Source organism: Diceros bicornis, chromosome 4, assembly GCF_020826845.1.
Source record: "Diceros bicornis minor isolate mBicDic1 chromosome 4, mDicBic1.mat.cur, whole genome shotgun sequence".
In the NCBI taxonomy this organism is placed as follows: Eukaryota; Metazoa; Chordata; class Mammalia; order Perissodactyla; family Rhinocerotidae; genus Diceros; species Diceros bicornis.
Window position 1 is genome coordinate 86,153,058 of NC_080743.1, and position 60,948 is coordinate 86,214,005.

At 43.4% G+C, this 60,948-nt stretch overlaps 2 protein-coding genes across 5 annotated transcripts in view; one reads left to right on the plus strand and one right to left on the minus strand.

The window, feature by feature from the left end:
- The window catches only part of LOC131404835 (major histocompatibility complex class I-related gene protein), a 21,873-nt gene extending 17,314 nt beyond the window's left edge, over positions 1-4,559 (minus strand). For 2 of the 3 annotated variants that reach the window (XR_009219857.1, XM_058539928.1), the window contains exon 1: positions 4,433-4,559. Coding sequence is in view for 1 of the 3 variants with exons in the window: in XM_058539928.1 (XP_058395911.1) it covers positions 4,433-4,487 (55 nt within the window). In the remaining 2 variants the exon portion in view is untranslated. The remainder of the gene's footprint in view (positions 1-4,432) is intronic. The other variant, XR_009219858.1, reaches the window with a different exon arrangement.
- Positions 4,560-13,293: 8,734 nt separating this feature from the next.
- Positions 13,294-58,658, plus strand: STX6 (syntaxin 6). 2 transcript variants are annotated; one of them, XM_058539930.1, is made up of 8 exons: positions 13,294-13,553; positions 29,825-29,994; positions 32,033-32,127; positions 38,702-38,764; positions 42,200-42,325; positions 43,576-43,682; positions 47,781-47,875; positions 52,726-58,658. In XM_058539930.1, exons 1-8 carry the CDS (start codon positions 13,519-13,521, stop codon positions 52,800-52,802), a joined length of 768 nt encoding a protein of 255 aa, XP_058395913.1. In that variant the 5' UTR covers positions 13,294-13,518; the 3' UTR covers positions 52,803-58,658. The 2 variants fall into 2 exon arrangements, with proteins under 2 accessions (XP_058395913.1, XP_058395914.1); XM_058539931.1 differs by lacking the exon at positions 52,726-58,658 and adding an exon at positions 48,325-49,156.
- The last annotated feature ends 2,290 nt before the right edge of the window (positions 58,659-60,948 follow it).

Genomic DNA, 60,948 nt, shown 5'->3' on the forward strand with positions numbered 1-60,948 from the left:
CGTGAAGAGCAGCAGCCTCTGAAGCATAACTATCAGAACTGCATTGATTTATTGAGTAGCTACTATGTGTTGTGTACCATGCTAAGCCCGTGATAAACATGAGTTTCATTTACTCCTCACAGCAACCGTTTGAGGTAGGTCTTATAATCCCCATTTTGCAGACAGAAATAGATGCAGAGAGATGAAGAAAATTGCCCAAGATCATCCTTAGAATGCATAAGTGGAGGAGCCAGGAATCACACTCTGATTTCTCCTATGGGAAGTCTCTCTGCCTTAGACTACCCAACGGCCCTAATGCAGGGGCACTTTCCCAACCCAGGCTCTGTCTCAGGCTCCTCGCCCTGTCATCACTGCTCTCTCTCGCCCCCTTGTGTCAAGGATGACTCTCTGTCCCTGATTTTCCCAGGCTCCAGATCTTCCTACAAGTAGCTGTGGGTCCCGACTGGATAACCAGGTCAACAAAGTCCCGATTATTTGTTGGCCCTCCCAAATAGCCCAATGCCTTATTACAGTCAAAATGATTAGGATTCCTGGGAACTACTCTTTGGAATTTCAGGCATCATGGGAATGAGGGGTAGAAGTGGATGGCGATATTTTTAGTTAAGAGGACCTTTGGACACTTTTCAACCATGCAGTGATGTGGATGGTTCAATGCACAGCAAGAACTGCTAGTCCCTCTCCTAACAACTCGTCTAACTACAGGAACTCAGTAAGGGCCTGAAAGTGCTGAATGTGACAGCTTGATTTTTTGATTTTTTACTCCTTTGAGGTTACCCTTTTGGAGGTTACCAATGTCTCCTTTCATATAAGTTTTATTATTTTCTGAATTTCCAAGCTGCTAGGGATAGAGCAATGAACACATCAAAGTCCCAGCCCTCTGAGCTAATTTTTAGAAGGAAGACTGGCACTAGATAAATATGTAATATACGATCAGGTGGTGATGAAAGTTGAAAGCAGAGAAGGGAGATAGAGTGTGAAGAGGACTGCTCTTTTAGATAGAGGGACTAGGAGAGGCCTCTCTGAGCAGGTGGCATTTGAGCAGAGATGTGAATAAAGTGAGGAAGTGAGTCATGGGAGAAGAACCTCCAGACAGAACAGCAAGCCCAAGTCCTCAAGGAGGGTGCATGCTCCACATGTTTGAGGAATAGCAAGGAGACCACTGTAGGGCCATGTAGAGCTTTGGAGAATAAATGAATGAGCTCTGGTGGGTTTTTTCTCAGGACTCTCTGTATACAATGATGACCATATGTCTCACATTTCTCAGAAGAATTCCAGTTTTATGAATTTTATTCTTTTTAAATTATTCATTGAAGATGTAACAACATGTGAGTTGATATGTATACTCTTGAAAGATTTTTAATAATAAATATACACTTAGACATCAGAAAGAATGTCCTTTGTCATCTATCTCAATTTGAGTTTTATACAGCAAGAGTTTAAAGAATCACGTGTTTGATCTTTAACCTAGGCCCCTTCCCTCCAGTTCTTGGCAATCCTCTGGAGAAGAGGATTGAAGTCAATGGATTTTAATGAGAATAGACAGATATTCCAACTGGTCAGAAGAAAATCTGCAAATTAGTTGAATTTCTCAGATTTAGATAGATTCAATGTCAACTAAGAAGAAGAGGGCCTTAAGGGAGTGAAACATTGTCTTGGAGAAATTTCTACTGCCTGTACCTTGGCAACAGCTCCATGGAAACAGACTAAAGCCTAATAAAGTCTATAGCAAATGCCCTTATTTTCTCATATTAACTCTTTGAACTCAAGGTCATTTCTAAGCAGACAATCTGCAAGTCAGTCTTTTAACACGAGCCCAGTTGGCAACTTAGGGAGCTTATCCATCATCAGTCCTTGTCGGTGAAAAACTCCATCATTTGTGAAGCAAACTGATACATTCATAGTATTATGAGTAATACCAAGAGACTGACCTTGGTTATTTCAAGATTAAACACAAACCACATATGGCTATGCAAGAGAGATCCCATTCATGCCCCTGGCCTAATTACACTCACCCACATTACCAAATCACGGTTTCACACAGGCTGAAATGAAGAACAGGATGAGTTGTAAAGCATGAAACATCTTTTTTTTTTTATACAAATTCTCCAACTACAGTAAACCACAGTTGCAAATTTGTTATCATTATTGCTGCCCAAGTTCTCTATGGCTCACAGTCAGATGATTTCAGTTTCTTAGGGACATTACCTTTGACTATAATTCACTCCAGAAGCATTTATTAAGTGCCTATTGGTCACTAGGTAGTGCCGGGGAAAAAGAAGAGAAAAACGAGGAGAGCTCTCTCTGCCTTTAGGGAGAGCCTGGAAGGAAAGATTTTGTAAATAGAATACTGTAGAACTGTGACCAGCAGCTATGGGAGTACAAAAGAAGGAGCAGTCACCTGCAGGCCACAGAGTCAATGAAAGCAACACACAGGAAGTGATATTGGAGGTATCTTGACATTTCCTGGACTTGTGACCCCAAACACTCTGCTATCTCCTCCCTGCATTTGCATGTCTAGAAGCTCCTATTCAGGGCCAGCATTAGGCCCAAATATCAGGTAGACCAAATCTTTTTTCATAACCCTATCTCCCTTCCCTGTCAATGTCCCTCAATGTTCAAGAATGCTCAGTCAGGGTCCTGGCAGGAAACAGCCTTCACTCCAGATGAGTCACATGAAGAGACATTAACGAAGGGGCTCCTTGCAGAGGTATGGGCAAGGTTAAGGGAACAAATGAGGGATGATGAGGCACCAGAAGCTAGCAACTATGGGAAGTCGTTACCACCCCTAGGGCTACAGAGATAAGAGTGGCAAATAGTGTTACAGAGGCCCAATGGGAGCTAGAACCATGAAGAAGGGGCTATTCAGGGAAAACAATATTGGGGAGGGACAAGCTAGTATCAGAGACATTACAGAAAGAGAGGAAGGAGGAAGGAAACACCCCAACCCCTCTTTCCTCCCTGCTCTCTGATCTCTCTCCTTTCAGCATCTCCCATTGGATGAACCCAAACAGAAATCAGCCTGCAAGACAGACTAGGTGATGCAGTCTGTAGCAGTCAGCCTCCCAGGGCACAAGACGGGACAGAGAAGGAGGGAGTCTAAGGAGTCATAAGGAGAATAACCAGCACCAAGTGACCTTTCCTGTCCTTTATAGCTGACTGATTTTATTTCAAATTTTTCCAATTATCAGAGTGCCAAGCGTCCACATCCAGAGGCACTGTGATATTGTGGAAAGCCTTTGACTGCAGGCTAGACGACCTGGGTCTACTTCTGACTCTGCTCATTGTGTGAGCTGAGTCAATCTCTCTAGGCTGAGGTTTCCTCCTCTTGAAATGGGCATATTTTCTTAGCCTACAACAAGGGTTAGTGACACCATGACATGAAAGATTATGTTTAGAGGATATCATGGTCATATTATGGGAGAGTTCTTTGAGGATCAACAGAGGTAATAAATAAGCTTTTAACTTCTAGAAATATCACCCTTTTCCTCCCTCTTCCCTTCCTCTTTCCATCATCTGTCTCCTACCCTTACCCCACAATCTTTCCCATTTCTGACTTGAATGGTGGGACTTTTCTGGACTAAATTTCTATAGAAGCAGGAGCTATGTCTGTCAAATCCCCAAAAGTGCCTGGCACATAGTAGGCCATCAACAGACATTAGTGGAATTAATACACAGATGATTTGAAAGAGTTCCTTCCTGTCATGTTCTTGAGTTACCACACATGGTGGTGGCCCAGACTGAGTTCTAGACACTATCCGCCAACCCACCTGGGCATGCAGGCTCCTAGCTGGGAGAGCACTTGCTTAGGGCAGAGAAGCCTGGTGCTTCCAGCCCCTGGGCCTTCTCACATATTTGGGGCAACAGAAGGCATCTGCTTCCCCAGCGACACAGGCCCCAGAAACAATGTAAAACTCCTCCTTCTACTCAGTTGACGTCCCTTGCACCAAGTAAACAAGTCTAGGACCATGGTTTTATCTTTCTGGGATCTTTTGTTACAGGTAGGGCTTGTGATGAGGAGGGAAAACATAAATAAACCTGAACAATGATCTGCTCCACTGTTCAATGCCGGTGAAACTCTGACCACATCCCCAGGAGACTCACTAGGCTAGTAAAGAGGAGAAACAGAAGTAAAACAAAAGATATGAGCAGAAAAACAAAATAGGAACAATGCTCAGAAGGAAAGTGAGCAAGTTACTAGGAGGGTCTTTCCAGAGGGGCTTCCACCCCCTCAGGTGGGTGACATCAAAATCCTACACACATGAACTGGGAAACTGTTCAGCTAGTTCGTCACTCCTACAAGTCCTGGGTTTAATAAATACACCTTTCCGCCCCGGCTTCTTGATTATTTCACCGCAAATTTTGGGAAGACAGGCTGTTCCCCCTAGGCTGCCTCAGCTTTGGAGTTCAGAGCAAAGAGAACTTGGATACTCACGAGCATCGCTATACTTCACCGTTAATACAATGATGAGAGGTAACAGGGGCACCATCAGTCCCCCCAAAGTCCTTCTTTCTTGGATTCTTTTAACCAAAACACTGACAGGCCCCTGCTGATTGTTCAAGAACCTATATACCATGCGCTCTTCCGTGATTTAGCAACTGAGCACAATCCGGGCCCTCTCCCAGTAAAAACAGGGGAAATGCTTAGTGTCATCAGTTGCTAGGTAGAATAGAGAGAGACCAAATGAAAGAGCTGACTCCTTTCTGTGGTGACTTTTAACCCTTCGTTGGTCTCAGACACTGCTTGTTCCTTTTGGTGTGTCTGTCTTGATTGACCTTGTTGCCAACTTTTAAATATTTATAGAGCACAGCTATGTGCAAAGCATAGGGAACACAAAGACTAATAATAGTCTGTCCCTCAGGGGGCTGGAAAGAAAAGAAGACTTTGCTTCTTCCCTGGACCTTAGATTTTGCCCAGGGTCAATGGTGGAGATTCACACAGAGTTCCCAGGACTTGGAACTCCCTGCTCTGGCTTCCTACAATGCTACAGTCCAAATGTCTGATAGAGCATGTATCACTCAAACTCTCCTGTCATTTTTAGCTTAGGTCTATCTTCCCTGCTGTTCTAGAACCCAGCATAATAAGCTCAAAAAATACTTGTTGAATTTTTGGAGGACAAGAAAAAGGCCTAAAAGAAGATTCTGAGGGCCCAAGATCAAGCTGCGACTACACTATCCTCAGGAGAGCATGACAAGTTGGGAAACAGAAACTTCAGCTTATCCAGGGAGCTGGTGGACAAGCCCAGACAGGAAAGAGGAAGCAGAGGTGAAGGGAAGAGATGACAGGAGGCAAGGGCACCAGGCAAGCTGGCTTGAGCTCTGGTCCAAGGACCTAGGTTTGCACCCCAGCAACTTGACCTTGGGCAGAATCCCAAATTGTGCTGAGGCTCAGTTTCTTCAACTTCAAAAGCAAATCCTGGCATGTATTTCACAAGGTTGTTGAAGGATTGGATGAGGTTCTGTTTAATTATGCACTTGGCAGGTAGTAGAACTATACATACTGGTTTCCTTCTGTGGTAGGCTGAATAATGCCCCCCTCACCCCAAAGATACCCACATCCTAATCTCCAGGACCTGTGAATATATGACCTTACATGCAAAAGGGATTTATCAGATATGATTAAGAATCTTGAGATGGGGAGATTATCCTGGATTATCTGGTGGGCCCAATGTAATCACAGAGGTCCTCATAAGAGAAGAGCAAAAAGGTCAGAGTCAGAAAAGATGTGACAACGGAAGTGAGTTCAAAGTGCCATTGCTGGAAAGGGGACATGAGCCAGGGAATGCAGACAGCCTCTAGATCTGGAAAGAGAAGGAAGAGATTCTCCCCTAGAGCTTCCAGAAGGAATGCAACCCTGCTAACACTTTGATTTTAGCCCACGAGACCCACTTTCAGACTTCTGCCTTCCAGAATTGAAAGAGAATAAAGTAGTATTGTTTTAGGGCACTAAGTTGGTGGCAATTTGTTATAGCAACAATAGGAAACTATATGTCTTCCATTTCCCAAAAGAAAAAAAGAAGCCAAATAATGAAATTAACATTTGGCAACCTCTCAGCACCTCCTAGCGCCTTCTCTTCTCAGATATTTGTATTTCTTTCTTCTTTTCCTTCCTCCTTCCCTCCTTTGTGCTTCATTTAACAAATGTGGAGCACCATGTGCCCCTCCCAAGCCCCCGTAGTCCCAGATGTCTCTTGCCAGCACTGGAGCTCTATGGCAAGGTATTTGTTCCTTTGAATTTCTACCCATATCTTGTTCCCAAAACGTATATTTTACCACAATCTACTCCATTTACATTAAAAAGTAGGTATAGTGACTGTGCCTCTCATTTTTAGGTCTATTTACTCTAATTGCAAATTAGCAAGTACAATCCATAAAACTTGAAAAAGACACACAAAAAATCAGTGTAAGAAGATAAAAAGCACCGATCAGAGTAAGCCATTGTTAGCATCTTAGTACATCTTCCAGTGCTTTTGCTATGACTATATATGTATGTATATAAACACACTTTTTTGGGTTCATTTTCCAAAAAACAGTTTCATATCCTAATACTATTTTGTAAATTATTTTTCACTAAGTAATTTCCCAATATCAACATACATTTTCTTTATGGCATAGCTTTAATACTCCTTAAATTTTTAAATAAATCGATTTGATAATAATCAAGATCTCAAAGGACAGGCTGAGACGGCCCTACTAACCCAGGAAGCGTTGGGGTGGGGAGTGTCCTGTGCATTCTCCTGCAGAAGAGCAAGCTCTACCTCTGAGCACTCGTCTATCCTGGAATCTCAAGCTGCACTTTCAGAGTGGCTTGTGTTTATCTTGTTCACTACCAATCTTTTTAATTATGTCTTTGGCTTTTTAATATCTGCTTTATGATATGTATCTTAAGGCCCTTCTGAAGAATCTGACCCATTTGCAAATGGGACAAGTCATCCTCAAAAACCAAAAGACAAGTTATCAAGTTAGCAAAAGAGTCTTGTTCATTAAACAATGTTGTTTTCAACATAATGTATTTTATTACGTCCAATAAGTAGTTTTCTCTGGGCAGTTTTTAAAAATTCAATAGGGGTGTGTATGTCTGTGTGTGTGTGTGTGTGTGTGAAGTCTGATCTGAGCCGTTTTCTGTGCTTTGGTAAAATCCACTTGCCAGGTTTAAGGCAAGGCTAGCCCTGGTACAAATGGGCAGTAGAGTACTGTAGCAAAGAACATGGGTTTAGGAGTCAGACAAACTTGTTTTCAAATGAGGCTCTGCCACCTCCTACCTATGAGACCTTGGGCAAATTATTAACCTCTCCAAGCTTCAGATTTCTCTTGTGAAAAATGGTGGTAATAACAATATCTGCTTTGCAAAGTTGTGAGGATTCAATGAGATCAATAGTGGTGGAACCAAGAGGTGACTTGCCCCTTCTTGGGACTTTAAAGCACTATTTATCACACACACATAATCGCCATCAGCCCTCCTGGACCATCCCAAATAAACCCATAATTTAAAAAAAAAGACAGTGAGTCTACCATGTAACCTCAGTTCGAGCCTCCTAGATCTGCCATCCAAACAAGTTACTTTCTAAAACCTGTCCCATATAGAAATTCTGGAGCCACTGCTGAAGATTATGCACGTATATCACTTAGCACAATGTCTAGTACATAGTAAGTAAATGGTAGCAATCATTATTACCATTATTGTTATTACTAATTTACCAAGAGTGGCTGTGGTTTTTCCTTCCCTGTGCACTGACAAATTCATAGAGGATGGTAAAGGTCATACCTGCCCTGCTAAAATGGTTCAAATCCACTGTTTTGTCAAGAAGTTCACTGAATTCTAATAACGTATCTTAACTTTTAATACTCACCAATATCCATCCATTCATACATTCCTGACTTGCTTTATCCTAAAAAGGATTTAAAACTGCTAACTTTTGATGTACTTTTTCATATGTGGTCACTTGGGTTTCTCACTTCTCTTTTTTAAATTTTTCTTTTTTTTTTACTTTTTATATTTCTGATTATCCAAGTAAACATTTCATTGTAGAAAACTGCCAAACCTCAAACACATTTCCTTTTTTCTACATAGAAAAAATTTCTATATATAAAACGCTTTCTATATATAAAAGTGAACAGAGTTGAAATCATATCATTTATACAATTTTGTGTCTTGCTATTTTCAATACAGGTCATTACACACTTTTAAAGAACATTTCTAATGACCATCCATCAAATGGTTAGTCCATAAATTCTTAATCACTTCTTAGTGTTGGATATTTAAGTTGACTGGAATTCCTCCTTGTTTATTTTAATCCAGTGTGTAGGTAAGGGTAGAGGTGTTGGTAACAGCCAAGAAGAGGAAAGAAAACATAACCAGTGTGTGCATATTTCCTGTGGTTGAGGCTGGGAAATGTAGACAGCCATAGCCGGATCAATGGAAGCCAACTGGAACAAGCATTTCCTGGATAATGATGAAGAGTATAATACCTACGATCTATGTAACACTTTTCTCCCTTACTCTTATCTTGTTTCAAAAAGGATTTAAGGTGAACTCAACAACAAAAAAACAAACAAGCCAATTAAAAAATGAGCATAGAACTTGAGCAGACATTTCTCCAAAGGAGATATACAAATGGCCAATAAACCCATGAAACAATGCTCAATATCACTAATGGTTAGGAAAATGCAAATCAAAACCACAATGAGATACCACTTCCCATCCATTGGGATGACTACTACAGAAAATACACACACATATACACACACACACACACACAGAGAAAATAATAAGTGTTGGCAAAGATGTGGAGAAATTGAAACCCTTGTGCACTGTTAGTAGGAATGTAAAATAGTGCGGCCAGTATGGAAAACTGTCTGATAGTTCCTCAAAAAACTAAAAATAGAATTACCATATAATCTAGCAATTCCACTTCTGGGTATATACCCAAAACAATTAAAAGCAGGGTCTCAAAGAGATATTTGTACACCCACGTTCAGAGCAGCATTATTTACAATTGCCAAAAGGTGCAAGCAACCCCAGTGTCAATCAACGGACGAATGGATAAACAAAATGTGGCAGATACATAAATGGAATATTAGTCAGCCTTAAAAGGAAGGAAATTCTGACACATGCTACAGTATGAATGAACCTTGAGGACATTATGCTAAGTGAAATAAGCCAGTTACAAAAAGACAAATACTGTATGATTCCTCTTAGATGAGGTATCTAGAGTAGTCAAATTCCTAGAGACAAAGTAGAATGGTGGTTGCCAGGGGGTGGGAAGAGCGGAGAATAGGGAGGTGTTTAATGGGTACAGAATTTCAGTTTTGCAAATGAAAGAGTTCTAGAGATTGGTTGAGCAACAATGTGAACGTACTTAACACTACTGAACCATATAGTTAAAAATGGTTAAGATGGTATATTTTATGTTATGTGTATTTTACCACAATTAAAAAATTTTAATTATTTTTAAAAAAGGATTTAGGGTGGCTTACAGTATCTCGTACATTGCAAAATGCTTTCACATTTATCACTCCAGTTGATCCTTAACACAACCTAGTGAGGGAGCAGGTTGGGCTTATCATTCCCAATGGAAAGTAGAAGAGCTCCTCTTGCAGGGCCTAATGGAACTCCGACAGCTTTTAGGGGGAGGGGGTGGCTCAAGTCTATCCTGGCATCCTTAGCAATAGGATGTGAGTTGATCCTTTCTGATCCTTATCTTCATGAGATCCATGGCCTGGTGGCCGGTGCTCTATTCTTTGAATCGGCATCTCCTATTTCAGCAAAAGATGCCTCGCAAGACCCAGCAAGCTCCCTCCATCGCTCACTCTCCTTATCTGGAGACTCGCTCAGGGCCCAGATCTTCTCCTGGATGCCCTCTCAGGACTCTACAGAAAACTCAGAGTTAGAGTGTTACCCTCCTCCAGCAAAATGAACAGAATCTAAGCGTCACAGTTTGATGCATTCTGACAAATGCATACATCTGTGAAACACACACTCCTCTCAAGATACAGAACATTCCTATCACCCCAGCAAGTTTCCCTTCCCAGGCAATACTCCCCACCCCAAGGCAACTGCTGTTTTGATTTTGCAACTCTATGAGAATTTTTTTTTTTTTTTGGTGAGGAAGATCAGCCCTGAGCTAACATCTATTGCCAATCCTCCTTTTTTTTCCCCAAAGCCCCAGTAGATTGTTGTATGTCATAGCTGCACATCCTTCTAGTTGCTGTATGTGGGACGCGGCCTCAGCATGGTTGGAGAAGTGGTGCGGCAGTGCGCGCTGGGGATCCAAACCCGGGCCACCAGTAGCGGAGCACGCACACTTAACCACTAAGCCATGGGTCCGGCCCTATGAGAATTTTTAATTCTCATTTTTGAGGGAATAAGGTGGATAGGATTAGAAGGCTTTTTACTGAGTATTCTTCCTGAGTTATTGTTTATGCCAGCACCCAGAGCCAGTTAAACTAAAAAAAAAAGAAAAGAAATAGCTTCCTTTGTTTCTCCTTGCATTTTAGCTATACTTCCCTTTTCTGGGGCAATGGAGCCAAGGTCTAGTTTGGTTTGAAAGAGGGTGAAGGAGGGTGACATATTACAGAAAGGGACACTCCCCTCTGCACACACATTTCATATCTCAACCCTCCACTATCTCCATTGTTGGTACTTTTTCCAAATCTCTAATTATGGGAATTCTCCAAGCCTCTGTCCTCCATCCTCTATGTTTCTGCTTATGAAACACTGACCTCTCATTTGTGGTTTAATTAATAAATTCATGGAATAGATAATAAGAGGCTATGCTAGGCATTGGGGTGATAATGACATTAATATAGTCTCCCCTCCCTCTAGGAGTTTACAGTTTAGTGGGGAAAACCAATATGCTAGCAGCTGATTTATATCCCCCTAAATCTAATCCTCCTCCTGTGCTTTCTTTCTTGGTTATTGGAACTAAAAAGCACCTGATTTCAACTCCAGAACCCCGCAGGCCTTCCTCCCTCTTCTTTTACCACCCCCACCCCACCCCCACACTGAACCAATCAGTCACCAAGTCCACTGATTAGGTTTCTAAAGTATTAAATGTATCCCTCCTCTCCACTCTAGTGGCTGCAAGCCTGGCTCAGGACACCCTCGTTCCTCCTCTGGACCACAACCACGCAGCTGACCTCCCAGCCACCGTGGCAGCCATCTCAAATGCCACTCTGATCCTGTCAATGCCCTCAGCTGCCATGGTCTACAGAGCACATCCACAGTTCTCAAATCATAATCAAGGGCTCTTGGTAATCTGACCCTGCCCATCTCCCCCAGCCTTAGCTCCTCCTGCCACTCTCCGGTTCCTGCTACTCCAGCAACACCCTCTGCCATGGCCCCCCACAGGCTGCCATGCTGTCTCCTGCCTGCCTCTAGTCACTGTTTAGAACCCCGCCTCCACACACAAATAAACTGGTATCTTGTCTCTGTGTTTCTCTGGCAACCCGTGCCCTTCTCTCATTGTGTGTAACTGCCTGTCTCTCCCACCAGGCCGACAGTTCCTTGAAGGCAAGGATCAAGCCTGTTCATCTCTGTGCCTCCAGTGCTTAGCACATAGTAAGAGTACCACACATGAGCCAGGCACTGTTCTAAGCACCTTTCACACATCAATTCATTTAACCCTTACGACACTCTATGCAGGAGGTGTTATTGTGGCATCCATGTCACAGTTGAGGATAGTGAGAGATCAAGCAGCTTGCCCAAGACAACAGTCAGGAAGTAGCAGAACTGGGATTTGAATACAGGCAATCTGGCTCCAAGTATGGCTCTTAACTACTATTCTCATCTGCCCCTCAACTTAGTGTGTTTGTTGAATGAATGAATGGGGATCCCTTTCACCTCCCCATCTCAATATGTCCATAACCAAATTAAACAGTTCTCTCCCAATAGCCTCCTTACCCACATCCACCCTCCACTGCTCCTCCAGGGTCTCAGAGAAGCCTGGAGTCTCTGACTTGCACCTCTCTCCTCCCCAATACCATTCAATCTCTTGTCAGGTCTAGGTGTTTTGTTTTTCCTTTGAAATATCTATTAGATTCGCTTCTTCCTCTCCATTTACAATTGCTGTCGGTCCTAGTCTGGTCTTCCTCCCTTCAGGCCAGACGACCACTGCAGCTTCCTCACTGGTTTCCCTGACTTCACTACCCAACTCCATTGGGGTCTTGGGGTTTAAGGCATTTTTATTTAACCTTCACAACAACTCACAAGCTAAATATTATTATTTACATGTTATAGATAAGGAACTGAATAACAGAACCCAGGTTCAAACAGGGTTTGCTCGGCTCCAAGGACTCTTCCATCTCCAAAGAGACTGGTGACCTTGGGCAAGTCACTTATACTCCAAGAGTCTCAGATCCCTCATTCATAAAATGGGGATAATAGTAATTACCTCATCCTGGGGGCAACTGAGATAACACTTAGCACAGTGCTTCAAACACAATAAGTGCTCAATGGTTATCAGCAATTAAAGTCCACAAACCCCACAGCACATCTAGCATAGGAGTTGGCTAATTGCTCTGACCAAAATATTTTCTGGAACAGCTCTTGAATCATAGCTGAGAGGAAGTTGCCATACCTGGCCCCTTCTCTGTCCCTCAAAGGTGCTCTCTCCTGTATGAAAAAATTACCTTAGTGGTCACTTGCAGAATACACACGAAAAGAAAACACGTCCCCATCTGGAGGAAAGCGCACAGAATCTGTGGCTTTGCCCTGTCCAGGCTGTGTGACCACAGGAAATCTTGAAACCTCTCTGAACCTTTCTCATCGACAGAATGGGAGTAGTAATACCTTCCTCCCAAGAATATTGAGATAACGCACAACTTTTAGCGCATTGCCAGACTCGTGGTAAGACCTACATAAAGAAGTTGTGCAACATTATCATAGTCAGATAAGGTATACGAGCACGCTTTATTGTAAGACGAGGACGAGATGGATTTATAAATCACATGTTATCAAAATCAAGTACTGAATATAGAAGAAAGGTAAAAGAATTGTGCAATCACGTACTGAGGCGTAGCATGAAAACACAGCAGCCCTCCTACGAGGCAACAAGCACTTCCTCGCACCAAATGCTGAGGGGCTGGTGGAGAAAAGAGCAGCCCTCCTCCACCGCCCCCAAAGCCCCGCCCCCAGGGTCGCCTGACGCGGTGGTCGGGCCCGTCGACGAGGGGCGGGGCCGACCCTGTCACGTGAGCGCGGGTGCGGAAGTGGTGCAGCGGGCCGCGTTCGTGGTTGGCCGCGGCCGAGGGACTCGGGGGCGGGGTCAGGGCGTCCGGACGCGCCGGGAAGAGCCGGGGGAGGAGGCAGCGCAGGAGTCAGGAATTCTGTCTGTGGTGCCCACCGAGCGCTGGACCAGCGACGGTCCTGTGCACCTGGCCTGCGCGCGCGCGCTGCTCCAGGTCCCCCAGGCCCAGGCGCCGGCGGCTGCGGGAGGCCAGTGGGGTGTGCGGAGGGAGGCCAGGAGGGCGCGGGCGCCCTGTGCGCGAAGCAGGCGTGAGGCGGCCGGGGGCCGGGACGCCATGTCGATGGAGGACCCCTTCTTTGTGGTGAAAGGGTGAGTGTCGCCGAGGACTCCGCTGGAGGAGGCCAGCCCGCACCTCCCGGCTCTGCTCTCTGTAGGGGGAGGAGAGACAAGTTGAGGCTGGGGAGGGGACGGCTTAGCCTTGAGGGCCATGACCAAGCGTCGAGACATCCCTCCCCGTCCAACCTGGACTGTGAAACCCGTGCCCCCAACCAAGCCCCTGGGGAGGGTGTCCCCCTTGGCCTGTGCGCTGCGGTACAACTTTGGGGGTCGAGGGGTTCGGCAGCTCTGCAGATGGGGAGGGAGACACAGGTCCCAGCCCCAACTGGGGCGGTAGTGGAGCACGGGGCCCCGCTTCGAAGGAGAGAAAACAGCATCTGGGCAGGAAAAGGGAAATGGCCCTCCTGAGCTTTGTAGTTGGCGGTGGACGGGGGTGAGCTCCCATTGTCCATTGAGTTTGGAGCGCTCGCCCGCAGGCTGGAGAGACCACAACAAGCCCGGAGGCGTCTGAGCACGTTTGCGGGCGGGGAGGGGGGGCGACGTTGATCTGGGAGTCTGGGGAGCAGGGCTCCGGAAGACAGCTCAGTTCAGTGGGGGAGTTCTTACTGAGTAATGTGAGGGGAGGAAAGCCGTCGCTCATACTCGGTGATGATGTTGGAAGGAAAACAAAATGCAATCAGCCAAACCAAACTTTCCTCAGTTTCTATTAGCCCCGGGATTTTCCCACAGTGCCGAAGGAAATGAGTGCTTTCTTTTTAACTCCTGATTTCATCCAGGCCATTTGACAGGTTTCCCCCATTTCTTCTTCTTCTGCCTCACTGACTAGAACTGCTTTAACTCATTTTTCCTTCTGAGCTGTCCTGACTCCGTCTTTGATTCCTCGGTTGTTTGGAGATAGAAACTTTAAGTGCACTTTGTTATATGAGCTTTGTAGGCATTAAACAAATGCAAGAAAGATCGTTCTGATGTTGTAACTTGTCAACTTTATGTTTTAAATGTCAAACATAAAAAAAATCTGTGAACTACCAAGTTCCTAGAAGATCAGTACTAATTATCATAAAGTGTCTGTTTGCTTTCACATAGTTGCTACTAGCTTCCTATTTCTGCAGTGGTAAAAGCTGACCGGTTGCTTGGGTATATGTGTGTTCTTTTAAGAGTTCTTCTCGGAAAATTTAAGTGGTACTTTAGGTGAAATGCTTTAGTATCCATGATACCAAAAAACATGTTTATGTACTATTTCCCAGAAAAGTTTTTTCTTCACCTTTAATTTAGATGGGAAAATGCTGAGCTGTAGATTTATTAGTAATATGTGACTCTCTATCTGGAAAATGGATTATATTAAAAGGCTTGATTTAGGGCTTAATTTTTAAATGTTAAAGCTGTGTTTTAAGCATTTTTCCCTTGAATGAAAGTTCTTAAAGCTTAGGTTGCACAAGTTATCTCTGGCAGTCGAGACAAGAAATAATCAGCACATTTTTATTTGTTTTATTTTTAATGGAATTTGTGAAAACACTCAATTGCTCTGCCATCTTGACATTTCCTTCCTGATAGTATCCAATACAGTCTACGGATGCTTGCTTGTTGATTAGATATCACTGCTTTATTGGAACATCGGCCTGGAGTCCTGGTTGACTTTTACATCACCTTAGCTGGTGTCCTTAAGTTGTCTGACGGAAAAGAGACTCTCTCAGTACCTTCTGCTGCAGAAAAGTAAAATCAGCCACGTGAGTGTCTCCAGACTGTGTGACAGCATATTTGGGGAGCCATGTACCTCCATGTATTAAAAGTACTGAAAATGAGTCACACAATGTGGAAAAATTAAAGACACCTAAATTATGGCCCTTAGCCTAGGAGTTTATAGTCTAATCTGAGAAACAACTCTTTCCAGCATTAAAAATGATAGGTGGTAAAAGATTAAGCGCTGAAGTGAATGCTACAGAAGATAAGTGCCCAGAAGTTCAGAGAAAGGCAACTCATTAGGAATTGTTATGACTGAGAAAGCTTTTGGAGGTAGTAATAGATCTTGAATGAGGTTTTGAGATGAGTGGAATTGAGATAATTGGGGCCTGTCTTATCTGGACTCTTATCAAAGAGCCTCTTAATTGTTCTTCCTGCTTCCAGTCTCTTGCCTTTTTCATCTGCCCTTGGTTCTGTTGGATCAGTGCTGTCCAATAGAAATAAAATGTGAGCCATATATGCCATTTTACATTTCCTAGTGGCCACATTAAAAAAAGAAACAGGTGAATAAATTTTAATGTCTTTAACCTAATAGAGTCAAAATATTATTTCAACATGTAATTAATATAAAGATAATTAATGAGGTTTTTTTTGTATCAAGTCTTCAAAATCTGGTGTGTATTTTATGCTTACAGCACATCTCAATTTGGATGCTAAATTTTCATCAAATACTTGATCTGTATTTAGAGTAGATTAAACTTACAGTTGAAAAAGTAGATTCACATACCCAAATTATTCCAAACATACTTAAAAGTTTTCCAATAACTGAATTGCCTATCAGTTTTTAAGTTTAAAATTAAAAATTTAGGTCCTCAGTCACACTAACCACGTTTCAAGCGTTCAGTAGTTCAAGCACGTGGCTTCCATATTGGGCAGCACAGGTGTAGCTTTTCTAGAACCCAAGCAGGGGTTCCCTACCTAACATCGTTTAGTGGTTGCCTGTTGCCTACAGAATCAAGCGCACACACTTCATGACCTGCCACCCTCCTCTATCCTGCACTCACTCTGCCCACCCTCAGCTCAGGGCCTCAGCAATGCCAGACTCAGTACAGTGATTGTGACCGTGGTACTGAATGCCCTGCTCCACATGCACCCACTCTGCCTGTTTCACCCACTCAGCTTCCAAGATGCAGTGTCAGCATCTCCACTGCCTCCGGGAAGTGCTTCCCTTGGCACCTGTAACACGTTATTGCACCTCTTCCTCTGGCTGTCTTTCATTATTAGACTGTGAGCTCTGAGGGTTGGGACTGTTTGTTTTTCCAGACAAGCACCTTAAATATATAACGTAAATGTTGAATTAATACTCTTTAGTGGTGGTGGTGGTTCATGGTGGGAACACCATCAGCAAAGGCCCTGAGATGGGCATTGTGTGTTGAGAAATCATAAAGCAGAGCAGCCCAGGTGGAGTAGGACGTTTATTTGGGGAAATAATAATGATAATAATAGCATTTAAAGGCTGCCACTCCTATGCTAGGCATTCTGTGCTTAGTAAGCACTTTATATGAATTTTCGCTTTATAAGAAATAGAAAAGCTCTATGATGTAGGTACTAGCCACATTTTAGAAACAAGGAGCTGAGGGAGGACAGAGGGGTTAAGTTGCTTGCCCAGGGTCACACAGCTTTGGATTCAAATTTGAACTGCCTAATTTTACTGATACTGTTAGCACTTCACAGTACAGATAGAATAGGCTCAAGGAGAGTCTCATCTTGAGGCCTTTGGAGATTTTTTAAGCAGGTAAGTGACATGCAGTTAGGGTTTTAGGAATGTTGATTTTGTAGCGGTGATGGATGCTTCAGCATGAGGAAAAATTACAGCGGAGACCAGGCAGTAAGCTGTTTCATTTAAACATGCAATGATTAGTGCCTGAGTGTTGGAGGCTCATTTTGTGAGGTTTAGGCATTGTCCATGTCTTGTTGACAGCAGAATCCCAGTACACAGAGGAGAAAAAGCCCACAACTGGGCAGCTGGGCTCTTAGGGCAAAGGTGGCCCTACCTGGCGCAGACATTCACAGTGGTATTTACACCACAAGAACTCGGTCCCTGAAACTCCTGGCTCTACTGAATGACCTCTGACCTGCCTCTGTCTCTTCACCCATCCCTAAGTGTAGCCCGTCTAGTCCTCCTTTCCTGTGTGTTCTCGCTGGGTGAGCTTTACGATTCCCATTACTTCAGTCTCCCTGTGTATCTGTGCACATCCCCAGCCCAGTCACTGACCCAGCTCTCTCCTGAGTGCTAGTCTGTGTTTTCTACTCATTATTCCATATCCGCCACCCTGTGGGGTGGATGTCTTCACCTACTCTTCTCCTCCTCCCCTCTCCCCGCAAAGGCCTGCCCTCCTTCCTCCTCTTATCCCTCTTCACTCCTGACTCGGCTCTCTCCTTCAGTCCCATGTCCACTTGGTCATCATGTCCTATCAGTGCCAGTCCTTGGATACCTCTCGAATCTTCTCCTCTTGTCTAGTTTAGTTCCTCTGCCCTAGTGCCTGTCGTCGTCCTCTCCCACCTGGACTCTCGTAAGTAGTTCCTTCAGCAAGCCTCCTTGCTGCCAGTCTCTTCACACTGGTACCAGACGTGACCGCAGAGACACGATCAGGGCATTTCTCTATTCAGAATCCTTTGTTCTGAAATACTTATTGAGTGTTTTCTGCATGCCAGGAGCTGAGGCTACGGCAGTGAACAAACATGCGTGTCGTTATGGAGCTTACGTTCTAGGGGCAGACCGTCACCAGTGAACAATATGTGGTATGTCCGGTGGCGATGAGTTCTGTAAGAGGAATAAGCTGGGCAAAGGGAAAGGAAATGCATATTCTGCGTGTAATTTTTCTTTGTATGTGACTTCGGGAGGCAGTGAGGTTTGATGGAAAGAACTGGACTTTGGTGATCAGGCTGATCCAGGGTTGGAATCTCACTTGTGTCAGTTACTTGGTGTAACTTTTGGCAAGTTAATTATCCTCTCTGAACCTGTTTCTTTATGTCCAAAACGGGCTTAAAAATGCCTGCTTTATCGGTTAGGAGGATTAAATGAGTTTATGCATGTAAATTGCCCGGCACAGCTTGGGGCACATAATAAGTGCTCAGTGAACATCCTCTTTTAAATATCTGTTAATGTGTTTCCATCCAAACAGGCTACCCTTTCTGAGAGGAGAGACCATGTCTTATCACTTTTTGAGTAACATTTAAAATAAAGTTAAACTGATATATGCTTATTTTAGACAACTTAGGAAATAAAAATATACAGAGAATAAAAACTTACTGAAATGCCACCGTCCAGAAATAGTTAAAATTTTTTTGTCTTTTTGACCTTTGTTTCTATTAATAGTTTTATGTAATACTGTTCATCAGGTTTTTTTTTTTATAATTTTATTTATTTTTCCCCCAAAGCCCCAGTAGATAGTTGTATGTCACAGTTGCACATCCTTCTAGTTACTGTATGTGGGACGCGGCCTCAGCATGGCCGGAGAAGTGGTGTGTTGGCACGCACCTGGGATCCGAACCCGGGCCGCCAGTAGCGGAGCGCGCACACTTAACCGCTAAGCCACGGGCCGGCCCTGTCCATCAGTTTTTGATCTCTTTTTATATATCAGGTTCAGTGCTAAAGACCTAAAAGGGACTGTCTTCTTTTTTAATCCTTGTGAAGTAGGTACTAGTACTATTATCATCATTTTACAAATGAAGAAAATGAAACGTATTAAACTTTTTCAAGTTGGATGGAAATTTATGATGTTCCTAACTTTTCACTATTACAGTTAATACACTGGGAAGCCTACTTGTCACAGGTCTTTATTGCTGCTTCAGATTATTTCCATAGCCTGTATTTCTGTAACAGAATTGCTAGTTCGGAGAGTATGCACATTTCAAAGCTTTTGGTGCGTATTACCAAATTGCCCTCCAGAAATACACTCCCACTTTCACTCTCCCCCCAACCCCACCCCCAGTGTTTGAGGGGCCCATTTCCCTTGATCCCTTGCCACAACTGGGATTCTCATTTTAAGAAATCTTTACAGGGGCCGGCCCGGTGGCGCAAGCGGTTAGGTGCACGCGCTGCACTGTGGCGGCCCAGGGTTCACCCGTTCGGATCCCAGGCGCGCACCGACCGACGCACCGCTTGGCAAGCCATGCTGTGGCAGCGTCCCATATAAAGTAGAGGAAGATGGGCACGGATGTTAGCCCAGGGCCAGTCTTCCTCAGCAAAAAAAAAAAAAAAAAAGAGGAGGATCGGCAGATGTTAGCAGAGGGCTGATCTTCCTCACAAAAAAAAAAAAGAAAGAAAAGAAATCTTTACTAATTTGCCAGGTGAAAAATGCCATATTCAAATCATGTTATTTTCATCTTTGTATTCAGTAGGGACTTATGCAGTGTGTGTTTGATGAGTGAACCCATTTTGTTTTGGTTCTGTAGTTTTTTCCCTCTTTTGTTGGCAAGCTTTTAAAATTTACAACTTCTAATCGAACAGGCCACTAAGAAAACCACAAAATTGAGCCTATTGGTATATGAGAGTATGGCATCTCCTGCAGGTAGAGGCACTAATGTTGTGGCTCTTTCACATTTTGCTGATTTGGAGGCGTTGTGTGCCTGAACAAGGAAAGTTTTATTTCCAGGTTCTTGGCCGTGGATCAGTGTTGAAATAATGGCATAAGTAAGCAGATGAGCAAGATGGTTATGTTATGTTGTATTCTTCTCTAAACCATCTCTTGTCGTTATGTTCAGCCTTTTGTTGTATTCTTCTCTAATCATCTCTTGTCGTTATGTTCAGCCTTTTAAACACTAGATTATGAGCTCCTTGAAGGCAAGCATCATACAGTTTATTCACAATGATGAGAAAACTTTTCATTGGTATAATCACTGTTAAAAAATTAATCCTTGTTCGCAGAGTAATTTTAGTCCAGTAAAATTGAATGTAAGTCAGAGCTCATTTTCTTCTTTTTAAAATCAGAATCAGATGTTTCATTGTAAAAAAAAAACTTTGCAAGCATTTGTTATAAATTTATTGAATGCCTAATACTATATTTAGCTCCTGAAGTTGTAGCCTGGTTTGGAGAACGCTGTGCAGATATGCGAAAGAGTGCGTGTGAAAGACAATATGCGTTGTGTGTAAGATTTTGGAATAGAGTTGAGATGGTGTGGAGATGGAAAAAAGGACAGACCCACAGGGAGAATGTTGGTCAAGGACACATTAGTGAAGCACGCAGGGTCTCAGTCTGGGCCTTAAAGGAATGTCTGCGTTTCGTTTGGAGGTGTAAGGACTTGCCCAGGCTGGGGAAGCAGCTGAGCCAGGGTCTAGGAGCAGGAATGAGAAGAGGGAGGATGGGAAGATGACTTGCCAACTGAAACAGAATTTGTTTTAGTGAGAAATCAGGTTGGATATTAAAGTTGGTCAGTTTGGGGAAAGAGGAAGCGTGAAATACCCAGCTGAGGAGTTTAAGTTTAATCTGTTTCCTATCATCAATTCTTAATCAGGAGGCAGTTTTAACTAGCAGTTACTATTCGCTTGCCTGTGGTCAAACAGCTGTTCAGGGCTCAAACCCAGGTCTTCTGATTCTGCAGAGAAAATTGATTTGTCTGGAGGCAAAGAAAATAGATTTGCTAGGTCTGGAGGCTTAGCAAAGATGGGATTGAACAGGTCTTAGTTGTGGAAGGTGCCTTGTACTCAAGGTCGGAAGAACTTATGGCAAACAGCCAAGATGTCTGAGCCCCAGTTCTCTAATTTGTTCAGTGATTGCAGACTAGTTATCTTGAAAGTTCCTTCTAGAATTAAATTCCAGTGATTGGGCTTAAGTAGAGGTTGTGCAAGGTGAGAAGTAAGAGGAAGAGTCATAGATTACACTTGTCTAGACAAGTTTCGTATCTTGGAAACTAGTGGCACTATTGACTAAAATGGGGAAGTTAAAGCAGATTTTTTTTTCTGTTTTATCTTTTTGTTTGAATACTTTTCTGTAGGGAGGATATGATTAGTTTGCTTTTTTGTTGTTAGTGCCGTCAGTCAATTCTGACTCCCAGCGACCCTGTGTACAGCAGAGCGGAACCCTGCCCAGTCTTTTTGCGCCTTCCTCTCGCCTTCCGGCGCTGTATGGGGCAATGCTCCGCTACCAGTCACAGGGTTTTCATGGCCAGTTTTTTGGGAAATGAGTGGCCAGGTCCTTTTTGCTAGTCTGTCTTAGTCTGGAAGCTCTGCTGAAACCTGTCCACCATGGGTGACCCTGCTGGTATTTGAAATACCAGTGGCATAGCTTTCAGCATCAGAGCAACTTGCAGCCACCATAGTATGACAACCGACAGATGGGTGGTGTCGTTCCCTGACTGGGAAATGAACCCAGGCCCGGGTGGTGAGAGCGCCGAATCTTAACCACTTGACCACCAGGGCTGGCTAATTCGGTTTTAGACAAATGGAATAATCCTATAGGCAGCTAAAAATATAGGAATTAATCCTGGGTAAGTGGTTAGGGGTTGGAAATGCAGTTGGGGAGTCAGCTTAAAGGGATGTTTTGAACCTGTGAGTGTTGACGAGCACCTAGAAGCTGTAAAAAGAGTGCTGAGAGACATTGGGACCAGGTGGCGGAAGGGGAAAGAGAAAACTGGTAGAAAACTAGAAGTGTGCAATGTCACACACAAAAAAGGAAGTGAGAGTTTCAAGAAAATAGATATGAGGGTTGTAGTGTCAAGTACAGTGAAAATGAGGATGAGTTCAAGCCACTCGTGACTTTGATGTGCAGTGTCATTGGTGGCAGTCGTACTATCCCAGAGGAGTTATGGAAGCAGCACAAGGTTGAGGTCAAAAATTGTATATAACTGTAGGTAACTACGTAAAGACCATTTTTTCCCCTACAAGAGTAATTGCAAAAGATGTCACAATGATGTTGAATTTGGAAATGGCAGTTGAATTTGGAATGGCAAGTGAAAGGTGTGTGTGTTTTTCCCCTTAAATACCAAAGATGTGAATGTGGAAGTCAAACAGAAAAAGAGCTCCTCCCTTACCTAGCCCGAGGGATGGGTGGTAGACCGAGCTTGATGGAGTATGGGGCAGGAGGGCAACGTGGTTGCTAAGACTTACATAGCCTGGGTTTTTCAGGTTTCATTACTAAAATGGAAACTATCTGCCTTTACTAGCTTCTCTATACAGTGAAATGGGGGCCTCCCTGTAAAGAGACATGCAGAATAGGTGCTGCCCCAGATACAGATATTGTGGCAGATTGTATTTTTCCAAAGATGGTCACCCCAATATACATCCTGTCCCATTTGCTTTTCTTAAATTATGAAGCTGACGTTCTATCAAGCTAGCATCCTTCCTTTTTTCCTTGAACCTGGGTAGACCTTTGTAACTGCCTCCGCTGATAGAATGAGGTGGAAATGTCATTGCTTGACTCTTGAAGTTAAGTCATAAAAGACAACCAATATAGCTTCCACCAGCATCTTTCTATCTTGAGACACAAGCCTAGGGTGCCCTGAGCTAACATGTAAGAAGTCCAGCTATGCTGAAGCCACTCTGCTGGAGAGATCGTGTGGAAAGACTACATAGAGAGAGAGAGACTGCTGAAGAGCACCTGCTCTTGCAACCGCAGCCCATTGAGTCTTTCAGCTGAGACCCCAGACAGTGTGAAGTAAGGACACGCCATCCCTTCTGTGTCCAGTATCAATTCTTGACCCATAGAATCCGTGAACATAGTAAACGGTTGTTTGACACCACTAAGTTTTGCAGTAATTGCCAATTCAGTGTCTACCAGCATGGTCAGAGAAGAAAGGAGAACTCAAAAGGATGATGGAGGTTGCAGCTACAATTATCCTGCAACTTGTTGGCGCAAGTGAATGACAGGTTCTGGGGAACAAAAGCTCCTTAATGGCTGAGATACTCCTTCCTCCTGTTTTACTGACAAACTTCGTTAGATCCAAATAAGAAAACTGATTTCATGGACATCTGGATGTATCGTCTGTAGCCCTAGAAGTTGATTGGGATGGTGAGCCCTTCACCATGGTGAAACAGACTGGGATGTTGTATGGGAGAGGCTCAACTAGCAATGACAAGGGGTTAGTGTTGGGCTGGCTTCAAAAACAAACTCAGTTAGGGGCCGGCTCCATGGCGTAGAGGTTAAGTGCACGTGCTCCGCTGCTGGCGGGCCCATGTTCAGATCCCCGGCGCGCACTGACACACTGCTTGTCAGGCCATGCTGTGGTGGCGTCCCATATAAAGTGGAGGAAGATAGGCACAGATGTTAGCCCAGGGCCAGTCTTCCTCAGTAAAAAAAAGAGGAGGATTGGCATGGATGTTAGCTCAGGGCTGATCTTCCTCACACACAGACACAAAAAAAACAAAACCTAGGTTAGTCCTGCCAGTATCAACTTTTTATTTATAAGGAATGGACGAATCTAGTTTTGATAGCTTGAATGACTTTATTTTTGCCCAAAAGATACATTTTTCAAAGATGTGGACTGTTTTTATTTTTGACAGTTGCTTCCTGGGAAAGAAGCTCTGCATTACAAGTGGTCCCATGGACGTGAGGGTGGATTGCAGTGAAGGACTTTCATTGTGGTGTTCATAGGGAGTTCAGTCCACGAGGATATGACAGGTCCCATGATTTTGATGCACCGTTTGGTGGACAGTGAGGGAGAAGAGCCTGATCTTAGTATTTTCAATGCTGCAGCTCTTGTTGCCCATGAAGGGTGTAAGAAAAGCTGACTTTGGAAGCATATGCAGCAGATGTGGGAGCAGAAAATCTGCTTGAGTGCTCTAGAGATACCCATCCCTCTCCTTCAAGGAATTGAAAAAAACTTCTCTGGGTCAGGAGCTAAACCTGTAATTCCTAGGAAAGTAATTAGCAGATTTTCAGTGGAATGGTGCCAGACATGATTCCCAGTGCTGTCAGTGAGCGGGTTGTTATTTACCAAGAAGTTTGCCAAGCTGAAGAGCTCCAAAAATTCAAGGTATACCTGGCTCCTCCTGGAAAGTTCTGGGTGTCAGGCTTTAATCATTCCCGTTACACTGTTGGAAGAAAAACCTGAAAATAGCTAAACTAGACTCACCAGGAAAAAGAGGCAATGCCTTGTGATTTTGACATTTCTGGAGACCACAGACAGAAGTGGACTGCTGTTGCCTAAGGAGTCCACAGCTGCATCTGCTCCCTCAGGGTGCAGAGTGCCTCCCAGGGTACAGTGCTCACATGGGCTAACTGTGTGGGCCAGACAGTGCTGGGTGTGTGTGGGAAGTGCCTAACTAGCCAGTTCATGCAGAAACAGCTCCCTTGCCTTTCCTGAGAAAGTGTGAGGAAAACTCAATGGGCTCTTCTCTCGCGCACTCATTAAAACCCTCAGATCTCAAACAGATGACATGATTATATTCTCCTTTGTTCTACTAATTTATTTACTTGGAATGCCAAGTGATTCTAAATATTTAGTTCAGATGTTTACAAATGGTTCTGAATTGAGTGGGTTGTCTCACTAGTTAGAATCTCACATTGTTAGGTGTGTCTTGTGGCTTCTGAAACTATTCAGAAATCCCCAGTTCTTTAGGAAATTCTGGTTACCATTAATATTTGGCTTAAAAATAGGATTTGTTTGTGACACACGTTGTTTTCTACTTTCCATTCATACATTCTTTTTCAGGTTAGTGCTAAGCTGAAATGATACAGGAAGAAGAAAAGTTGGGAGATGTTTTAAACTTTGAAGGGCGGCTTTAGCTACTCTGAAAATATGATTACTTGATACACTGCAGGTTCTTGCTTTTCTTGCAAGATCTGAACCATTGCTGACAGTTCCCACCTTTGTGATCGCTTAAAACACCTGTCTTAGAAACGTAAAATAATGACTACTTTGCCTTCTTTATGCCTATACTATTAAATGAAAACGAAAAATGAAACTTCTTTTAAAAACAAGAGATTGAGAGTGGAATAAGCCACTTCACTGGCCAGGCCTGTGGGGTGTTGAATGTTATTCTGGGATGGCTTTGTAACATTTTTCTAATTCCTGCCATTTCTTTCATTTCTTCTTCAGAAACGCACTGAAGTTCTTGCATGCTTAAGGACTCCTTGGTTTCCCTCTGTGCTACTAGAATCGAATCCACCCATGTGCCCCCCTCCTCCCTGTCAGATCTGAGAACCAATGTCTTAAGAGCTGTGGTTCTAAAAATGTGATCCTTGGATCCCAAGAAGTTCTCAAGATCCTTTCACAAACGAGTCCCTCAGCTTAAAACGCTTTTTATAATACGCAGATGTTATTTGCTTTTTTCATTGTGTTGATATTTACACTGATGGTGCTAAGCTGTGGCAGGTAAAACTGCTGGTGCCTTAGCCTAAATCGAGGCAGTGGCACCAAACCGTCCTTGTATTCCTCCTTCACAGTGAAAAAAAGACTTGTATTCCCTTAAGAATGTTCTTCATGAAACAGTAAAAATTATTAATTTTATCAAATCTTGATCCTCGAATACACTTTTCTTCATTTTTTTAAAAGTTGTAATTTACCTACAGTAAAATTTACCCTTTTTAGTGTATGGTTCTGTGAAATTTGACAAATGCATGTAGTCATGTAACCACCACCTCCACAAATAAGATAGAGGACAGATCCATCTTCCCTAAAAGTTTCTCTGTGTCCCTTCTTGTCCCTGCCCCCATGCCCAGCACCTGGTAATTACTGATTTGTTTTCTGTCACTATAGTTCTGCCTTCTCCAGAATAAATAGAGTTCTATAAATGGAGTCATACAATATGTGGACTTCTAAGTCTGGCTTCTTTCACTTAGCATAATGCATTTGAGATTTGTCCATATTGTTGCATGTATCAGTAGTTTGTTCCTTCTTATGGCTGAGTGGTATTCCATTGTGTAGATGTACCACAGTTTGTCCATTCATTAGTTGAAGGACACTGGAGTGTTTTCAATTTTGGACTATGATGACTAAAGCTGCTATAAGAATTTGCAAGTTGTTGTATGAACATAAGTTTTGGTGTCGCCTAGGAGTGGAATTTTTGGGTCATATGGTAAGTGTACATTTAATTTTAAGAAACAGGCACACTGTTTTCCAGTGGCTGTACCATTTTGCCTTCCCACCAGTAAAGCATCTGCGTTCCAGTTATTCCACCACCTGGTCAGCACTTGGTGTTGTCAGTTTCCTTTTTTAAGCGGTTCTAAGTACGTAGTGGTATCTAATTGTGGATTTCATTTGCTTTTTCCTAATGACTAATGATATTGGGCATCTTTTTCATGTGCTTAGTTGTCATCTCTGTGTCTTCTTTGGTCAAGTGACTGTTCAAATCTTTTGCCCATTTATAAGTTGAATTTGTTTTCTTGTTAAGTTTTGAGAGTTTTTTAGTATATTCTAGACATAAGTCATTAATCAGATATGTGATTCACAAATGTTTTCTCTCTGCCTTAGTACACATTTTAATATTCTAGGTGACAAAATGAGAGTGTGCATAAAGCACGTTTGCTATTTTGTGAAATAGCGTGGTTGTCTCCAGGAAAAGCACTTCTGTGATTGAGTTGCCAGCTGAAACAGCTCTTTTTTTCCCTGCACAGGATCTCATCTTTACTTGAAAGAATGACTGACACACTGGTTATCGAGACTTGCATATGTTCTCAAATCTCAAAGTTATCTAAAAAATACTTGAGATTTTTTTTTTTTGGTGAGGAAGATCAGCCCTGAGCTAACATCCAGGCTAATCCTCCTCTTTTTTGCTGAGGAAGACCGGCTCTGAGCTAACATCTATTGTCAATCCTCCTCCTTTTTTTTTTTTTTTCTCCCCCAAAGCCCCAGTAGATAGTTGTATGTCATAGCTGCACATCCTTCTAGTTGCTGTACGTGGGACGCAGCCTCAGCATGGCCAGAGAAGCGGTGCATCGGTGCGCGCCCGGGATCCGAACCCGGGCTGCCAGCAGCGGAGTGTGCGCACTTAACTGCTAAGCCATGGGGCTGGCCTTGAGATATTTTCTTAAAAATGAATGAGGAAAACAACTGACAGTATTTTTGCTGATGATAAAATTAGAAACTTTTTTTTGAAACAGAATTTTGGAAAGCTTATATCAACTACTATGATTTTGGAGATTCTCAATACTTAAGTTTTTCCATTGAGATTGGTGGTGAAATTATTATAGGATTTTGGATATTGTATAATGAAAGGAGTCAGCATTTGGAAGATCTGTGATACTCAGTAAACTAATATTTTCCAAATGACCAGTATGTGATGTTATAAAATCATACATGGATAAAAATCCATTCAGAATACAAAGTAGAGCAATGGATTGGTCACGTCTGAGTTCGCAAAGCTTTGGTACAGCTTCAGGTTCTGCATTGCAACTAACCGCTAAGAAACTGCCGCTTGTTTTGGTTTAGTGTCAAAAAAAGGTTATCCACAATTATCTGAAAAAACGATTAAAATTCTCCTCCCTTGGGGCCGGCCTGGTGACGCGAGTGGTTAAGTGCCTGTGCTCCGCTGCAGCGGCCCGGGGTTCTCCGGCTCGGATCCTGGGCGTGCACTGATGCACTGGTTGTAGAGCCATGCTGTGGCAGCGTCCCATGTAAAGTGGAGGAAGATGGGCACGGATGTTAGCTCAGGGCCAGTCTTCCTCAGCAAAAAGAGGAGGATTGGCAGATGTTAGCACAGGGCTGATCTCCTCACAATAAAAAAACAAAATCTCCTCCCTTTTTCAACTATATATCTATATGAGGCTGGATTTTCGTCTTATACTCAACCAAAATATATGTCAACAGACTGAATGTAGAAGCAGATATGAGAATCCAACTGTCTTCTGTTAAACCGGATATTAAAGAGATTTTCAAAAATAAAAATGTTCAACAGTGCCACTCTTCACTAAATGTTTTTATTTTAGAAGTTATTATTTTACAAAAAACGTGTTAGCATATGGTAAATTCATTGTAATTTTTAAATTGGTAAATTTCTTTAAAATGTCTGTTTGAATTTCTAGTATGGTAAATAGTTATAGCCCACATCAATCTAAATTCTTTGGAATCTTAGGTAATTTTGAAGAATGCGAAGGAGTCCTGAGACCAAAAAAGTATATGAATCACTACTTAAGAAAATTTAATTCCAGTATCATAGTTCATGTACTGGCGGTGGAGAACATCGTATGCCCTAGCCTGAGGCTTCTTAGGTTTGAGGCTTCTAGTACTCAAAAAAGAATTTATATTTACTTTACAGAATTGATAAATTTTATATTCTTTAAAATGAGATATCATTATAGATACCTCTTTAACTGTCTTCCATTACTGTGGATCATATTCAACACTTACAAATAAACCAAGTACCTTATATTATGGGAAGATGTGTACCTCTTTCTCCACCAAATAAGCCAAAAACCTCGATAAAGAGTAAAGATAGTGGATTTACATCCCTTCCCCTGTTTATCTCAAATAGTTTCTCATTAGCACTGAAAGTCTAAAGGCTGATGTGAGAGCAACGATGAGAGCACTTGCCTAATCCATAAATTGAGTATGAACCTCCCTTGGTAGAGTCGTTGTTGGCCATAAAGCTCAATGATTTATTCAACCTGGGCCCAATTGCAACTTCTCTGTTTAATACTCAACCTTATAGCTCTCATCGATATTCCACAGACGGAAAGTGAGGCGCTTTTCTTCGTTTTTATTAGTGCTTTCTCTTCTGGTACTTGAAATGTCAGAAGGAAGAGGATGCGTGCAAATTCTGTGTTAAAGCTACAAATAGTAAACACGATTGAACGCCCAGAGGAACTGATTAAGAAATCGTAGAAGGATCAAAACGTCTCTTAGTTTGGGAGCAGTAAGGTTATTGTTTTGTACACGAGAGACCATGTGATTATCAAGTGACTCTTTTTTGGCTTTCATGTGCAGTAATGTTGGATTATAACATTTAGATGATGAGTATTGGCCCAGCGGTGGGGAGAAAAGTTTTTAAAACCTTGTGACTATATCTAATCTAAAAGCATACTAGATCATAGCACTTAGTTGCCTGGTCTCACTCTCTAAACAACGCACTAATCTGCTCTACAGCATTGCTTAATCCAGGAAAGTAGATATAGTTAAAGCTAATAATGTTTGGAAATCTTCTAATGAGATTTTGGGTTTAAAAATGTCTCAGATTAAAATAACGTCTAAAACACTGGCGGTGTAAGAGTGACCCTGCCTCCACTTTTTTTTTTTATACCGCATCCCCCCCCCGGCCCCGCCCCAAAGAAAAGCTGTATTGGGACTTTTTCATCTGAATATAAATTACTGTCAAACCACATGGCAGCATGTGGGAATGTTAATGACCCTTTAGTTAATTTGTAGGATTTCTTCTTATATTACTTTTAAGTATAGTCTCTTCAGAGAAAAATCAAATTTTGTCCTTCTCAAACAAACTTGATATTATAGCTGCTTAAATAATGGCTATTTTATTCTGAAATCAGCTGAGAACATAATACTCAGACTTATTTTAAAGTTTTGAACTTTGATATTTGTCCATGAAGAGCCTTCTATAAAGACTTAAAAACACTTTTGGGAATGGTGGTTGCTGAGGGTGGGGTATGATCATAAATGTTAACTTAAGTCATGTGGTAACTTGTTCATGGAATGTGGTGTCTGATTTCTCTCCTTTCCCTTCACCTTGATGCCAGGGAGGTACAGAAAGCAGTCAACACTGCCCAGGGGTTGTTTCAGAGATGGACAGAGCTCCTCCAGGACCCCTCCACGGCCACGAGGGAAGAAATCGACTGGACCACCAACGAGCTGAGAAACAACCTCCGCAGCATAGAGTGGGATCTAGAGGACCTTGATGAAACCATCAATATCCTTTTCCGTGGGGTCTGTGCCATTTGGGGCAAACAGACAGATGAACAGGTTTTTATTCAGATGTCTCAAGTACATAGATTAGGCATTTCTTTTTATAATTGATCGGTGTTGCTCTTATTTGTACCACGAGACACTTAAAATAATTGGCCAGTAAGCTAAGGTAGAGCAGCCAAAGTCTTCCACAGTGCATGGCAAATCCTGAATTTAGAGGCAGCATAATGCAATGGTTATGAGCTCGGACCCTGGAGTCAGACTGCTTGTTCAAGTCCTGGCTCCACCAGTTAGACTGCGTGACTTTGGGCACATTGCTCTGTGTGTCAGTTTCCTTTTCAGTAGAAAGTTAAGATAACAACAGTATCTAGCACATAGGGTTGCTGAAAGTTTAACAGGTAAGGAGCTTAGTATGGTGGCTGACACACAGTGAGCTTCTGTAAAAGTGTTAGCATTCATTATTACCTAGAGGTATATACAGCCCAGTGTTATGCATTGGTAATTAGAGATCAAAAGAAAATCCTTTGGGGACCGGCCCCGTGGCATATCGGTTAAGTGTGCGCACTCTGCTGCTGGCGGCCCAGGTTCGGGTCCTGGGCGCGCACCAATGCATCGCTTGTCAGGCCAGACCGTGCTGTGGCAGTGTCCCACATAAAGTGGAGGAAGATGGGCACAGACGTTAGCCCAGGGCCAGTCTTCCTCAGCAAAAAGAGGAGGATTGGCGTGGTTGTTAGCTCAGGGCTGGTCTTCCTCACAAAAAAAAAAAAAGAAAATCCTTTGGTAGATAGTCTTTTTCCTGTTCAGGAAATAATATTATGATGCCATTGTCCATTGGAGGGGCATCTTGTACCAAGATACTGCATTTAGGAAAAGCAGATCTGTTATGCTAAGTCTTGCTATTGATGTTAAATAAGTTCACTGATCTGACTGACAAACCAGAGAACTGTAAAACTTGAATGATGTGGCCTTGTTTTCAACTGGAAAAATCTCATTTAATCAAAACTTTAGATTGAAGATAGGCCATTTGCATGTTCTGAGTTCTGTTTTGTTTTTTTCGAAGTGTGGTAAACATCAAGGAAAGTAGCTTTTGTCAGGGTCACTCCATAGTCAGCACAGGTTCATGTGCAGTTGATGTGTAGTGTCCGTAATTTCTATTAATCATAATGACCCCAGGTACTTTTCAAATTCTAAAATTAGTGGAACAAAATATGTGAGGAGGTAGAATCAAAAGCACAGTTACAGGGAGATACCTCTTCCCTTGAGATAGGGAGAAGAAAAAAATTGGGGGAGACAGAAATTATGAGATAAAGAGGGCAAAAGTTTTGACAGATATTCATCATTCATTCACCAAATAGTTATTGAGTGTACTACATGCTGGACGTTTTCTAGTTACTGAGATTGGATTGATAAGCAAAACAGTCTACCAACCCTCATGGAATTTATGATTGGGGGGCTAGGGAGGGGCCCGAGGGGGCAGGGGAACAGACATTAATCAAATAATAGCACAAATGTGTGCTTGAAGACTCAGAGAAAAGTACAGAGAGCTACGCGAGTGTCTGACATGGGGCAACAGGACCAGGCTGGGCGTGAGGAGATCAGAGGAGGCTTCACTGAAGAAGCCTCAAGATTAAGAAGCAGGGTTAGTTTCTTGACATAAGTGGAATGGTTTGGAATGGCAAATGAGAAAGGCTTGCAAAAGCTGTCAGAGGTGGTCTAGAGTCAAAAAAGAATAGATCCAACGTGCCAGCAGGTGTCTGGAAGAGCCCAGCTCAGCTGTGGCCAGACAGCCACGGATTTGTAGTGAAGTCAGTTAGCAAGGGCTGTTTCTTAACCTGGCAGGTCATCTCCACCGTGGGACGTAAGGATCCTCGTATAGCTGTGGGTAGAGAAAGTTTGAGAATGATTTGAGTCAAGTTGACTACGTTTTCAGAAACTTGGGGCCGGATTTTATTGCTTGTCTGTGAGAGGTTCTCTGGTTTAGCATGATGTTGTTTGTTAGGCTTTTGATGATGAAATTGCTTTCCCTTGACTTTTTGACCCACGCATAGTTGAAGCAAATCCTAGAAAATTCAATCTCGATGCAACCGAGTTGAGTATAAGAAAAGCCTTCATCACAAGTACTCGGCAAGTTGTCAGGGTAAGGAATATGATCTTGTTGGGTTATTTGTGTAAGAAATAGCCAAACTTCTTGGAACTCTTTCCCTTAATTGTAAACTAATAGATCAACTCTGAAGCCACTTTTTAGTATGAATTAAATGCCGGTTTCCCACATATAATTTCTCTGATTGAAAAAAATCTTTTTTTAGTATTGTCAGGCTTATTTCTTAGAGCAAGAGGAAAGAGTAGACTGCTGGCTTTGGAAAGGTTACTTTAATGGTATCCTTGTCCATACCTCGCCTTCTTCCAAACTAGTTATCTTTTTTCCTCTTTGTTTCTTAGTATACTGTATTTCTGGACAAAAGGAAGAATTATTATTGTAGAAACCATTTGGTTTCCTGAATGATTGGTAATCACTTTGCATTGTGAAGAGTGACTCTGCTGGGTTTGGATGGCGGCCCCTTCCACCATCTGAATTGCTTCTGGAACTCTTGCAACCCATGTTACTGACATTTCCATATACAACTGCTTGACAGCCTTTCGGGAGTTATCCAGAGCAAGCAAGCATCTATCAGAGTGTAAAAAACCAGTCCAAGTGAACAAATATTTAGTCTCAAATTATTTAGGTAATAACCTATTATTTAAAAACCTAAGAGAAAATTGCATTTAAGTGAAATCTTATATCATTAAGATATGTTTGTATTTTGAAACTATATGGCTAAGCCGTTTGATTAGCATAACTAGATATAAGAGAACCAGCTGTCTTTAACATATGTACTAGAAAGCAGCTTCCTTGAATAAAAAGACTTGGGATCATACCAGTGCTAACATATGGCTTTTTAAGAGTCATCTTAGGCAGGAACCTTGGTATATGTTTGCCAAAGACTTTATGTCGTGTGATTTCTTTTTGAAATTATTTCAAATGGTAGATTATCACTGAACTTTAAATATTCTTGTTCCTTGTTTTATTCATCAGTTGCCTTTCTACATACATATATCTAAATTGTTTATGAATAAAACCACATTTTAATGGGGCAATGACCTTTTGGTCCTCAGGTACCCCGTCTATACAGTGAGCGTTTGGATTAGACACTCCTAATTTCTAACCAGTTCAGAATGCTATTCTGATAAGGAAGCCCATTGTTAGGTGACATATTTTTTGGTAAGGTAAATACTTACCCAACTATTTATTTTATAAATGTAGTTTGCTTTTTAATTTTTTGTAATAGATTGTCAGAAGGACACTTCTGTAGATGTTGGTATTTAAATGGTGCCTTGCAGTGAAGCATGTATTCTTGACCTTAATCATTATATTTGTTCTTTCTGCAAGGTAGTACTTGTAAATTTTGCAAATTGAAATTCAGAGGTCAGTATATTGAAAGTTATTTGGTATAATAGGAAGTAGAATCCAAAGTTTGTTTTCTAATATTGGAAAAGCATTTTAAAATACATTCTTTTAGGGCCGGCCCGGTGGCGCAAGTCGTTAAGTGCGCGTGCTTCACTGCAGCGGCCCGGGGTTCGCTGGTTCGGATCCCGGGCGTGCACCGACGCACCGCTTGTCAAGCCATGCTGTGGTGGCGTCCCATATAAAGTAGAGGAAGATGGGCACGGATGTTAGCCCAGGCCAGTCTTCCTCAGCAAAAAGAGGAGGATTGGCAGATGTTAGCTCAGGGCTGATCTTGTTCGCAAAAAAAAAAAAAAAATAACATTCTTTGAAAGAATTATTCTAAATCAAATCTGTACTTCAAAATGTTACAGTCCTTCTAGAGTTCAGATCTAAACCATGCTCAACTGTATGATCCAACTGAATATTTTAGAGTTTTTAATCATTCTTGTTTTAATTTATGACCCCTTTTTGGAAAGCTGTTACTATTTTCCAGTGGTGTTAATAGTAGTGCCTAACTGAGCTTTTGCAGATCTAATTTCACTAAATTCTAATTGAAGTCCTGTAGAAGAGAAGGAAGTGGTAATGATGCTAACTTGATTTTAAACAACAAAAAGCACCTTGTGTTGATTCAGTATTACTGCATTCGGTTAAACAGTACTTGTATACAGAGATCTCTGGGTTCCAGGTGGAGGAGGTTGATAGAAAGGGATCAGAGTTAGCAGATTGGGAAAATAAGACACAAGACCAAGCTCAGATTAGGGATTTGTACATTACAAGTTTATGAAAGCTGTTCTGTTACTGTTATCAGCAGGTTTTCACATAATGTTGCTCCAAGAGGAATACATTTTGATCCACAGTGTCTGCCAATGGTGCTTTCTCCTTCTTAGGCAGGGGAGTCAGTGATACATTATACTTTTTTTTTTTTTTTTGGTTCTACTTGAAGAAATAAATCTTTCTCCTGTGTTTCTTCTCAATTAAATGTTCATTGGTTTTGTGTTTAGTAAGCCTCCCTTGTTTAAAGAGTCTTGTGTATGTCTTTCCAAGCATCTAAATTTGTGCAGTTTTTATTAAGTTTTCCTGGCAATTTTTACTGAAGAAAGCAAAATATTTTTGTTTTTGTGTAAGTAGCCTTGATATTTTTGAGGTAATCATTTTTACGTTTGTGGAGTTGCCTGTACATCAGAGATTTTGCATGTGAAATATTTATATTATGGAAATACATTCCAGAAGTAACTTTGAGTGACGTGAGTAGTGGAAGGTTTTGCAGTGTGTGGCAGAACAATGAATGAGAGGTGAGGAGACCTGAGTTCTAGGCTCAGCTGCGTGACCTTAATAAATTTTCATTGTAGCGAGTCATTTAGCCTCTCTGGATCTCAATTTTCTTTATTGATGAAATGATCCTCACTAACATTCTCTGACTTTAACTTTCAAAGGCTATCAGAACTATACCCCTCTCCCGAAAAAAACCAACCTGTTCCAACCCAAGAATTGTTTATAGTCAATTATATGTCAAGATAGAAGTGGTTTTGATTAATCAAGAAGAATGAGGTGTCCAGTGTGGATACAGATGATGTTGGGATATGAGACCTATGAGTGGGACACACTACGGTTTATACTGTCCCAGTCACTCAGCTTGGGATACGGTGTGAAACGGGAACGGGAGCATAAACAACCAGGACATTTGTTGTTCTTTTGGCAGGTGAACCATATTTTATTGGTACTAACTGCTTCTTGACTGCTGGTTCTAAATTTCATGTGTTAGAAAGAAGATGAGTAATTATGTTTTTGGCATGACAGGTTGTTACAAAATGCTTAAAACTGTTTAGTGACATAGCTTAAAATTCCAAATCCTAATATGAAGGTGGTGTGTGGTATTTGGTGACTTTTAACCTACATAGAAAAAATGCCATCCTGGAAGGAAAAGCCATAGCTGTTTAACTGCAGCCATGGCCACGTACGGGATGCGCACCTCACAGCTGTTGAAGAGTTCACTGACCATCAGAGCTAACACGAGTGTGCTCGCGCACGCGCGCGCGCGCACACACACACACACGCCGTATTTTTTTATTAAGCAGAAAACTTTAAAAATGAAATTTTAAATATATATGTCATTAAGGTAGTGCCTGCTCATTAAAAGAAAATTAGAAAAATTTTACAAGAGGAAAAAATAGAAAAAGAAAACTCTAATACACAAACACAAAACTTTGTTGTATTTTCTTCTCAATGCATGACAGTTGTATTTTTACATAGTTGTGATGATACTGTTATACAATCATAAGCATTTTTTATTTTACTTTTTTAAATTAAAAGTAGTCCATACTTACTATTTTTTTAATGCAGATAATTTTGATGTATAAGAGAGGTGAAAGTGCCCCTCCATTCTATAATTCCACTCCCTGGAAATAATCACTGACAACAGTTTTATATATTTTTTCCAGCCATTTCATGGACATTGAAATACATTCTTAAAAGGGATGGCATGAAATTGTTCTGTAATTTTTTTCTATGAAAAAATATATTGTGGACATAGTCTTATATCAACACAGATTCATGTAAAGCAGGGCTGTCTGATACATAATACTGCATTGTGTGTGTACTGTAAGTTACTGTTCTCTCGTTTGGACATGATGTTTATTTCTACTTTTTCATGTTATAAATAACACTGCAGTGTACATCTTTGCATGTCTATTTTGGAATATATGTTATATTATTTCCATAAAATAAATCCTATTCGTGGAATTACTGGGTCAAGGCAGTGAATATTTGATGCAAATATCAAGGCTCTTGATACAAAATGCGAAATTTATTTTCAAAGGGTTGGTCCGGTTTGCCTTCATTGTAAAGGTAAGCCATTGTTTGGGACACTAGTATTTTTTTTTTTTTACCGTTTTTATTAAAGTATAACAAGACAGAAAAGTGCATGTATCCCAAGTGTGCGGCTTGAAGAGTTTATAAACTGATCACAACTGTGGAGGCAGCTCCCAGAGCATTCCTAGCACCCCCTAGAAGCCTCCTTGTGCTCCTTTGCTGTCATTACTTCCCCCCTTACTGTCCTAACTTTTAACAGCAAAAACACAGTCTACAGATAATGGTCAAAGTTCAGTTGAACTTCAGAGTCACTTTTCCATACGTGCGTGTTGATATTTTTAATTATGCAAGTCATGTTCATTGTTTAAAAAAAAAGACTATTATGGGCCGGCCCGGTGGCACAAGTGGTTAAGTGCGTGCACTCTGCTGCGGTGGCCCGGGGTTCGCCGGTTCAGATCCCGGGCGCGCACTGATGCACTGCTTGTCAGGCCATGCTGTGGTGGCATCCCATATAGAGTAGAGGAAGATGGGCACAGATGTTAGCCCAGGGCCAGTCTTCCTCAGCAAAAAAAAAAAAAAAAAAAAAGAGGAGGATTGGCAGATGTTAGCACAGGGCTGATCTCCTCACACACACAAAAATAAATTAATTAATTAATTAATTAAATTAAAAAAAAAAAGTTTGCCAACCCCTGCCTCAGAATAAAATCCAAGCAGCCCAAAGGCCCTGCATGTTTGGGCCAATCTTATCTTCTATTCCCATGCTGCCAACACACAGTCACCTCCTTCAGCCGCACCAGACTTCCTTCTCAAAAGCTAAAAAGCACTGAGCCTTTTCTGCCTCCAGGCTTTTGTACTTGCTGTTCCCTTTGCCTGGAATCCTCTGCCCTTAGTTCTTTCTGTGGTTGGCACATTCTCGTCCTTCAGGTCTCGATTCAGATGTCACCCCTGTCCTTCCAAAGTGGCCTTTCACCCACTCGATTTGAGCTTATGCCCTTCCTTCCCAGCACAGTAATCACCTTGTTGATGTGTGTGTGTGATTACTGTGCCTCTTCTCCACCGTGGGGTGAGCTCCGTGCGGCAGGGGCCGGGTCTGTATTGTTCACTGCTGTATGCCGAGCACATGTCAGGCTTCAGGGAGTATTTGCTGAATGAAGGAATGGGTGTTTTGAAAGTTGAAGCAAGTGTGGTTATGATTCATACTTAGTGCAGTAGAAATTAGGGAAGCTGTGGCACTGTCTGATCTACCATTTGCTTGTCATGGGTCTTGGAAGAAGTTTCTAAAAGTCTGATACCTCAACATGTGCGTCTATAAAATGGTCTACTTGCTAACAGAAAATTATGAAGTATTTTTGCAACCTTTTTTTTTTCTTTTTAAGAAAAATTGTAGGGGCTGGCCTGGTGGCATAGTGGTTAATAAGTTTGCGCGCTCCGCTTCGGTGGCCCGGGGGTCGCCGGTTCAGATCCTGGGCACAGACGTACGCACCGCTCATCAAGCCATGCTGAGGTGGTATCCCACATAGAGCACCTAGATGGATGTACAACTATGACAAAGAACTACCTACTGGGGCTTTGGGGAGAAAAAAGGGAAAAAGGAAAAAAGCTAACAGATGTTAGCTCAGGGCCAATCTTCCTCAAAAAAAAAGTTTTAAAGAAAAGAAAAAAATTGTCTTATAGTAATCATGTACTTAGTTCAAATCATTTTAAAGTATATGAGGTTGTGGTTAAATATGATAAACAAAATGGCTCATATTTAATAAAATGTTTTGCCTCGGATTAAGTAATGGGTCCATTCATTTTTCTTTCCATATAAAATTATTTTTAATACCACTCTGGAGATTCACTCTGGCATTAGAAATAGTCTATACTTCACATGAATCCAACTCAGAAGTAAAATAAGTGACCTCTTGTATCACTGTAAATATACTTTATCCTCAATGACATAGTTTTTCATGTGTATTACACTTGAAGGTGCTAGCCCTTCAGCACAGGCTTGTGTGTTTGAACCCCAGGGTTGCCATTAATTGGCTGTGTGACCTTGAGAAAGTATCTTGGCCTTCCTAGATCTCCGTTTCCTCAGCTATAAAATGGAGATAATACCAGCTTCACAAGGTCGTTGCAAGAATTTATTGCCACTGTGTGCACTTGTTTAGCGGTGTTTCTAGCCTGTGGTAGGTACCTAGGAAATGCTAGTTCCTTCTTCTTTTCTCTTAATTTAGTATCCAGGTTACCTTTTTTTAAGGGAGCATCGTTCTCTTTATTTCCTTTATTTTTGAGACTGAAAATAAAAGCCAAAGAATGCTGTCTTTTTGGAAAAAAAAAATCTAATAAATTGCGTATTTTGCTAGTGTACAAAATATTAAGCATGATTTTGTTTAAGTATATCTTTTATTTGTTTTCTGGTCTTCTATTATCTCATTAGGACATGAAGGATCAGATGTCAACTTCATCTGTGCAGGCATTAGCTGAAAGAAAAAATAGACAGGTGAGTGAACATCAGCATATACAGTATCATCAAAGAAAATACACAGTTTAGATATTTGGAATTAAAAAATACTGACCATCCGTGTATCATGTGACCAAGCAGAAGCCCTGTGCGTGCTGAGCCCAGAGTGATGCTGGCAGGTTTTATGAAAGTCTGGTCAGCCTGCCCCAGCACCATCATCAAGTCTCTGTCCCCTCCCCTCCCTCACCCCTTCCGGTTCTCTCCTTTGGACTCCCATAGAGAGTCTGTGTGGACCCTTATAGCCCTGACCACACAGCCGTTTATTCTGCACCTGTTGAGCACATTCTGTGTGCCAGGCTCTCTGCTAAGGGCTGCAATTGCTTAGTTTCTTGTCTTTTCTTCTGCTGGACCCCAAGCTCCTTGAGAGTAAGGAGGGATTGTGTCATGGTCTGGTTTTTTGTTGTGGTTGTTTTTAAATCTCTAGCTGCTATTACATTGCCTACCCATAGAACTCATTAGCCATTTAATGATTGAAATTTTATGTAAAGACATTTGAGGAACCTTAAGTGTGTGTTAAATTAAATCTTTCATCATTTTAAGTATCTTTTTTTTTTGAGATGAGGTCCAGTTTTTATTAGTTATTACAAATAACTTACAAAACCTAATAAGTTTCAGAAATCAAAGCACAGATATTGACACATCAAAAATAAAAGCTGTAAGAGACCAGTCTTGGGTCATCCCCGTGGCGTAGTGGTTAAGTTCGCACACTCTGCTTCGGTGGCCCGGGGTTCACCGGTTCATATCCTGGGTGTGGACCTACGCACCGCTCATCAAGCTATGCTGAGGCAATGTCCCACATAGAGCAACTCGAAGGGTGTGCAACTATGATATACAACTATCTGCTGGGGCTTTGGGGAGAAAAAAGGAAAAAAGGAGGAAGATTGGCAACAGATGTTAGCTCAGCACCAATCTTCCTCAGAAAAAAAGACCAGTCCTTGAATTTTAAGTATCTTTTTAAAATTAGACATTTTGGTATATGATAGAAATTCCTTTCCAACTGATAAAATACAGTCCTTTTTTAAAAATATGCAACAGTCAAAATTTAGACCTGATTTAGATTCTATTCAGACTCTATAAAGTTACCAATAGTCATTTAATGGACTGTTAGCTCAAGAAAGCAGCTCACTATTTTTAACTAGGAATCAGTTCATAATATAAATCCTTACTTTATACCTATGGGTCTTCGTTGACCCCCTTAGTTTTGAAAACAAGTAGTATAAAAGCTCGAAGAAGGGGAAGGGACTCTCCAAATATCCCCTAACTTATTGTTCCTGTTTCCTTTCCCTGCGTTTCATTTTCCAAGTCATCGTCGTTTTTTCTTGCTATCTGCCTCCCGTGCTCTGACAGTGCAGCTAGGAAGAGCCATTAGCTAGCCCATTCCGTGTGGCACTAACTCTTGAAAGAAGCTAGTCAATGGCCACAAGCTGGCTAGTTTTGGAGTTCCCTTTTCGTTTGCACCCCAGCTTACAGAAGTTGAGTGACAGTGCCTGAAGTGGTTGTGACCGTGAGGTAGGTAACATCCTTTATTACTCCTGATGTGAATTTTTTATTCTCTAGATAGTATAGTTGAAGTACCATAAATAAAATGTGTATTTATACATTGCTTTCCAAGTATGGCTTAGAATTTTGTTTTAGATGGTGACTGAAATGTCTTTGAGTCACAGATTTTGAAGGCATAGCAGGCCAGGGTTCTCTGAGCACTCAAGCGGGCAGAGTTGGCCTCCTGCCTCATGCTAGGACCAGATGCTGTGCTGCTTGGCCAGGACCTCTGCTCTGGCACCTACACACAGGCGGGTCTTCAGTGCACTGGGCCCTCTCCCCATCTTTCCCATTAGAACAGACTCCTGGAGGTCAGACTGATGAAATCTAAGCTACTTCACAGTAGAGCATAGATGACGCTCAACAGTGTGACATATGTCCACCTAAGTGTAGACCATGGATAAGCTAGAAAAAATAGCCCTCACTGTGGCCCCAGGAGCACACAAGGCCCTGGTGGAGCCCCAGTTCTCTCTCTGTAGCCTAATGATCCACTGTAGCCTTTTTCTGACCTTGAAAAAATTGTGACTAAGCCCCATTGTCCTCCACAGAGGTCCTTAGAGTCTTTGCATCAGAATGAGCAGGATCTTTTAAATCTCGATAGCCCTCAAGCCAGGTTGGGGCAGAGCCATCCACAAAAAGCCTTGGGTCTGCCTTATACCAGAGACAGTCACCATCCAGCCTCTTGACTGGACTGGAAGCTCTCAGGCATCCTGATCGTCTTCTCATAAGCACCTCAGAACTTATGCTCTGCATCCTGAGCCTCCCCGAGCCTAGCCCCTGAAGTGTGGCCATTTGACTGAATTCACCTCTGAAAGTCAGGCAAGGAAGTCAGTGTCGTATGGAGGGACTATTGGAGGGCTTTTCATACAGAGAACCAGCTAATCAGTTAGGCTTTTAACAGTTTCAGAAAGAAAAAGTACCTGGTAAGAAGATTTGGCAACTCTACACGGAAAAAGAATCTTAGTCACCAGCATCTTCTGGTTCATTGTGCAGGGCTGGTGTGAGCATTTAGTTTGACCAGCAGCTCAGAAGGGCTTGTGGGATCCCGGTAAGAGCCAGCTGCTGAGCGTGAGCTCTCACTTTCCTGGCTGGCCTCTTCATGCAACCAAGACATTCCCAAACTTATCCTTCTCTGGCTGCAAACTTCCATGAATTCATATTGGGAAACCTGACCGTGGCATCTGGGGGCCCTGGTGGAGAACTCGGGCTTCAGGGCCAGCACTTGCCTGGGTTGTCAGGGTCGGGCACCCGTTGTGGCCGTACCTGCCTGGTAAAGCAACCCCCATTCCCATCTGGGGAGCCTGTAGCCTTTCAACTGAAGGGCATTGGGATTTATTCATGGGTTAAATTGAACAGATGTTTGTGGTTCTTGTGCCTTCTGCATGTGAGGGGCTATGTTAGCTTCTTGTCGTTCTAGCAAACTCTCCCCTCCCCACTCCAAAAAACCAAAAGCTTTCCTGGATCATACTTAAATAAAAACTCTAGATCTCTGGAATCAGACTAGACCCTGTGGGTCTCTGGTGAACTTCCAGGGGTGCTAGGAAGAGCTGGCCTGAAGAGACCAAGTGCTTTTAAGTTGTAAGGCAGTATACAGATGGGCATTTGTTGACTTAAAGTTGACATTTATTTGCAGTTTAATGGGACAAAGCCCATTTGTGAGTCCTGTTGGGAGAGTTTGGAAACAGTGCCCTTCCTGGCATTCCTTAAATAGTCCCACGCAGGCACCAACCTACACTGCTACATAAAAGGCTGAGCCGGGGGAAGATGGATTATGAGGAGTATGAGAACGCTTGATGTCACTGTGGTGGAGCACTTGTTCAGAGAGAGTAACTGTGTGTTCCTCCTGGCCCTGCTGCCCTCTGCCTCATCTCACAGGCGCTGCTAGGAGACAGTGGCGGCCAGACCTGGAGTGCTGGGATGACAGATAAATATGGGCACCTCGACCGCGAGCTCCAGTTAGCCAACTCCCATTTCATTGAGGAGCAGCAGGCACAGCAACAGGTACCCGAGAACCTGCTGGCTGAAGACAGGGAGGCGGGAGGCGGGGCACTTCCCTCAGTTCCTCTGTCAGCAGGGGGCTTTGCTGGTAAGGACAGGCAGGTGGGCCGGAGCTCGTCCTGCGGCTGCCTGTCTCGTGTGTAATGATTGCATACATGAAGGGTTGTTAAAACCTCCTTTAGAGCATGGCTGTTTCAAGAGCACCAAGCTTGATTAGGTCTCTTAGGAAAAGCAGACCAGACGTCAAAACTGACAGACAAGGCCACTGGCTAAAAAAAAAACAAAAGCAGCATCTTCCCCAGCCTCCACTTGTATACTCGGTTTTTGTTCCTTTCAACAAAGGCACTTTCGGAAAAATTGAGTCCCTGTTTTTTCACTGAAAATTATTATTGGTTCCATTATATATATATGATTGCTTTGGTGGAGGTTAAGGGGTAGAAGGAAAGTGAGGTTGATTATGTCTGCATTGTTACTTGCGATACGTAGTTGTATTAATGAAAGGAGGCTAATAATAGTGTGTTTGGGGATTTGAGGATCATCTACCCATTGAAACTGTTGGTTCTTAAATATTGTGTTTGATATATAGATGTAAGTTATGTGTTTTTTTGTTGTTTTTCCATTAGCATGTCTGCTTACGCACTTGTCTACCTAAATTGCTATTTACCAAGCAAACTTTTCTTTATAAAAAGTGAAGAGGCTACAGCACAATTAAAAGTAAACATTTATCACTCAGTAGTTGTCCTTGAGGTAACGCACTGCCACGGAGGAGCTGTCTCCAGTCTGTCCTTGAGGAGGGAGGAAAGGAGTCTGTGGGTGGAGCTTTCCCACGTCCAGAGATTTGCCAGACTCTTGTGTTAGAGCTTGGCTGTCTGTCGTGAATTGAGACCTTGACCCTGGCACCGGGCTTCCTCTTCCCAAGTGTCCCCCTGTGTCAGTGGTCACTGCCCAGGTGCTTTCAGCCATTTTCTGTTCCCTTGTTGGGCTTTAGCCAGCCAGAGTAAATCTCTCTTGGTGGTTTCAAGCCCCGCTGACTGTTCACAAGTTGGATCAGCAGGAGCTATCAGTAGCTTGACAACCCAGCCTTTTGAGCAGCGTGTTCTTGGAGGCGACGGTCTGGTCCTTTGATTTCTGGGCTTTGCTTCTGAATGCGAATTGTCCCAAGTTGGCAAAGAAGCCAGCAGCTGCTAGCGTGCTGGGCTCAGAACCAGGTAAGATGGATTTTAATTGCTTATTTCCCATTTCTCTGGCACCAGTTGATCGTGGAACAGCAGGATGAGCAGTTGGAGCTGGTCTCTGGCAGCATCGGGGTGCTGAAGAACATGTCCCAGCGCATTGGAGGGGAGCTGGAGGAGCAGGCAGTGTGAGTATTGAAATGCCCCTTTCACCACAGTGAAATTTAGGGGAAAAGCCATCTTATAGGACCCCTAAAAAGCCTGACAGTTACATGGCTAGTAAAACCAAAAGCTATTTTATTTATAGTTGCGTCTTTATTCTGCTTTACAGACTAGCCTCTCCAAAAGAAGCAGATTTATCAGATAAAATTTTCAGCAGGATTTAGGCAAAGTTATTATTATTATTTTTTTTAAAACACCTACAAAAACAGATACAAATTCCTCTGAGCGGACACTTGAAGTGTTGTTATGAATGGGAATGTGAAACAGATATAGCTATGTAACCTCTGCGGAGACTTGTCCCAAAGAGGACAGGACATGAGCTAACTTAACTTTATCATCCCGTGACTCTCCCGCTACACTGAGCAAAACTTTTTGTTCTGCATCTTAAATTTTAACTTCATGAAAAAAAGCTTATAAATTTAACTGCAACTAATAAAAAATCTTCTCCCTCAAAAATAAAAAGTAAAAACATATGAGAAAACATAACTGGGTTTATTTGTAATCTCCTTTTGCTTTCTGATGTATAACACCAAAAACAGCATTCTTGAATGCTACCACATAATACCTTTACCATTTTACAAGATTTTTCTTCTGAAAAAATAAGACAGTCCACTAGGATATTTCAGACACTCTCCTATCTCAACTTCATTTGTTATAAATTCAAATTAGGCATCTGTTCTACTGGGAGGCCCTGGGTGTTGATAGAGGAGTGAACAGAATAGACTGTCTCTGCTCTCAATGAGCTTACCATTTACTGGGTAGAATGGACATGATATAAATGAATGCAGTCATTAAGTGGTGATGGAGAAGTAGGAGGACTGCTGTGATGGGGAGGGGCATGGTGCCTTGAGAGCCCTAACTTAGCCTGATCTGCAGACCTGACTTAGTCTAAGGCCCCTGAGAAGAGAGATTTAACTGGAACCCAAAGGATGAGTAGAAGATGGTGAGGTGAGAATCGAGTCGGGGGGAGGGGGTGCAAGGAGAGATGAGGGGAAGGTCTACAAGGAGGAAGAAAGAGCACTTGTGAAGACTTAGAGGTGAGAAAGTACATGGAACAGAAAGCTTTAGTGTGTCTGGAGCATGGGGATTGGGAGGGGAGTTCCAGAAGTCAAGACAGGGAGGCAGAGAACAGATCACGGAGGCCTTAGAAGCCATGTTAAGGAGTGAGGACTTTGTATTCTAAGGGTGATGGGAAACCAGTGAAGGTTGTGTTAGGAGTAATGACATGGTCAGGTTTATATTTTTGGAAGGCCCATCTGTCTGTAGTTTAGATGATGAACCACAGTAGAGCAAGAGTGGCAGAGGGAGACTAGGTAGGAAGCCGGAATAGCAAGATTTTAGGCGTACATGTTTAATTTCGGTCTAAAATGCATTCTTATCCTAAAATTCCAGTGTGGTAATGGGAAAGGACTAATTGCCTGAGCTGCTTCTGTTTGGGTAGATGATGGAGCAAGCCTGAGAGACTTCCAGTTAAAGGTGGTGAATTAAACACCCCCTTTTATCTCGTTTCCCTCTCTAAAGCCCACTAAAACAATAGGAAAGGGATTTTTTGTGTGGCATAAAACCAATGGGGACATACAGCATGGAATAAGGAACAATAACCATAACGTTTTAGATCCTGGAAAGTAGAAAGGTGAAAGGTTCCTGATTCAACAGACCAGAGAAAGCTGAGCCCTCAGCCAGCAGAGGGGAGAGCCTAGGAGCAGTGTGATTCATGCCACACACCCCCGAGCTGAGAAGAGCATTTACTCACTCCTGGTAGTGCAAACCCTGAATGTTGATCTCATCAAATTGTGACACAATTACATTGGAAGGAAGGGGAAGAGAAATGGGAAGTATGCAGGGGTGGGAATGAAATGGGAAGAGAGCTAAGCCCTAGCCTTTCATAGCACAGAATCAGTGGGATCAGGATACTGAGGTGCAAGCATGTTACTTCAAAAAATGGAAAAGCACCAAGAGAATAGTTGAGGAGTTGAAACCCATTGCCCTAGGGAATGGGAAACAACTGTAGTTTTTAATAAAAAGCCTTGTAGGACTGTTTAGTTCTTTAAACTGTGTATGTGTATAACTCGGATAAAAATAGTAAGTAAATTAAAAGGGACAAACATGAGTCTGGACTTAGACCTGTGCCGTGCAGTACAATAGCCACTTGCCACGTGTGGCCAGTCTGAATTGAGACATGCCCTGAGTGTAAAATGCACACCGGATTTTGAAAACTTAATATGAAAAAAATGTAAAATAGTTTATTAATGATTTTTATATTAATCACGTTTGAGAATGATATTTTGGATATATTGGGCTAAATAAAACAGATTATTAAGATTAATTTCACCTGTTTCTTTTTTTAAATGTGGCTACTAGAAAATATAAAATGGCATATGTGAATCACATTTTTCATTTTCATATTTGTTTTGGACAGCAGCGAGGTACACAGATCTGAGCTAGAAACTTGGTGAGTGGGTGTCCCTGGGCTGGAGGTTAGGTGACTTGCCTATTTTGTCTTCAGTAAGAAGTCATGTCCAGCCCACAGAGGTAGCTCTTGTTTGTCAGCATTTGGCCCTGCCTGGATAGGTTTGCCAGCTGCACGGCCAAGATGCCACCAGGATCTAAGATGAGCTAAAAATGTTTTACTTTGAAAGTTCAGATAAGTGACTTGTTTATTCAGTTGTCAGCATGGGGTTTATTTAGTAATGAATTTAATGAGGAGTTGGTTGCCCTGAATCCTGTGGAGCTGTCAGGTGCCTCTTGTGGGCACAGACCAAGACCAGTAGTTGCTAGCTGCCATTGATGCTGTCAGAGTAATAAAGCCTTTGTAATGAGACCTCTGGTACTAATTGTTATGTTACATTCTATCCTCAGAATAATCACATGTTAATCAAAAGTTGAAAAGTCTGGAATGTTTAGAAATTTATGAAATAAACACTACTGGAATAAGAGTATTTTGGTGTTTTCTTTCCTGCCTGCACCTTGGACAGCAAACAGTGTGAGCCTCCTGGAGCCAGTTCTCTTAGTGGGAAAACACTGGCTTCTCTGTGGGTGTAGACGAGGAGGAGCGGGTACCATCGGGAATGTCAGTCCTGAGGCCTCCGGCTTTCTGATAGAGCACAAAGTGCCTGCAGGGAGATTATTGTTTGATTGAAGTGCGTTTCCTAACTCGTATTACATAAAGTGCTTTGTATGTTACGTGCTGCCCACAAGACCCTCGCAGGGCGGCGGGGCTGATAGGCTCGCCCGTTTACAGGTGAGGACACACTCCCGGCAGCTATAGGTGCCCTGTCCGGGGTGAGCAAGTGGCAGCGAGTGGTTGTCTGACTCCACATAGCCTTATTTCTGCTACATTTCACTCATACTCAGTTTGTGTTATTGTATAGTCAGGTCCACACTGCCTTGTCTGCAATTCTGAAATCTAGAAAGCTCTGACATTAAAAAAAAAAAATTTTTAAGTTTGCAGCAAGTTCATGTTACAGAAAGACCTGACCTGAACAGACTGCAACTATGATTCCTCGTAGTTTCCTCTGCAGAAATGTCCGTGTGTTTGATTAGGGGACTGCTCTAGACCCTGCTGAGGGCGTTGCCTAATATACAGCATATATAACTTACTACTTTTTTTTAATTCCAAAAATTATGGAATCTAGGGGCCGGCCCGGTGGCGCAAGCGGTTAAGTGCGCGCGCTCCGCTGCGGCGGCCCGGGGTTCGCTGGTTCGGATCCCGGGCGCGCACCGACGCACTGCTTGGTAAGCCATGCTGTGGCGGCGTCCCATATAAAGTGGAGGAAGACAGGCACCGATGTTAGCCCAGGGCCAGTCTTCCTCAGCAAAAAGAGGAGGATTGGCGGATGTTAGCTCAGGGCTGATCTCCTCACAAAAAAAAAAAAAAAAATTATGGAATCTAAAACATATCTTGTCCCAAGGATTTTGGGTAGTAGATTGGGGGCTTGAATCCCAATGTAGCCTGTTTCATGTTTGCTAAAACTGAAGCCTAGACCCTGATTTAATTCCATGACCGATGCATTGCCAAGACTTGGAGCTTACCAGCTACCTTCTCTGTCTGCTTCTCTTTCTAGTATGTTGGATGATTTCTCTCACGAGTTGGAGAGCACTCAGTCTCGGCTGGACAATGTGATGAAGAAACTTGCAAAAGTATCTCACATGACCAGTGGTATGTATGGTGTTTAAAGCTTAAGAATTCTTACTTAATTCTAGAAACACAGCCTATTGGGGTCTCTCACAGGTCTGCCCATTCGGATCCCTTCCCTGTGGCACATTTTTGGTCATGCTTCCGGGTCAGAGAAGGAAAGACTAGTGTGTGCAGCCCTTGTCTTCACTTGTGGCCTTCACTCGGGAGGAGGGCTCTGTGCCCCACTGCTACACAAGGCTGCTGGTGGTTGGTGGCTTTTCTCCTGGTGGGGCACCTTACTTGGCAGTTACAAAATCCTTTTTTATTTTATTTTGTTTCTTTGCCAAATTGGGGAATTATTTTAAACCAATAATTAAGAAGCCAGTTACTATTTTTCCTAGACTTTCTTTCATTGAAAGAAAAATGCCTACTATTTCAGAATAAGACAGCCTTGCAGATCTAATTTAAATTGTTTTTATTTAAATCCATAGTGAAATGTTGCAGGAAATTTGCACCAGAATGGGGATGAAGAAGTAACAATTTTCAAATTAGTTACTATATAGGAAGATGTGTTCCAGTGACTCTCTTTTTTAATTACTATAACCCATCTCCCCTAGTACCTGAGAAATAATATATTTTAAATTTAAAAAAATTCAGTATCTCCTTTTTTCTTTATTTGGTGAGGGTGGCTTTGTGAAGGGAGGAACTGAGAGTCTCCTTGAGGTAACTTCAGAGTTCCTGAACTGTAGCACCCCCGCCGCCATTAGAACATGCCTTGTTTCTTGACACCTCATTCTTCTGTTGGTCTCTTCCCATCAGGTACTGTTATAGAGTCTAATAGTTTAGCCTTTTGAGGCAAGATTTAAATACATATGTGTATTTGCTTTTCAGCAGTTTAACTGGTAGTCCAGTTACATAGAAGTTCTCTGGGGCTCAGTTGCTTATCTGTAAAAATAGGTTGATACTAACCTCTCAAGGTCATTGTGAGGATTAAATGAAATAATAATAATTAATGTACAAGTGTTTAACACTGTCTTCCATGTATTAGTACTTAGTAAATGTTTAAAGAAGAAGAGTAAGATGCGCAGAAGGTGGCCCTAAGGGGCAAAGGACTTGTATATGCAAAGCAGAGGGAAGCTCATAGCTAGACTTAGTTCCTTCTTTCTCTCAGGGGCAAATATCTTTATGCTTCTAGCAGGCTCTTCCTTGCCTGAAGCAGGCACCACCTTAGTTCCTCTTTCACACGCTTAGAGAAAGGTTTGCAAAGTCTTCTTCCTGATTCCTTCTGCTCTCTCCTCTTCCACTCTCACCCTTCTGCTTAAAAAAGAAAAAAAAAAAAAAAAAAGCTACAGACGTGGAAGCAACCCCCTGCCCATCAGCAGATGAATGGATAAGGATGTATATATAGACAATGGAATACTAGTCAGCCATAAAAAAAAGACACAGTCATGCCATTTGTGACAACATGGATAGACTTTGAGGGTATTATGCTAAGTGAAAGAAGTCAGACAGAGAAAGACATAGTGTGTGATTTCACTCATGTGGAAGATAAATGAACACGTAGATAAGGAGAACAGATTGGTGGTTACCAGAGGAAAGGGGGGTGAGGGGAGGGCAGAAGGGGGGTAAAGGAGCACGTATGTATGGTGACGGATGAAAAAAGACTATTGGTGGTGAACACAATGCAGTCTGTACAGAAACTGAAATATAATAATGTACACCTGAAATTTACACAATGTTAAAAGCCAGTATAAAAAAACAAACTTCAGCGGCCAGCTCCGTGGCCTAGTGATTAAGTTTGGCATACTCCGCTTTGGCAGCCCAGGTTTGGTTCCCGGGCGCGGACCTACACCATTCATCAGCAGCCATGCTCTGGAGGCTAACCCATATACAAAATAGAGGAAGACTGGCACAGATATTAGCTCAGGGTGAATCTTCCTCAAGCAAAAAGAGGAAGAGTAGTGACAGATGTTAGCTCGGGGCGAATCTTCCTCAGCAAAAAAAAAAAACTTTACATAAAATCTAATAAAAAGAAGAATAGATTCATTAAAAAAACACAAAGTTTTAATGAAGTATTGTGTAACCAGTTTAAACACCCTGCAGGCCTCTCACTAGTGTGTGTATTAATCCAAGTAGCTACTTCAGCACCAGTTTGTCTGGGGAAGAGCAGTGCACAAAGACGCACTGTGTCCTTGTCTCCCAGCGTCCAGGGATGAGGAATTTAGAAAAGGACTTGTGTTGTGATGAACGGCTCATTGTTCATTGATAGCACTGAGGCTTTCTTATGCTTTATTCTACTTGCTCCTGAAAGAAAAGTTTGGGGAAAAAAGTAAGAACTTTAGTTATATTTGTCTAAGAGAACCAGGAAGCAGGGCATTGAGCCTGAAAGGCCCTTCAGTTGGACAGCTTGCCTGGGGTTTTCATTTTAATCTTTGCTTGCTCCCCAAAGAAAGATTGCTCAGGGCCTCTGGCTGGGTGATGTTGGCTTCAATTTGACAACAAGGCAATTTGTATTTGTCTCTGTTCTCCTCTATAACTTTTGGGAAAGTTCACTGCTTTTTAATCAAACCTGTCCATAAAGAAAGTATATCAAGACACACTGAGGTCTGATTAGGCAGTCACTGAACACACGCTGCACAGTTCCTGAGGGGCACAACGCCCGCCCTCCCCATGGCTGGCTGCTTCGTGGGCAGAAGTCGGCCAAGATGCCGCACTTACTTTTTTGAATGACCCAAGGGTGACACTAGTCTCGTCATTCTCCTACCCAAAGAAAGTATCTTCTTTTGAGTAGATACCAAGGTTTTCTTCCCCTCACTTTCCAAAATTCTGTTGTTCATCCTTTCTCTTTAGGGGAGGAAAATATATTGGGAGGAAAAAAAACAACCAACCATTGGAGTTCCCTTTGTTCCCCTCTGACTTTTTGAGGCAAGTCTTGAGCATGCAAAAAGCTGGTTAGGACTTTTCACTTGAGGTCACAAAAGCCCTTGTGGTTAGGACCCACCCCTTCTGGGGAGAGTCTGCTAGGAAAGCAGCTCCCTGGGGTTACCTTGTTCATGCTTCATAGAAGCAACTCACCACTTCAAAGATTTCGGCTTTAAAAGAGTGTTCCTGGGTTGTGCTAGCGTGTGTGAGGGATATTCTCCTTGATGAAAACCCCTATTGAATGCAGTTGCAGAAGAGAAAGCCATTGGAGGTGGGGAGGGGGTTGAGTAGAGACTGAAAGGCAAAAAATGGAAAGCTGGTTCTGAGTTTGAAATCCAGGTTTGAAAATGGCTGGATGTTGGGGGCGGGGTGGGGATATATGTGAGATTGGAGGGCTGAGGGGTTAGGAAGCAATTACCTTTACTGTTTAGTCCTAGAAGAATAGCAACTAATCATTTTAATGAGAGTGGTTTTAAATTATTGTAAACATTTTTAAATAGATGAAAGAATGCTAGATACTCGAGTTTTCTCGACCACCGAGGTGATAGTTAAACAGATTAAAAATATCATGTGGAGTAGGCCGTCTCTGCCTCCCCATGCCCTTTGGAATAGGCCTGTTTCAGAAAGGGAGCGGTGAGACTTGGGGTCCCTGCCCTCATAACAGTTACCACGTGAGTTTCTGGCATGTCTGAGGCAGAGCAAGGTGGGCACCACTAGGAAGGTACTTGCTCTACTTACTGTCATTTGGTGGCACTTTCTTGACCGAGTCTAAGACTTTGCTACCCATGATGTTTAAATAATCTGAGTACATGTTTTGTGGACTTAGCATTGCTTTGTGAAAAGTTGTGCAATCTGTTTTCCTAGATGCAGACCTTTTTGTAATGTGATTCTCAGTATCTAAAATCTAATAGCTAATGGTATGCTAAAATCTGCAAGCTTTCAAATAAACTTTTGATGAATCAGTATACCCCTGTATTTCTATTTAAATGGAACTCTAATCTCTAGCAGTTGAACTACACTTTCATAGGCTAGTGAAATTTTCTAGCAGTCTGACCCTTTGTAGAAAATGCCAGGACTCACCTGCAGAAAGACTACTTATACTTTCTGCATCTCCCCAAGCTAAGAGAGCATCCTGTGCCCCGAGCCCAGCACAGCGTGTGTGTGAGGCTGTTCGTGTTGTTTAGTTGTCACAGCAGCCTGTGGAGCCGCCGCGGTAGTCAGGATTGCAGGCTGGCGCTGGATTCCCCTGGGCCTTTGTGGGCCCTTCTCCTGTCCTTCAGGGTGTCTTTGCTCTCGGCCATTTAGATGGACTTGAGCCAGTGTGTTTCCTGTGCCTTTTCTAAATTGTTGGTAGGGCAGAAACTCTCAGAAAAAATTCTACTTTCCTTCACAGATGAGCTGTCTGTTACTTTCACACGGTTACTGGTTAGGTAGTCTCACTTCTTCCTGACGAGGTGTGGTGTAGAATCAGTCACGCCCATGACCACTGGAGCTTGCTGTTTCAGCCCTCCGTTTCTTGAAGTTGCTTTCATCTCCTTGACATCCTCCCAAGTGCTCCTTGAGAAAAGAGCATGATTACTGTGGAACTAAATGATTTGACTTTGGTGGAGATTAAAGCACGAGGGCTTTGATCTGTAAGGCCGGTGCCAACACCTTTTCCCGGATACGGTAACCACCAGCAGAAAGTGGAGAGCCACAGATCTTAATTAAGGACTTGAGGCACAGAGTGTGTACTTACTGCGAGGCTCGCTTGCAGGGCGCTGGCAGCGTTGCGACTGCACGTCAGTGCCGGCCAGGAGCAGAGCAGCGTGAGAGGCCCAGGCGCCTGGGCAGGTTCAGGATCCTCTCTGTCCCTGTCATTTGCGTGTGCTGTCCACTTTCTGCTTCAGGCTGTTGCCTTAAGTTTCATGTAACTGTATCTGGGGACTGTAGAGTCCTGAGAGAGCTAATCCTCGTGTCCTGCCTTCCAGATCGGCGCCAGTGGTGTGCCATAGCCATCCTCTTCGCCGTCCTGCTGGTCGTGCTGATCCTCTTCCTAGTGCTGTGAGGGGTGACGTTCCTCCCACGCACAACGCACAAACCCGAGGGGAGCAGGAGAAGCAGCACGCCGACGTTGCCGTCTCCTCACGTTCCTCTCCGGAAAACAGCCCGCACTGACTTTTCTCTTTGTGACCCCACAATTGAGACAGCTCCTCCGTCCCCACACTGCAAGGGCCGTGGGAAGAGGAAGTAGACGACTGCACACTCCTGGCGCCGCCTGTCCTGTTCTGAGGACAACGGGCCACTGCTTTGCCTCCCTGGACCTCATTCCCCCTGGAGGGCCTCTGAGGAATCCAGAAAAATTCGCAGACTCAGTGTTGGCCGTGGCTCATTCCCTCCATCTTTGGCAGCTCTTTTCTCCTGCTCAGCCCCTTCCGCTGCTCGGCACGCCGCTGTTCATCCAAAAGAACCCTGTCAGGAATGTGGCTCCGGGTAGGTTTCCTTTCCCACTGTGGTAGCATTCCTGAGCCCCCGAGAGCTGGCTGTTAATGGGGACAGAGGGCTCAGAAGCAGTTGGTGACAGAAAATGGGGTGATTCATTTTTCAGGGATAAGTGGTAGGATAAAATTGCTTTTCCAGGCACCTTTTTTTGTTGTAGGAATAACTAATGGGAAATAATGAAAGGCGCTGGGCTTCGGGGGTGCTGACACCTCGTGGCTTGAATCGAAGTGGGGAGGAAAGGGCAGCAGGACCTGAGTGCACTGCCGAGGGCGGGGCGGGCGAGGTCACGGAGGTCAGAGCCTTGCTGGATTCCTGTTGCTGTCCTACAGCCTCCTCCCCGGAGGAGCAGCTTGCATTTTTGGGGTGACCCTAAGTGTCTGGCTGCTGAGCGGCTCAGCGGCGCCCTTGAGCGGGTTAAGACGGGGATTAGCCTCATGGACAGTTACTTTATCCCTGTGTCTCTGCACTGAGTGATGGGGTTGGGAGTGGTTAACACGTTGATGACATTTACTCATTTACGGTAATGACAAAAAAGGCTAGTTCTGGACCAGACTTTTCTCACCATCACAAGGATTGGTAGGTGAACTTGGTTCTGCTTTCCCAAGATGACAACTCGATCTGATCATCCATTCGGATGACGTAGCCAACCCAAATCTAAATGACAGACGCTTTAATTGAGTTTTAGTAGCTGAAACTGCTGAGACACTAAACTTCAAGCTTCTGATGACTTTAAAATGCCTCCAGCGTACCTGTATACATAGGATATTTTTATAACCTCCCTGGTAAAGAACCTAGCACTGCCGTCGCAGCTGAACCCAGTACCTGAGCGCGGCGTGGGGGCTGCGCACCCCTCACTGTCGTCTTGTGCTCTTGGAAAGCACAGCGACGTTGGGCAGAGTTCTAGCTTTTAGTCTTCTTGTTTCCTCATCTTTTGGGGTCCATTCCTCAGTACACCTTTTTTTTTTTTTTACTTTTTTTCTTGTTTGTTTTTTTTTGTTTGGGGCTTTTTGTTTTTTTTTTTTTTTTTTTACTTTTTTTGTGATTTGCAATGATGTACTTGCCCAGCTAACTTTTGAATTGCACTTTTTAATAAATACTCGTAACAGTTTTTTAAAAGAAGGATATTTTGTCGTGTTTAGGATCATGGTAGGTAAGGAGATCTGCCTGTTGATGATCTAAAAGCAGATTTATAAAACTAAAGGGGTGGTTGACATCCACGTTTACACTCTATTTGATATGTAAATAAGTTATTTCTTTTCAAATTAGCAAAAAAAAACAATTATTACAAAGGGCTTCAAATGTAGGGTACTAGATTATTTGTTTTACAAAGTTTTGAGACTTATTCAAATAGTGTTCTATAAACTTAGAACAGGGAGGGTCCTTAGATTTGCATTTAAATATCCAAGTCTTTGTGAAGAATAAATGTGGACGTTGTCTCAGTACTATAACCCACACACTCCACATTACAAGCAGCACCGGCCTCATAAGGAATCATGCGATTGCCCTAGTGAAAAGCCATGCTGTTGTCCTGCTGTTAGCAGATTTACTGTGCCCCGCAGAGCTGTCGTGTGTGTCAGCAGGGCCTGTTGGGAACACGCGTCGTCATTAGTGACTAAGATACTTCCCTAGCTTCAGGGACCACGTCCCATGACCTTGAGGCTTAGTGACTAAGTGTTTGGCTATGTTTGGAATCAGCCTACTACTGACCTCACTGACTTCAGGGGTTTGATAGAGGGTGGCTCTGGTAGACGCTGAAGAGGGAAATGTTTTGAGCAAGTTTACTTAAAACACAGGCATGGCATGTGTTCTCCCTGTGGGCCTGCTGCTGTCTCCTCACCTGGAAGGAGCTGTTCTTTGAGAGCCGGCCCTGCCCCAAGCATGACTTCTGGCCTCGCTGGCTTGGCCTGGGTCTGACCCTGTTGTGCCCGGACTGGGCGGTCACTGCAAACAGTGTTCATTTGAAGGCCCTCCACTCAGACTCCAGACTGTGGCCGTCAAAGAGAACAAGCCAGGAGCTTAGGTTTGTTTTTAAGGACAAATCTTTCCTCATCAGTGATCTAGAGGACACCCAGGTCATCCCTTACCCCTGTGTCGTAAAATGGGCAGAGCAGTAGACCCCAGTGACCCCCACACTGCCTAGACGCACATCTTGTGGCACTTGGGCTTTTTTTCTCCTTAGCACCTGATCCTGTAGTCGTCACTGGCAGAACATGATGGGTGCCAGAGAAAGAGCTCAATCTATGTTTACTGGAAGAACATTTCACAAATCAGCTGACTTGGGGGTAGAATGGGGAATGAACCATTGAGAGAGTTTGCCAGAGTGCGAATCCAACTGGAAAACCAAAATACCTTTACTTTTTAGTCCCAATTTGTGATCTTGTCTTTGTGTGGACTGTGAACACAGTGCGCTCTGTGCACCCGCTACCGTGTGGCAATTGGAAGTCGCGGCTTGTGTGTTACATGAGGATCTTCACGCCAGCGCCGGAGGGGGAAGCTTGGGAACTTGCCCATTATTCTCTGCTTTTAGCCAGAGTTAAACAGACTGATGGGTCTGGTAGCCAACAGCTTGGCAACTTCCACTCCTTCTCACCTCGTGAGATTAAGGGCTGTGAAGAGAAATCTAGTCTAACTCCAGCAGAAATCTGTCTCTGTGAAGTGTTGTACCTTCTGTACGTGAAGGGGGCAGAGCCAAGATTTTTCTTTTGGTAATTTCCTGGCTGTGAAGTGAGATGGTTACCTTTCTAGAGAATTCATAGCATTTGAAGATCTAACAACTGAATGATAAATATGAGCTGCTTTTCAACGCTGTGGACTTGGACTGCTTGGCTCTACCTTGTGTCGTGCAATGAATTTGTAAACAAACCAAAATTCGGACTGTCTGGAAAGCTGAAGTGCTGAAACATGGAACGCACCACCTCTAATTCTCCCTCTCTCTTCCTCCCACTGGCATTCCTTTCCTGCCCAGGTTTTTTAAGAATAATTTTTTTTTAAAGAATGTTCTTTGTCCATCAAGAGCAGAGAGAAGGTGAGACCAAAGGGATCGCAGACTTACAGCGCCCTCCCTCACGCTGTGCCCTCCCTGACCAACGTCAGGTCGTAAAGACACTGCTCCATTAAAAGGCCTCTGGGGCCATCGGAGGCACGGTGCTTGCTTCTCCCGGGATCTCTGCTTCTGTGTGAGGGGTGGTTTAGTCACCTGGCTGGCCTGATAAGAGGAGGTGGTCTTTCTGTAATGTCCAGCTGCCCTTCCCAACTCCCAGCCACAAAACATGCTTATGCTCAGAATAAGGAGGTCCTGTTCTCGTCAGGCCTGCGTCTGTCTGTCGCACGTAAACGTGCGTGCCCTTCTTACCTGTGTTGACTTGAGAATGCTCACTGGGAAACTGCTGTCTAGCAGCAGTGTCAAGTCCAGAAAACCCCGAGAGTTCTGAGTCGAGTCAAACACCCCTTCAGGCGAGAACAGCACTGCTATGAACCTCCCAGACTAAAGCCTGGTGCCGGGTCACCCAGGGCAGGGCCGAGACTCCAGACTAGCTGACGTCTGGGTTCAGCATCCCTAACGGTAGACTCACTTGGCTCAGTCCTGCTGTTAGAGGTGAAACAGTTACAGCCCCCCAACAACGTGGGAGGCGTTTGGCAGGTTGCTTTCTGAACTTGGCCCCAGGGAGCCCACATGCTCCCTGGGACAAGCTTACGGATTTAAAGCTGACCTCAATGACATAAAAGACAGGCTGATGGTAACTTGTGCTTACCCTTTCCCCCAGCCATTTGATGTTTTTTGCTTTTGGACAAACGCTGGAACTCGGGAAGTTCCAGTGGCGCCCTGGCGGTGTTGCTGCGGTCTACGTACATTTGGGAGTGCTTTGTAGATACAGCCTCTGCACTAATACAGACATTTAGGGAGGTGAGGAAGAAAGAAAAAGAACTTGGTTTCCCTCTGACATAAGCTGACATGTTAGTGCTGTTTTCCTTCTGACGTGACCGTTGTCCAGAGATGCTCTCCCTGAGGCTGTGTGGATGGGACTGGGCTTAGACAGTGATGGTCCCGGTTACTGCCCCTCTCCTTGGGTTTCACATGAACTTTTCATGGTTTGCCAACTGCAGCCAGACCCTGTGAGAAAATGTATTTTACCATTTTTTTGTTAAGGTTATGAGTTACCAAACCCTGAAGCCGCTTGCTTACCCAGGGGGTGTTAGAAATAAGACCACCCAGCCTCATTGTTCGCTGACCAAAGCTCTCGGGTCCTCCTTCCTGGCCGCAGCCCAGCACTCCACTCCCGCCAAGCTTTCTGTCAGCCCCAGGGTAGGACCAAGTTCAGGGTGGTGCTTTCCTGCTCTGCAGAAAGGAGGTTTTAGCTAAACGGCAGTCAAGGAGCAGTTAAGGTCTGTTCTGGGAGAGGCAGACATCCTGGTCCTCAGGAAAAGAGTGCCTGTGCCCCCTCGTCTGAGCGAGTAGGAGAGTCAGCCACGTGTCCCACTAATAAGTTGTTGCAACTACTTCTAAGTGCCATCTGATTGCATCCTGACTGACCCAGGCTAGGCTCTGCTCTCGGGAAACTTCAGAGAATGCCCAGGGCAAGGGGTGGTCCAGGCACCAGGAAAGGGCCAAAGAGACCAGCTGTAAATGATACAGATTTAGTTTTTGTAAGTGGAAATATGCTTTCACTGCTCATTCGTAATCAGAATTGTGTGTAATTCACAGAATGTGTGATACATGGCAGTACTCAGTAGGACTAAACCATTGTCTTTTTCTTCCAAGGATAAAATAACCTGCAGCGTTTTATTTTTAAATAACTAGAAGGTACAAACTAAAGAAGTGAGATCAAGGATTAGATTGCAAACGCCTGGGTGATTTCCGGATGGTGCTCCCCGCAACACCCCTGAGAAGAGCACCAGAGCCCTGGTGCCAGAAGTTTACAGCCCTCGCCACAGGTAGATAGATTCTTGCTTTCTCTACTCGCTGGGTCTCCAAGTGTGGTGTGGGACCAGCGGCGACAGCATCCCCTGGGAACTTGTTGGAAATGCAGATTCTCAGGCCCCAGCCCAGACCTGCTAAGTCACAGACCCTGGACTGGGGTCAGCGGGCCGAGTTCAACAAGCCCTGCGGGGACTCAGAAGCCCACTCTAGTTTCAGAACCACTGCTACCGCCCCGTGGGATTTAGGCTGCAGTAAACCGTCCCTCCAAAATAAAACATCTTCCACAGCTTTGATTGTAATCTTGACATTAAACTTTGAAGACACTATAAACTTGAAAACTTTTAAAAAGTATTTATGTAAAAAAACCTCAACTAGCCATCCTTCAAAGTGATATTTTTACACCCTGAAGTCTATCAGTAATGTTTCTTACTTCTGCTCTTGAAATCATGTTACAACTGTATAAAGAATACTGTTCCGTATTAAAGAGAAATGGAGAGACCATGAGCTTTTTTCTGAGTGGTTGGTTTTTTTTCAGTTTGTTTGGTTTTTTTGTTTTGCTTTTAGTTCTTTTCATACCTAAACATGGCCCCCTCCCCTCTTTCCACCCCCACTAATAAACACGGGCATATGCCTGTGTCTGGGGTGGGGACAGTTTGTGGCTGCTGGAAGATCTGAATTCTAAATTGTGCTTTCTCTAGCTGAGCAAGTTTTATGAATTCTTAAACCCCAAAATAACCATATTATGTATTCAAAACGTTATACACAATGTTACAGAGTTCCAGTTGGGACAGGGAGTATGGGGGAGCAGAAAGACTAGAACACAAAAGCAATCGAGTCCTTTAGCTCCCCCTCACTGACGTGTTGGCAAGCAAGAATACTGGCCATCTAAATGGGTAGTCAAGAGCCTGCCCTCGATGCCGTGTGGGACAAGGTGACGAGGCTGCATAAACTCCGTAAGGGCAGGGGTTGTCGTCATTCCATTTCCCATCACGTCCTCGCTCTAGGGATTGAGCACCCTCTGTGTGCCAGACTCTCTTCTCAGTACTTTGTCCGTGTTAACGCATATAATCCTTAAAATGGCTGCATGAAACTGGAGTTTCCTCTCGCATATTATCTCAAATTGACAGATTAGGAAACTAGGACACAGAAGTAATTTCTCAGTCACACAGCTGGCGAGAGGCAGAGCCAGTTACTTGCCCCCAGGGCCTCGCACAGAAGTTGGCACATCAGTGCTTCATGAGTCCTCAGCCTGGTTTCCCCCAAACGTGGTGATAACTAGCTGGAAGGGGTAAAGGCAGATCAACATACAAGCAGCTCGCTAGAGGAATGGGTGCTTGTTTTGAGAGTTATGATTAGTCGTTGAGAAGGAAAGGATTTAGGCGGAGGAAATGGTTACGTGTGTCACCTGATGAAAGCAGATCACCTCCCCCACCCCAGCGGGAAACGTGGACTGTGGCGTGCACAGGGGAGAAAGTGCATCTACAAGGCTGAAGCTTTGCGCCCCACGGCGCCTCAACTCCACTCGTGGCTCTGCTGCGCAGCGAGGGTGAAAGGGCCCCGCTGGCTGCAAGTCGTACATAAAACTCATTGAAAAAAGGCAAGACCTGAGGCAGAAATGGAACTCACAGAAAGGAAGACCCATCCACGCTGCCACAGTGTTTCACTGTTCAAAGGGACACATTTCAAGTCGGTAAACCTTGATCCTTGGCACCTCCCCGGTGTCAGCTGTCTGGGAACAGGGCCCTCCTACCAGGGTGCTGACACCCAGAACACTAGCACTGGCTCCTGTTTGGTGCAGGCCAAGCAGAGCCTGAGTACAAATAGTAGCCCCACCAACACACCTCTCAGAGAGGGAGTGACCAGCTCCAGGGGGGCCTTGGGGTTGGCCGTGTACTCCCAAATACAGCCTCTAACCTCTGCGATGTTGTTCCTCTCTCCCTTCCTTTCCCACAGCATTAAATGCTTTCTCCATTCACAAAAGCTCACACCAACATTGGCTGGCCTTTGGGAATGGGTCATCAACTCTTCCAGGAGCAAATTTCTTCCATTTTCTATCTCATTAGTAGGTAATACTTTTGGCCAACATTGATGAGAATCTGATGTGCCAGGCAGGTCTTTGACCAAGGCATTAGGGACCCGGTGGGGAGCAAAACACTGTTCTCGTTTAATTCTCAACCCCATGAGGGACATGATGTTCAGGCCCTTTTTATATGTGAAAACTGAGGCATGGAGCAATTAAGAAATGCGTCCAAGGATACACCCAGGAAATGGTAGAGTCAGGATTAGAACCCAGGTCTGACTGGACTGTTATGCAGCCTCCCTTAAAAGAAAAAGGACGCCCTTCAGGTTTCAGTGGTGGCAAGCAGATGTTTCACTAAGCTGTCTTTCCAACCGGAGAAATGGTCCAGGAAAGCTGAGGAGGAAGAGGGATCAAAGAGCTGTGGGACAAGTTAGCGGTGGATTAAGGCACTGAACGAGAAGTGCCGAAGACAAACACGGACACCGGTTCCCTTGGGCTTGAGCCCGCTGTGGAGTTCAAGAAACCTACTGGTCAAGGACCTCAGGCAGGCCAGCCTTGCTGATAAAATGTTTTGGAGCTTTTGTTTATTTGGTTGGAAATGTGTAAAATTAAGTCAGCCAAACTCCTTATTACATAAACCCAGAAAAGCCTGTAGACTCAGTCTGAGGAGCCCAGGAGGAGAACTGAAGTTGTGGCATCTGAGCTGCTGTGAGCTCCCGTGATTGCCAGCATTCCTGGTCCTGAGTTTAACCCCAGAGCTGGATGGAGGCTGGC

Excerpts from the sequence above, each read along its gene's own strand:
- STX6 (XM_058539930.1), top strand. The coding sequence starts at position 13,519 with ATGTCGATGGAGGACCCCTTCTTTGTGGTGAAAGG. Across the intron at positions 13,554-29,824 it reads CCCTTCTTTGTGGTGAAAGG|GGAGGTACAGAAAGCAGTCA; the intron begins GTGAGTGTCGCC and ends CCTTGATGCCAG. Across the intron at positions 47,876-52,725 it reads AGTATCTCACATGACCAGTG|ATCGGCGCCAGTGGTGTGCC; the intron begins GTATGTATGGTG and ends CCTGCCTTCCAG.